This window comes from Oncorhynchus clarkii, chromosome 26 (genome assembly GCF_045791955.1).
Source record: "Oncorhynchus clarkii lewisi isolate Uvic-CL-2024 chromosome 26, UVic_Ocla_1.0, whole genome shotgun sequence".
NCBI classification, from domain to species: domain Eukaryota; kingdom Metazoa; phylum Chordata; class Actinopteri; order Salmoniformes; family Salmonidae; genus Oncorhynchus; species Oncorhynchus clarkii.
In genome coordinates this window covers 22,878,350-22,950,438 of record NC_092172.1, presented here as the reverse complement: position 1 = coordinate 22,950,438, position 72,089 = coordinate 22,878,350, and the positions used below count along the sequence as shown (strand labels likewise).

At 43.4% G+C, this 72,089-nt stretch overlaps 1 protein-coding gene across 2 annotated transcripts; it reads left to right on the top strand.

The window, feature by feature from the left end:
- Positions 1–44,463: 44,463 nt before the first annotated feature.
- LOC139384433 (leucine-rich repeat-containing G-protein coupled receptor 4-like) lies at positions 44,464–71,599 on the top strand. Of its 2 annotated transcripts, XM_071129198.1 has the most exons (19): positions 44,753–45,258; positions 47,167–47,193; positions 53,482–53,553; positions 57,159–57,230; positions 59,247–59,318; positions 61,486–61,701; positions 63,347–63,418; positions 64,325–64,393; positions 65,448–65,519; positions 66,106–66,177; positions 66,444–66,512; positions 66,693–66,764; positions 66,873–66,938; positions 67,067–67,138; positions 67,383–67,454; positions 67,603–67,728; positions 67,896–67,993; positions 68,112–68,165; positions 68,263–71,599. In XM_071129198.1, the coding sequence occupies exons 1-19, from the start codon at positions 45,071–45,073 to the stop codon at positions 69,609–69,611; spliced, it is 2,910 nt and encodes a 969-aa protein (XP_070985299.1). In that variant the 5' UTR covers positions 44,753–45,070; the 3' UTR covers positions 69,612–71,599. The 2 variants fall into 2 exon arrangements, with proteins under 2 accessions (XP_070985300.1, XP_070985299.1); XM_071129199.1 differs by lacking the exon at positions 47,167–47,193 and having other exon boundaries at positions 44,464–45,258.
- Positions 71,600–72,089: the final 490 nt, after the last annotated feature.

Below are 72,089 nucleotides of genomic sequence, written 5' to 3'. Positions count from 1 at the left end.
ACAAACCTCACATTGATAAAAGAATCACACATCATAGGAGGACAGCGGAGACACAGTGTTGGAGAGTGGTAAGGTAATTATGTGTGTGGAGCAGGCTGATGTCTTAAGGACTGCAGAGGAGCACTCAAAACAAGCAGCAGCTGCTAGCTGATTTTATTGTCATCTGGAAAACCTTCCTCACTCTTTTGCCTCTCCCCTCACTCTCCTCTCTCTCCGCCGGCTGTCAAATCAAAGATGCTGAGCCTTTGAAGGAATGACGTCAAAACAGTGCATCAATCATGATCCCTCAGATTTCTTAGGTATAAAAATGATGCATTGACAGGTCTCTGGCTCCCTCTGAATGGTAACCCTCTGTGGGGATAGGGAAACAGTCCTTTGAATACAGAGGAGCCGAGGATAAGGTTATGAATGAAATGTAGTTTTAGTTGATAAAATACAGTATATCTATTATTTGTATCTTGACGAAACTAAGTAACATTTGTATGAAAATTATAGGAGAAGCTGATGATGATTGTAGACCATCTTATCTCTGTGAGGAAAAACTACATTCATAAAGCACAGGATGATTGCAATAACCAAGACCTTTCCAAATGTAATTAAATAAACACCACTCTGTCAACATGACCTTGTTGACATTGCAAGTAACATATGCCACTTCAGGATAGGTATCTGAGGAATCACACTGTGACTCACTATTATGATAATCTCTCCTAGACTTCCTGGTCTGTGTTCAGTGGTTGCCATGCCATAGGCTGACACGCTCTCCTGACCTCACAGTGACCCTCTGTGAATAGGACAGTGGCACCTGCTCCGCGCTCCACTAGTGGGCTTCCTGTTTGGTGTGAGGCGTGGAACAGAGACGTTTAATTGTACCTTATTTCTATTGACAACCTGAGCCAGTGGCTTAATGAGTTTCAGGTTCAGGGCCCTGGGCAAAGCTATTCAATAGAGTGATTAATCATGCAACTGGAATTGATCCAAGACGTACCCCCTACCATGGCAGGGAAAGGCTGATGAAAGCCCTGGCAGAATGAATAACGGTTCAGGCAGGCCAACTTTTAAACAAAACAGAGCGGGACATTTGAAAGGGAACAGAGCTGGTTAAATGGTGCGTGAACACAAACACCACTCCTCCTAAAATGTGTGTTGAAAGTGTTTGCGACTGTAGTTGCTTCAAGCCATTAATGATATAGTGACGAAAAATGTCCTAATGAGATTTTTTATTTAATTTATTTATTTCACCTTTATTTAGCCAGGTAGGCTAGTTGAGAACAAGCTCTCATTTACAACTGCGACCTGGCCAAGATAAAGCACAGCAGTGTGAACAGACAACAACACAGAGTTACACATGGAGTAAACAATAAACAAGTCAATAACACAGTAGAAAAAAAGAGTCTATATACATTGTGTGCAAAAGGCATGAGGAGGTAGGCAATAAATAGGCCATAGGAGTGAATAATTACAATTTAGCAGATGATAGTGATCATTCAGCAATCCAAAGTGCTGGATATTACTGGATCAATATTGGAATCTATTGTTTAGTCAAAATTCATTGATTCAGTGTCAGGTACATTTTGGCATTGTCCCTTTTTTGGATTCATGGCATGAGCTCATATTTTGCTCTGAGGTCAGCCAGTCCAGGTAGAATTCAGTTTGGTTAAATTATAAGAAGCCAATTTTGTTCAAATTCCCTCAAGTTGCTTTACTTCGTCTCACCTGGGAAAGCTCAAATAAGTTATTTAGTGAGACTTTTTTTAATGGATGTTGATTTGACTAAATGAGCTGTAGGTCGATTTTGAACAGTTTTTGCAGTGCAACAGTTGGGTCCAAATGACCAAAGGATTGCTCATTCAGAACTGGAGCTGTCAGGAGAATAGATTGACTACTGTAACTACACGTTCTTTACTTCCAGGCTGCTCCGGCAGTGAACTGTGTCTGAAAATGATTATTATGATTATTATTTTATTTTTTTTCTTCAGAAATGTCTTCTTGAACATGTGAACTTTCATGTGCCTTCATTACAAACTCGTATTGGATCTGTCTATATTAAATACAATGTTTAATTATGAGCCTAGTTTAGCCAAGGAGAAAGCACTAAGCTATATAGGGAGAAAGACAGGATCCTTCCTGGCTAGCCATGATTGGCTGAGATAATGGAGGGGTTGGTGATGCCAAGAGATGAGTCCTGATTGGTCTGTCACGTCACAGGCTTCTGTCTATAACAGAATGGGGGCTTCTTCTACTTGTCTCCTAAGTGCAGTGGTGGAAAAAGTACTCTAATCGAAAGCGACTCAAGTAAAAGTGAAAGTCATCCAGTAAAATACTACTTGAGTAAAAGTCTAACATTATTTGGTTATAAATATACTTAAGTATCAAAAGTAAATGGAATTGCTAAAATATACTTAAGTATTAAAATTATTAACAATTTCAAATGACTTATATTATGCAAACCATTGGCACACTCCAACAATCAGATATTAATTTACAAACAAAGCATTTGTGTTTAGTGAGGCCACCAGATTAGAGGCATTAGGGACGACCAGGGATGTTCTCTTGATAAGTAAGTGAATTGGACCATTTTCCTGTCAAAATGTAACGAGTACTTTTGGCTGTCAGGGAAAATGTATGAAGTAAAAGTAAAAGTTGTCAAAAATATAATTAGTAAAGTACAGATACCCCCAAAAATGACTTAAGTAGTACTTTAAAGTATTTTTACTTAAGTACTTTACACCACTGTGTGGGATAATAGGTGTATCAGCAGAATAACTTTTCCATGTTTCCTCCAACTACAGTGTATGATATACCATTTTGAGTCTATACCTTTATAAAATGCAAAAAAGTTATATACTGTATAATTTATTTTTTTAAATAACATTTGATTTAAGCTCACATAGAGAAATCTGATTTTAAAAATTCTGAACAGCCCAGTATTTACTTAAGCTCAGGATGTGAGATGTCATCACAACATGGATTCACTGAGCCAATGAAAGCTTAAGCGAGCTGCCCTTGAGAGGAGAAGGAGGATGACGCAGATAGTAAGTCTTGGTGAATGAGAGAAGGAGATTGGCACACATAGAGATATGGTAAAAGGTGAGAAGAGAGATTCAAACATAAGAAAAAAAACAGTGACAGAGAACAATAGTGAAGAGGGAGATCATCTGATGTATGGTCATTCTAAGTATCATTCTATAAATATACCTTTTACATATGATATTGGGATATTGTATAAACCTTGAAGACACTAGGGCAAAGCCGATTTGTCTGTTATTCACAACAACAAAAATTAAAACGTTTTTAAAAAGTATTCCTGGTGTGTCATACCATGAGAAAGACACATCTCGTTCCTTCTTGGCTCTGCACTAAATATCGCCACCTGCTAGTTTATAGCCAGAGCTTGTTTTTTAATTAGATACACAGAGAAATTATCATTAAATTGTCTGTGTTGATCTTTGCAATAGCGCACCTGCATCTCTGGGAGTCCAATGCAATCATTATTTTATTGACGATAGGATAAGACAGGAGTGCAGGATTTAAAACAGCTCATTGTCTTGTCATGGCATCCCAGTGTGATACTGTAAAGGTCTAAGAGTCACCTAAACTGTTTTAAACCACTCCAAATATTTTTAAAAGACATCAAGGGCTTAGATGTCATATAATTAAAATATGGACAGGACTAATATTCTGACACATTTCATTTGGGAGGGTTAAGCAGTAATAGGAAGCATATACTATCCATTGCATCATTGCATCATTGCAGCAGGATATTGATTCCCCAATACATATCTGTATGTTTTTCAACTATAGTATGTAGGAGCTACAGTATATTGAATATTTCAAATTAGAAGCAGTGTGCAGTGCACTTCTGTGATCCCCTTTCTTCATTAAGTTCATGTCAGTCATTTCTAGTGATGAGAATTCAAAATCCTCAATGGGAAAACCTGATTAGTGATATTGTGTTGATGTGTGTGAGGGTGGGGGCTGTGCAGACAATTCATTAAAGGTGCTATTCACCTGGAACCCAATCTCTATAGAAACAGCATTGTTTCTGGGTCCTTCCACAAAGACTGCCTTTTGCATCCCTTTGATATTTGAAGTAGAAATTGTGCACCAATATTGCATTTTAAATGCCTTTATATTAAATGAATTGTTCTTTAATATAGAAAACGTGGAAATTTCAATAAATCCAATTTTTAATATGAATAAAAGACTTGCGGAAGTCCCAAAAATGTGCGTTTTGACATGTCCCTGTAATGGCTGTCGTGGGTTGAAGAAGGTGAGGATCAAGGTGCAGCGTGGTACAGGTTAATCTTTTATTATGAATTGAACACTGAATGGAAAAACAACAAAAGAGAATGACTGAAACAGTTCTCTCTGGTACAGAATACAAAAACAGAAAACAACTACCCACAAAACCCTTGTTGGCAAGAGCTACCTAAGTATGGTTCTCAATCAGAGACAACGATAGACAGCTGTCCCTGATTGAGAACCATACCCAGCCAAAAACAAAGAAATACAAAAACATAGAAAAAGGAACATAGAATGCCCACCCTAGTCACACCCTGGCCTAACCAAAATAGAGAATAAAAGCCTCTCTATGGCCAGGGCATGACAGTCCCTCATGTTTCTCTGACTTCTATTAACATTTTAACCCACTTAGCCCAAATATTTCCCCATGTTTTCACTGTCATTATAAAGGCCTAGTTATTCTTTGTTGCTTGGACAAAGTCATATCTGAAGATTGTTATTTCTGTCAAGTGATTTAGTGATTAATTTACGTTTATCTTTGATTTTAAGGTCAACCCTGTCACGTGAACTTTTTTAATTCAATATTTTTCAAAAGAAACATTGAACAACCAATCATCAAATCATAGTGTAAAAGTAGGTGAGCTGGTTCTGCTCTTCTTGGCCATTTTCTGGTGTTTTGTGGCAGAAAACTGAGCGGGTCGAGCATAACACCTCAACCCATAGATAGACAGGCTAGAAATGTTTTAACAATTTCAATATTTTTGTGACGCTTGCATTAAATTGCCCCTCGCTGTTGCACACAACAAGCTTCCATTTCCCCTCTCACAAGGAGATTTATGACTGATGAAAACTTCAACCATGTTACGTCAACCCTGTTACCTTAATTGACACTTACTATAGTCATTTTTCTTAACTTAACCTCATATAAGGTTGAACAAGTGCACTTTATGACAGAATGTTACAATTAGGTGAAATATATATATTTTTTAATCAAATTACACTACCCAAAAGGCATTCTATTGGTGAAATGACCCTCCTGCTGTCTGAGTGACATAACGAATGACCCCATGACTCTAAATGACCCTCCTGCCATCTGAGTGACTCATAACGAATGGGCCCATAACTCAATTGTGTGTGTGCGTGCATTCGAACGCACTAAAAAAAGGAACGCTTGTGGATAACGTTTGTGTGTGAAGATTTATCAGTAGGTTCAGATATATTCTGACTTTCATCAGGCATATATTGTATGCTTATAATGGTACTGGTAAAGTGGCTCCCGTGTGGCGCAGTGGTCTAATGCACTTCATCTCAGTGCAAGAGGCCAGGCTGTATCACATCTGGCCGTGATTGGGAGTCCCATCAGGCTAAGCACAATTGGCCAAGTGTCGTCCGGGTTTGACCGGGGTAGGCCGTCATTGTATATAAGAATTTGTTCTTAACTGACTTGCCTAGTTAAATAAAGGTTAAATAAAAAGTTTAACACACAGACACACAGACATTTGGTTACTGCATGTTGGTGCCTACTAAATTAATCTGAATCAAAATGACATCCGGTAGGATTTGTGTGTGTGTGTGTGTGTGTGTGTGTGTGTGTGAGCGAGCGTGCGTGAGAAAGACAGAGTGTGGGAGATGGTAGGACAGAGGAAGGGATTGCACTAAAGGGAAAATGACATCCGCTCGCATGAGAAAGACAGAGTGTGGGAGATGGTAGGACAGAGGAAGGGATTGCACTAAAGGGAAAATGACAAATATTAAAATGACATGGAATAATACAGAATTTCTGCACACATTGGCACAGAGCCTCCCCAGTTCCCAGGTGAAGGTGGGTGAGGGAAAGGGACTGTGTGTGTGTTTGTGTGTTTATGTGCGTGCGCTTGCATACGCGCGTGTAGTGGTTGTGCATGTGTGCGTGTAGTGTGTGTGCGCATGTGCCTGTAGTGTGTGTGTGTGTGCGTGCATGTGTGTGTTTATGAGTGATTTAGGAATGCACAGCTCCTCAGCTGGGAGAGATTCTTAATTACTCCATGAGGGGGTTCTCAGCCACAGAAAGGACAGAGCAGAGAAGCTCCTCCTACGCCAACAGCTGCTGATGCTGCCTTCCTTACAACAGGGTACATTTAGTGAGTTGGGAGGGAGATAGCTCTGTGTTCAGTAAAGATCTCTGTCTTTGTGTTTGTAAGAATATGTGTGTAAGGCTTTGAATAAGAGGTCTCCGATAGATTCAGATTTGATTTAATCAAAAGCCACAATATGTTTTCTTATTGCATATCATTTCCCAGAACAGATATATTTATCTCTATTAGTCCCTCAGAATTTCTGCTCTTCACGGTGAACTAATAACACTAGCCATTACCCCCGAAACAAAAACAACAGCTCCCAGAGGTCTATGGGAAAAGCCTTGCTGAGATGCATTGGCAGGGATGTGCGTAAGAGAGGTCCAGTGGCGTGATCTGGCCCTCTGATGTGTTCTGGCGGAGCACATTGACTGAGAAATGATTCATTAGTTGGAGACAAGAAGGGTAGGTTGGATATATAGGCTGTGCTTGAGGCTACGATGAGCAAGGACTTCTCCTCTTACTGACAAAACTGGCACTGAGGGGAAGACATGTTTATTACAAAACATCTGATGCTTATATGTGAATCTGTGTGTATGCCTAGCCTATGTGTGTGTGCATGTGCGTGCATTCATATCTTCAATCGTATTAATACAAAACAATATTAATACAAAAGTAATTGGACAAGTATGAACATATGTGAAGATGATAGGAATGTACTGGTCTGCCTGATGAACAGTCATTAAGCAGCAGTCCGGTTGGTCTCACAATGGCCAGCCTTGTTGCTTACACCCAGCGGCTGATCAGGGAGGCTGCTCTGTTTACGCAGAGAGCTGTGGGGCAGCCAAAGGCTTCCGCTGCCTTGGGAGAAACTTCTGCAGGTTGCAAACCATGGTAGCTGGACATAAACAAAGAATTATGGATAACACCCTGGAGCTTCAAACCAAAACTGTCAGCACTACTAAGAGAAAAATCTTATTTCTTCTTTTTTCTTTGCACTGGTAACGTTCTGGTCATGATGGTGAATGTAAACGGGGGACCAAATCCCTCACTTACCATTATATTTTCTTCTCGGCTGTCGACTTATGAGGTTAACCTATTCTCTCACACTATTCCCCCTGAGCTGTCTGCCATTACATGACTCACTAACATGACTGTGCTGCACACAACAACAAATGCTATGGCATTGGGATGAAACACCCCCTTTGACAAAAGTAGCCTATGAATATAGCATTCTTCTGATTCATACCCAAAATCCCTTTCAGTGTCAAAGTAATTCAACACAAGGATCTATCTTTTTCCAAGAAGTGCAGAAATTGTTGAAGAAATATGGATGAGCTGAGGTGTTGCCTATGAAAATAGGCTTCTAAGTGTGTTGAAACTCAGGGAAGAAGCCCACCCAAAACGACTCTCTAAAACAGCCAGCATACTCTTTCACGTTTTTATTTTATTTTTTATTTATTTCACCTTTATTTAACCAGGTAAGCTAGCTGAGAACAAGTTTTCATTTACAACTGCGGCCTGGCCAAGATAAAGCAAAGCAGTGTGACAATAACAACAGTCATTGGCAGCAGAGAACTGGAAGGAAAGGCAGCCAAAGGAGTTGTTGGCTTTGGGGATGACCAGTGAGATATACGTGCTGGACTGTGTGCTACGGGTGGGTGTTGTTATCGTGACCGGTGAGCTAAGGCAGAGCTTTACCTAGCATAGACTTATAGATGACCTGGAGCCAGTGGGTCTGGCGACGAATATGTAGCGAGGGCCAGCCGACTAGGGCATACAGGTCGCAGTGGTGGGTGGTAACACATTAACATACACTATCAAGTGTACATCCTGATAATATTCTTGGTAACAACAATACAGCTTTAAAATAATTATAATTCAAGTGTTCTGCAGTATGCATAGGGAGGTGTGGTGCATATTGGGATTGCAAGACAACGAGCCAGGAAATACAACAATTTCACTTGGGTGCTGTATAGTGACACATTTCGGGGAGTGTCCATGAAATAGGTGTTTCTTTTGCGTGGTGACTCACATCTTGTTGACATGGAGACCAAAAAAGCAGATGAATGGAAGAGGACATTCAGTCTACCCTTGAAACTCGGCACCATTGAGGAAGAGAGAGAGAGAGGCAGAAGGAAAGAGCTGAGAAAGCTTGAAGAACCATGAGCCTTGTGTTGCATAAGGCAATGAGTCACACTCACCGTTTGGATCTTGGGAACCGATAGGAAATCGTTCCGTTGTCTCTCAGTGGGGAGTGTTTTTTTTTATCTGAAAGAAAAAGGAATACTGGTGGTGATTTGAGAGGGATGCAAGAGATGTCTTATTGGGTAAATGTGTGTGTGAGAGAGAGAGAGAGAGAGAGAGAGAGAGAGAGAGAGAGAGAGAGAGAGAGAGACAGAGAGACAGAGAGAGCGAGACAGAGAGAGAGAGAGAGACAGAGACAGAGACAGAGACAGAGACAGAGACAGAGAGGGGGTGTTGAGAGATACAAAATAAAGGTACACCATTTACAGGTAGTTCTCAGGAACATACAGTACTGTAATCTACATTTGGAGAGAGTTGGGCAAACAATGCATGAATGTTCTGTAAGCTGTCAGGAGAGCAGTGAGGGTCTAATGATGTACTTGATCCAACAGCATTCATAAGCTGTGATCATCATTAATAACAGAGGGAAAGCTATTGAGTACTGAGTATAACTGGCACTGACAGTATGTCTCTGTATGAGTACGTAAGTGTTGGACAGCCCACCGGTTTCCATCAATCCAGCAGTGGTAATATTCCTATAGCCAACTCAATTAGATTACAATGGTACTCTGATTCCACTCCCCACTCAAGGGTCTGGCTTCTTTTCTCTAGAGGCCTTTGGTCAGGAGAAGTATTTCTATACAGCAGTCCTCAGAGATATATTTCTGAAATCTCACATAATATACATATGTTAGAGAGAACATGTTTGTTTGATTGTATTAGAACCACCACTTTCTCCAAATGGCGTCACAATACAGTCTGATAGGCCATTGTGAGTCATTCTAAAACTCAATAGTCCCATAGAATGCTTTATGCAGCTCCAGGAGATGACGTCAATCTGCAGGCACTGTTATTTCATCTCTGCAGGGTCTGTGACCATGAAAATAACATTACAAAGCAGCTGACTCACCTGATCTGTGGCCCTAAGAAGATTCACACCTCTTAGTGATGATTTGCAGTGTGAAGATGAAACCATTTCTTTCTCTTCGTTGGGCCTAAAAAAAAGCTGCTATTCCACCTCCAAAGCTTCTCATAGAAATACACCTTTTTACCGCTGACAAAATGTATGTTTGGACATGTACGTACGACAACACAGAAAAATGGAAAAATAATCTGTCCAAACATTTTTGTGCCAGGGATTTTCTTTTTAGACCAAGCATTTCCCGTCTTCCATCAAGAGGGTAGGCATTTAAGTGAATTAGCATCCACTGCACTGATTCCACCCCCCTGCTCATTGCCATGTTAAAATTACACCAATGTTTCAGTTCATTGTCTACGGCCAGTGCACTTTGTGGGTACACAAAGGGGGAGCAGCATGGTTTTCTGGTGCTTGATCATTTCCAATGCTGTTTCACAATGAGCCGACAGGATTAGCCAAACCTACCCATCAGCATTTCTATCAGATTGAGAGGTTGGAAATTAATCTGACAGCGTGCTTTCAAAAAAGACCCTGGAGCTAAAGGACACATGGGCTTTGATATGTGTTTCTGCATCTCCTTGGTTTGCCTGTTTCAATTATTATTCAATGAGTTATGGTTCAGACTATTGGGGTTAAGTTTGAACACATTAACTCAGACACATTCTCTGTGGTTGCTGGGACTCACATTTGTATTTAGCATGAATCTGGTATGATTTTCACACTCCTTTGCCATTTAATCTGAGTAGATCTGTGACCGATTTGTGAATCTCTTTTTTGAGCTGAAGCTGCAGTCAAACAGTAACTCACAAGTTTATGGTCAATTGCATCTCAATTCAGGAAGTGATGTCATTTTCATTTTCTAAACATAAAATGTTCATTTTTTTCCAGAGGATTCATAATTTGTATTTTAGAAAGGCATGGCTGAGTGGTACATGAATAGACAATTCCCACTAAGGACCAATGTTTTACCAAAAGGGCTCAGACTTGCTCAGTGGACCTGCTCTGACTTGGGGCCAAGACCAGGCCACTGGCACTTTTCAGCTTTCATTTACATAACAATGGCTAACTGGGAACATGGATTAACACCTTCTCACAAAGCAACTGTCTTGATGATGCAGGAGTTGTTGATTATGCTCTTCACAAGTCCTCAGTGTCAGCCCTAGCTATGGAAACACATTTCCCACAGAATAACACTAGAACTAACATTAACCTAATCACTGGTGACACACTGGTGCTGTATAATGGAAACCCCCTAGAATTGTGATGTAATATGAATATTTTGCTTGTATGAATATGAGTCAGACATATTTTCATTACTGCCCTCTGCTACCACAAGCTGAAAATGTTCTCTTTACTAAATCAAACAAAAATATATAATTATCTGTTGTTCCATTGTATTGTTTACTGAACTGCCTGTTTCCTACAAGAAGGTTAGACAAATAGACAACTAATTTGACATTTCTATCTTGGTGCAAGCCCTCTATCCAGGAGTTCACATTAATAGAGCACTGTAAGTCATGAATTTATGATTTGGGCCAAATTCCTGTGTATTTTTGCAATTCCATAAATGTTTTATAGAGAATAATTCTCACAACATTATGCTATAACTGCAAACCAGTTAGTAACTTCACCACACATTCTTATTGCGGATGACAATCTGCACCATACATCCCATTACAACACAGACAGTTGAAGAGACAGACCAGGCTTATAGCTGAGGTCATCAACTCATGTTAAACAACAGCGTTTATTGTGTTGATGGTGTAAAAGTCTGATGATATAAATCACTTGAGGCGAGTAACACAACAGCCATTCATACCCAGTCATACCAGGTTTAGAGAATGAATGACAGGACCACACTAGTTGACCATCATATGCATGTAAAATGGACCGTCAAGACTCTTTGAACTCTATGGTGACAATGACAGATATTTGCTTTGTAAAAGTTGTGGTTTCACTACCATCGCTATCCAAACCACAAGCCCCATTCCATTTCCATCTCGGACCAATCAAATTCATCCTCTGTTTTGTTCCCTGACAACAGGTTCTCAGTCAATACGGCTCTCTGAGGGGGCCAGTGGATGATATAATTGGTCCAGCAGACACACATTGTGATGTAATTGGTCCAGCAGACACACATCATGCGAGCAACAACACATTGGCAACGACCATAGCCTCAATGCCTCCATTGACTGGTTACAAAAACGGACAATGCCCCAAGGTTATTTACGTAATGATGCCTGAGCAATACGACAAATATCTGTGCTTTCTGAAAGAAATTCATTTCCTCATAAGTGAATAATAGTTGTGAATTTATTAACAAATTTGTGTCTGTTTTGTTCTCTCATCCTGTTTGTCTGTGATGTCCTTCTTATGCCAGCTGTATTCTACAGACAACCGCTGCTTTATGATGGCCTGACAGTGATCATTGACCCTCCACAGGCCTTTCATCAGGTGATCATCATGGACATATCTCTGAGGACAGACTGACAGCGTCATCTGGTGTTAATGCCTTCCTTTGCTCCCTGCTGCCAATATCTTAGGTCTTACACTCCATAGGCCCCTAAGGAGACTGTCTTCCTTTTGAAAACTATGGCTGAAGGAAGAAAAGAGAAAATGGTTGTCGGTGACACATTTTCTGCCACACAAAGAATCCTATTGGAGTTGACTGTGAGGACTGGACGTCTGTAGAGCAGAGTGGAGATAACATGACTGGGGCACGGCTCATTAGTGTAAACTGGATCATCACAGTGAGGATAAATGGACATTTTGGCCTGTCCACCTCCAATATGGAGAGCAAGTGGAGCATTTGGAATGAGACCAATTTAGCAGCTTAAGATAACCAGCATACACAGATGCAATAATCAACATATTTATTCCTCAAAATAACATATTTATTTCACTCAGTTAAATGAATCCTTTGACATGAAATACATTTGAGTGTTATGCAATAACAATGTATTTCTGCAGTGCAGTTACGATTCCCAGCCTGTCTTTTCTTCTCCTGTAGGCCTACATGGGAGACTAAGAAAAAATCTTAGTAGAACTTTTAAATACTCACCACTAAGTGGTACTATTTCTCTACAGAAGAGTTGAGCCCTCTGTTTCCCTCACATCGGGACAAGATGTGGTGATATGAGAAAACAAGATACTAAATGTGCAAAAGATATCATGACATCTTATGTCACTGAATAGCATGTATCAAGGCATTGTCATTTTCCATGTATTGGAAATAGTTATGATAGGTGTATGACAGACAGTACCCGTCAAAAGTTGACACACCTACTCATTCAAGAGTTTGTCTTTATTTTTATACACCATAGAATAATTTCAAAACTATGAAATTGTTACACCCTGACCTGTTTCTCCTGTCTTTGTGCTTATCTCCTCCCCCATCCAGGTGTTGCTCATCACCCCCATTATCCCCAGTGCATTTATACCTTCTCTGTTTGTCTGTTGCCAGTTCATTTTGTTTGTCAAGCCTACCAGCGTTTTTCCCCTTGCTCCTGTCTGTTTCTAGTTCCTGTTTTCTAGTTTTCCCAGTTTTGACCATTCTGCCGACCTCTGCCTGCCTGTTGTTTTGCAAGTAATAAACCTTCGTTACTTCGACACTGTCTGCATCTGGGTCTTCCCTAAAACGTGATAGTACGAAATGGTCATGACTGACCCAGCAGACTCGGACCAGCTCCGCAACGCAATCTCCTCCCAAGGTGCCACCAATGGAAGGCACGAGGAGTTGCTTCGTGGTCTTATGGAAGAGTTCCAGACCTTGGCTGAGCACCATGACTGAGCATTGAACACATTTCCGCAGGCTGCCTTTAAAGGAAGCCTACCACAGCGGTAACCTCTCAGCCCCTCAGTAACCCGGCTGTTAGCAGCGCCGCCTCCCTGGGCCACTCCGGGAACCCTGCTTACCTCCCCCAGAACGCTTCGATGGAGAGTCGAGAACCTGTTGGGCATTTCTCGCTCAGTATTCCCTCATCATCGAGCTGCAGCCCTCCTCCTTCCCCTCAGACCGCTCTAAGATAGCATACCTCATCACGCTAATGCCCGGGAGGGCTCTTGCCTGGGCTACAGCAGTATGGGAGCAACAGTCGGCCGTATGCTTCAGTCTGGAGGAGTTCGTGGAGGAGGTAAAGAAAGTTCTCGATGCTCCATTGTCCGGGAGAGAGACTGCCCAGAAGTTACTCCAGCTTCGGCAAGACTCCCTCAATGTGGCAGACTATGCAGTGGATTTCCGCATGTTGGCAGCTGAGAGTGACTGGAACACGGAAGCGTTGTTCAACATGTTCCTGCACGGAGTTTCGGAGGAAGTAAAGGACGAGCAGGCAGCCCTGGAACAACTGACGGATCTCGACTTGCTCATCGATTTGACCATTAGGAACGATGGGCGACTATGGGAACGAAGGAAGGAGAGGAGAATTGATTTCCCTCGCCCGCCAAAGGAGTCCACCTCGCCTCTGAGGCATCCCGGAAGTCCTGACGGCTCTGTTGCCGAGAGAACCTGAGGCTACCCGAGTTCCCTCGAGAGTCTCAGAAGTCAGCCGATTCACCTCTTCCCGAGCCAATGCAACTAGGCAGAACTAGGCTGTCTCCAGCCGAACGGCTATACAGGCTTCACACTAAGAGTTGCCTGTATTTCGTCTCCACCTGTTCACTAAAATACCAGGCTCACCAGTAGAAGCGATTACTGTGGTGGGCCGTATGGATCATTTTTCCTCTCCCCTTACTCACACCCCTTTTCATGCCATTTTGCTGTGGGAGAATCAATCGCTCCGGGTACTCATCGACTCTGGGGCCGATGAGAGCTTCATGGACGCTACCCTGGCGCCCGAGCTGGACATCCCCACTCAGCCCCTCTCCATTCCCATTGACATTAGAGCACTGGACAGGCACTCTATAGGCCGGGTCACCCACAATACCATCCCCATCAACCTACGTGTGCCAGGGAACCACAGTGAGACGATCCAATTCCTGGTCATTAAGTCTCCTCAGGTTCCTGTGGTATTGGGATTTTCTTGGCTCCAGCGACACAATCCCCTTATTGACTGGTTTGCTGGTGCCATTATGGGCTGGAGCCTGTCCTGCCATGCTCATTGCCTGAAGTCAACGCAGCCTACCCCGGGACATCTTCCTGGGGGCACGGAAGTTGCCCCGGACCTCTCCGCCATTCCCGTGGAGTACCAGGACCTCCGGAATGTGTTCAGTAAGGCCCGGACCACATCGCTTCCGCCGCACCGACCCTATGACTGCGGGATTGACCTTCTCCCAGTTACCACTCCGGCCCTGGGACGACTGTACTCTATGTCTGGTCTGGAGACTAAGGCTATGGAGACCTATATTGAGGACTAGCTCCATGGTTCATCTGTTCTTTTGCCTCCCCCGCCAGCACAGGGTTCTTCTTTGTGGAGAAGAAGGACAAATCCCTGCGCCCGTGCATCAACAGTGAAGAACCGCTACCCACTACCACTCATCTCCTTGGACTTTGAGCCGCTCCAGGGGACGACCATGTTCTCCAAGCTGGACCTACCACCTGGTGCGAATACAGGAACGGGACGAGTGGAAGACTACCAACACCCCAGCTGTGTTCCAGGCTCTGGTTAATGATGTTCTCCGCGACATGTTGAACCAGTTTGTCTTCGCCTACCTCGACAACATTCTCGTCTTCTCCCGCTCCGCCCAAGAACATATGCGCCACATCCGACAGGTTCTCCAACGCCTCCTGGAGAACCAGCTTTTTGTGAAAGCAGATAAGAGCGAATTTCATTGCTCCCTCGCCATCTCTGGTCTCACATATTCCTGGAATTTGTCACGGGTCTCCCCCTGTCTGATGACAACACCGCCATCCTGACAGTACTGGACTGGTTTTCCAAAGCTGCCCACTTCATTCCTCTCCCCAAGCTACCCTCTGCCAAATAGACGGCCCAGCTCATGGTGCAGCAAGTCTTCCGGATCCATGGACTCCCATGGACATGGTCTCCAACCGGGGTCTTCCGTTCTCGTCCCGGTTCTGGAAGGCGTTCTGCACACTCATTTGGCCGTCGTCCAGCCTGTCCTCCGGGTTCCACCCCCAGTCCAACAGCCAGTTGGAGCGAGCCAAACAAGACCTGGAGATGACTCTCTCTGCCTGATCTCTGCCAACCCCACCACCTAGAGCCAGCAACTAGTGTGGGATGAATACGCCCGCAACACCCTTCTTTACTCTGCCACGGGTCTCTCGCCTTTTGAGTGTCCTGGGTTATCAGTCCCCGCTTTTCCCCAAGGAAGAGGATGAATTTGGCATACCTTCGACCCAGATGTTTTTCTGCCGTTGTTGTTGTACCTGGAAGAGAGCCCGGTCGGCCCTTCTCAAGACCACCTCAGCTCCCTGGTATCATCTCGGGCAGAAGGTATGGATGTCCACCTGGATTCTGCCCCTCCGGGTGGAGTCCCACAAACTTTTATCGGCCCTCTCCCCATCTCCAAGGTCATTATTCCCTCTGCTGTTCATCTTCTTTTGCCCCCTACCCTCCGTATACATCCCACTTTTCATGTGTCTAGGATCAAACCCATGTCTCACAGCCCTTTGACTCCTGTTTCCAGGCCCCACCCCTCTTCCCCGTCTCATCAACGGCCAATGGCGTACACGGTGAGGCATCTCCTGAAGGTTCGACATCGGGGCAGGGGATTCCAGTACCTGGTTGACTGGGATGGTTATGGCCCGGAGGAGAGATGCTGGGTCTCCACTAGGGACATCCTGGACCCAGGCCTCATCACTAATTTCTAACGTCGACACACCGATCAACCAGGTATGAACCCAGGTAGGACGCCAGGTGGTGTCCCTAGAGGGGAGGGGTTGGGGGGACTGTCACACACTGACCTGTTTCACCTGAATTTGTGCTTGTCTCCACCTCCTTCCAGGTGTCGCCCATCTCCACATTATCTCCAGTGCATTTGTTTTTTACATTATTTTTATTTCACCTTTATTTAACCAGTTAAGCTAGTTGAGAACAAGTTCTCATTTGCAACTGCGACCTGGCCAAGATAAAGCAAAGCAGTTCGACACATACAACAACACAGTTACACATGGAATAAACAAACATACAATAAATAAAACAGTAGAAAAATCTGTATACAGCATGTGCAAATGAGGTAGGATAAGAGAGGTAAGGCAACACATAGGCTATGGTGGCAAATTAATTACAATATAGCAATTAAACACTGGAAGGTAGGATGTGCAGAAGATGTATGTGCAAGTTGAGATACTGGGGTGCAAAGGAGCAAGATAAATAAATAAATACAGTATGGGGATGAGGTAGATTGGATGGGCTATTTACAGATGAGCTATGTACAGGTGCAGTGATATGTGAGCTGCTCTGACAGCTGGTGTTTAAAGCTAGTGAGGGAGGTAAGAGTCTCCAGCTTCAGAGATTTTTGCAGTTCATTCCAGTCATTGGCAGCAGAGAACTGGAAGGAGAGGCGGCCGAACGAAGAATTGGCTTTGGGGGTGACCAGTCAGATACAACTGCTGGAGCGCGTGCTACAGGTGGGTGCTGCTATGGTGACAAGTGAGCTGAGATAAGGCGGGGCTTTTCCTAGCAGAGACTTGTAGATGACCTGGAGCCAGTGGGTTTGGCGACGAGAATAAAGCGAGGGCCAGCCAACGAGAACATACAGGTCGCAGTGGTGGGTAGTATATGGGCTTTGGTGACAAAATGGATGGCACTGTGATAGACTGCATCCAATTTGTTGAGTATAGTGTTGGAGGCTATTTTGTAAATGACATCGCTGAAGTCGAGGATCGGTAGGATGGTCAGTTTTACGAGGGTATGTTTGGCAGCATGAGTGAAGGATGCTTTGTTATGAAATTGGAAGCCAATTCTAGATTTAATATTGGATTAGAGATGTTTAATGTGAGTCTGGAAGGAGAGTTTACAGTCTAACCAGACACCTAGGTATTTGTAGTTGTCAGAACCTTCCAGAGTAGTGATGCTGGATGGGCGGGCAGGTGCGGGCAGCGATCGGTTGAAGAGCATGCATTTAGTTTTACTTGCATTTAAGAGCAGTTGGAGGCCACGGAAGGAGAGTTGTATGGCATTGAAGCTCATCTGGAGGTTAGTTAACACAGTGTTCAAAGAAGGGCCAGAGGTATTCAGAATGGTGTCGTCTACATAGAGGTAGATCAAAGAATCACCAGCAGCGAGAGAAACATAATTGATGTATACAGAGAAGAGAGTCGGCCTGAGAATTGAACCCTGTGGCACCCCCATAGAGACTGCCCGAGGTCCGGATAACAGGCCCTCGATTTGACATATTGAACTCTATCAGAGAAGTAGTTGGTGAACCAAGCAATGCAATCATTTGAGAAACCAAGGCTGTTGAGTCTGCCAATAAGAATGTTGTGATTGACAGAGTCGAAAGCCTTAGCCAGGTCGATGAATACGGCTGCACAGTAATGTATCTTATCGATGGCGGTTATGATATCGTTTAGGACCTTGAGCTTGGCTGTGGTGCACCCATGACCAGCTCTGAAACCAGATTGCATAGCGGAGAAGGTACGGTCAGATTCGAAATGGTCGGTAATCTGTTTGTTAGAAAGGCAGGGTAGAATAGATATAGGTCTGTAGCAGTTTGGGTCTAGAGTAGCTCCCCCTTTGAAGAGGGGGATGACCGCGGCAGCTTTCCAATCTATGGGAATCTCAGACGATAAGAAAGAGAGGTTGAACAGGCTAGCAATAGAGGTTGAAATCATTTCGGCAGATAATTTTAGAAAGAGAGGGTCCAGATTGTCTAGCCCGGCTGATTTGTAGGGGTCCAGATTTTGCAGCTCATTCAGAACATCAGCTATCTGGATTTGGGTGAAGGAGAAGGGGAGGTTTGAGCAAGTTGCTGTGGGGAGTGAAGGGCTGTTGACCGGGGTAGGGGTAGCCAGGTGGAAAGCATGGCCAGCCGTAGAAAAATGCTTATTGAAATTCTCAATTATTGTGGATTTATCAGAAGTGACAGTGTTTCCTAGCCTCAGTGCAGTGGGCAGCTGGGAGGAGGTGCTCTTATTTTCCATGGGCTTTACAGTGTCCCAGAACTTTTTTTAGTTTGTACTACAGAATGCAAATTTCTGTTTGAAAAAGCTAGCCTTAGCGTTCCTAACTGCCTGTGTATATTGGTTCCTAACTTCCCTGAAAAGTTGCATATCACTGGGGCTATTCGATGCTAATGCAGAACGCCACAGGATGTTTTTGTGCTGGTCAAGGGCAGACAGGTCTGGAGTGAACCAAGGGCTATATCTATTCCTAGGTCTAATTTCTTTGAGTGGAGCATGCTTATTTAAGATGGTGAGGAAGGCACTTTTAAAGAATAACCAGGCATCCTCTACTGACAGGATGAGGTCTATGTCATTCCAGGATACCCCGGCCAGGTCGATAAGAAATGCCTGTTCGCTGAAGTGTTTTAGGGAGTGTTTGACAGTGATGAGAGGTGGTCGTTTGACAGCAGACCCATTACGGATGCAGGCAATGAGGCAGTGATCGCTGAGATCTTGGTTGAAAACAGCAGAGGTGTATTTGGAGGGCAAGCTAGTTAGGATGTTATCTATGAGGGTGTCCGTGTTTACGGATTTGGGGTTGTACCTAGTAGGTTCATCGATAATTTGTGTGAGATTGAGGGCATCAAGCTTAGATTGTAAGAATGCTGTGGTGTTAAGCATGTCCCAGTTTAGGTCACCTAGCAGCACAAGCTCAGAAGATAGATGGGGGGCAATAATTCACACATGGTGTCCAGGGCACAGCTGGGGGCAGAGGGTGTTCTATAGCAAGCGGCAACGGTGAGAGACTTGTTTCTGGAACGTTGAATGTTTAGAAGTAGAAGCTCGAATTGTTTTAGTACAGACCTGGATAGTAAGACAGATATCTGTAGTAGATTGCAACACCGCCCCCTTTGGCAGTTCTATCTTGTCGGAAAATGTTATAGTTAGGGATGGAAATTTCATGGTTTTTAGTGGTCTTCCTAAACCAGCATTCTGACACGGCTAAGACATCTGGGTTTGCAGAATGTGCTAAAGCAATGAATAAAGCAATCTTAGGGAGTAGGCTTCTAATGTTAACATGCATGAAACCAAGCAGAATAGGCCTTCAGGGGACGTCGTGCCTGAGGGGCCTGTTCTTAAAAAGAATGTGAAGAAAAATATATAAAAAGATATATAAATGGGACACGCCAAAGACAAAGACGTCTGACTGTATACTTCATCTTGGAAATCTTATACCTGTGTTCCCTGTTTGTCTGTTGACAGTTCGTTTGTTCATCAAGCCTGCCATCGTTTCCCCCTTATTCCTGTCTTTTTTTAGTTCCTGTTTTCCAGGTTTTGACATTTCTGCCTGCCCTGACCATGCCTGCCATTCTGTACCTTGTCACACCGTTCTGTACCTTTTGCCTGCTGTTCTGTACCTTATGGGCTCTGATCTGGATTACTGACCTCTGCCTGCTGTTGTTTTGCCTGCCCCCTGTTCTAGTAATAGACTTTTGTTACTTCGACACTGTCTGCATCTGGGTATTCTTCTGAAACTTGATAGCATGTGTGGTTCCAACCTTGAAGTATGGTAGGCCATGCTTTGCTGGTGACACTGTCAGTGATTTATTTAGAATTCAAGGTACACTTAACCAGCTTGGCTACCACAGCATTCTGCAGTGATACGCCGTCCCATCTGGTTTGCACTTAGTGGGTCTATCAATTGTTTTTCAACAGGACAATGACCCAACATACCTCCAGGCTGTGTAAGGGCTATTTGACCAAGAAGGAGAGTGATGGAGTGATACATCAGATGACCTGGTCTCCACAGTCATCCAACCTCAACCCAATTGAAATGGTTTGGGATGAGTTGGACCACAGAGTGAAAGAAAAGCAGCTAACAAGTAATCAGCATGTGGGAACTTATTCAAGACTGTTGGAAAAGCATTCCTCATGAAGCTGGTTGAGAGAATGCCAAGAGTGTGCAAATCTGTCATCAAGGCAAAAGGTGGCTACTTTGAAGAATCTCAAAGATAAAATATGTTTTGATTTGTTTAACACTTTTTTGGTTACAAATTTTTGACTGGTAATGTATGTTGACAAAACAGTCAATGTCGCCTGCTCACTTAGGCAAAATTAGGCTACAATAAAAAGTATTAGGAGGATATCTGTCAAGACTTCATAATTACGTCATAACCATGAGAAGTGTCTCTATGACAGTTTTTACAGTAAACACATCACTTGACGGGAGTATAATGCATTCATAACACCTTTATGAAACCAGTCATGCATGACACCTTAATGAATGTTGTAGTATTATACATATCAACCTTCATAAATAAAACTTTTCGGTTTCAAACTTTTCGGTTTTCGGTTACATCAGCTGATATCTCAAAGTGCTGTACAGAACCCCAGCCTAAAACCCCAAACAGCAAGCAATGCAGGTGTAGAAGCACGGTGGCTAGGAAAAACTCCCTAGAAAGGCCCAAACCTAGGAAGAAACCTAGAGAGGAACCAGGCTATGAGGGGTGGCCAGTCCTCTTCTGGCTGTGCCGGGTGGAGATTATAACAGAACATGGCCAAGATGTTCAAATGTTCATAAATTACCAGCATGGTCAAATAATAATAATCACAGTAGCTGTTGAGGGTGCAACAAGTCAGAACCTCAGGAGTAAATGTCAGTTGGATTTTCATAGCCGATCATTAAGAGTATCTCTACCGCTCCTGCTGTCTCTAGGGAGTTGAAAACAGCAGGTCTGGGACAGGTAGCATGTCCGGTGAACAGGTCAAGGTTCTGTAGCCACAGGCAGAACAGTTGATACTAGAGCAGCAGCACGGCCAGGTGGACTGGGGACAGCAAGGAGTCATCATGCCAGGTAGTCCTGAGGCATGGTCCTAGGGCTCAGATCCTCTGAGAGAGCGAGAGAGCGAGATCCTGAGACATGGCCGAGAATAGCCCACAAAGATCTCCGCCATGGCACAACCAAAGGGGGGGGCGCCAACCCAGACAGAAAGATCACGTTAGTGACTCAACCCACTCAAGTGATGCACCCCTCCTAGGGACGGCATGGAAGAGCACCAGTAAGCCAGTGACTCAGCCCCTGTAATGGGGTTAAAGGCAGAGAATCCCAGTAGAGAGAGGGGAACCGACCAGGCAGAGAAAGCAAGGGCGGTTCGTTGCTCCAGAGCCCTTCCGTTCACCTTCACACTCCTGGGCCAGACTACACTCAATCGTAGGACCCACTGAAGAGATGAGTCTTCAGTAAAGACTTAAAGGTTGAGCCCGAGTCTGTGTCTCTCACATGGGTAGGCAGACCATTCCATAAAAATGGAGCTCTGTAGGAGAAAGCCCTGCCTCCAGCTGTTTGCTTAGAAATTCTAGGGACAATTAGGATGCCTGCGTCTTGTGACCGTAGAGTACGTGTAGGTATGTATGGCAGGACTAAATCGGAAAGATAGGTAGGAGCAAGCCCATGTAATGCTTTGTAGGTTAGCAGTAAAACCTTGAAATCAGCCCTTGCCTTAACAGGAAGCCATTGTAGGGAGGCTAGCACTAGAGTAATATGATAAAACATTTTGGTTCTAGTCAGGATTCTAGCAGCAGTATTAAGCACTAACTGAAGTTTATTTAGTGCTTTATCCGGGTAGCAGGAAAGTAGAGCTTTGCAGTAGTCTAACCTAGAAGTAACAAAAGCATGGATTAATATTTCTGCATAATTCTTGGACAAAAGGTTTCTGATTTTTGCAATATTACGTAGATGGAAAAAAGCTGTCCTTGAAACAGTCTTGATATGTTTGTCAAAAGAGAGATCAGGGTCCAGAGTAACGCCAAGGTCCTTCACAGTTTTATTTGAGACGACTGTACAACCATCAAGATTAATTGTCAGATTCAACAGAAGATCTCTTTGTTTCTTGGGAACTAGAACAAGCATCTCTGTTTTGTCCGAGTTTAAAAGTAGAACGTTTGCAGCCATGCACTTCCTTATGTCTGAAACACAGGCTTCTAGCGAGGGCAATTTTGGGGCTTCACCATGTTTCATTGAAATGTACAGCTGTGTGTCATCCGCATAGCAGTGAAAGTTAACATTATGTTTTCGAATGACATCCCCAAGAGGTAAAATATATAGTGAAAACAATATTGGCCCTAAAACGGAACCTTGAGGAACACTGAAATTTACAGTTGATATGTCAGAGGACAAACCATTCAGAGACAAACTGATATCTTTCCGACAGATAAGATCTAAACCAGGCCAGAACTTGCCCGTGTAGACCAATTTGGTTTTCCAATCTATCCAAAAGAATGTGGTGATCAATGGTATCAAAAGCAGCACTAAGGTCTAGGAGCACGAGGACAGATGCAGAGCCTCGGTCTGATGCCATTAAAAGGCCATTTACCACATTCACAAGTGCAGTCTCAGTGCTATGATGGGGTCTAAAACCAGACTGAAGCACTTCGTATACATTGTTTGTCTTCAGGAAGGCAGTGAGTTGCTGCGCAACAGCTTTTTCAATTTGTTTTGTGAGGAATAGAAGATTCGATATAGGCCGATAGTTTTTTATATTTTCTGGGTCAAGGTTTTGCTTTTTCAGGAGAAGCTTTATTACTGGCACTTTTAGTGAGTTTGGTACACATCCGGTGGATAGAGAGGCATTTATTATGTTCAACATAGGACCGCCAAGCACAGGAAGCAGCTCTTTCAGTAGTTTAGTTGGAATAGGGTCCAGTATGCAGCTTGAAGGTCATGATTATTTTCATCATTTTGTCAAGAGATATAGTACTAAAACACTTGAGTGTATCTCTTGATCCTAGGTCCTGGCAGAGTTGTGCAGACTCAGGACAACTGAGCTTTGGAGGAATATGCAGATTTAAAGAGGAGTCCGTAATTTGCTTTCTAATGATCATGATCTATTCCTCAAAGAAATTCATGAATTTATTACTGCTGAAGTGAAAGCCATCCTCTCGTGGGGAATTCTGCTTTTTAGTTAGCTTTGCGACAGTATCAAAAATAAATGTCGGACTGTTCTTATTTTCCTCAATTAAGTTTGAAAAATAGGATGATCGAGCAGCAGTGAAGTTTCTTATGACAAATGTTTTTAGTTTTTAGGGGTGCAACTGCATCTAGGGTATTGCACAAGGTTAGATTGAGTTCCTCAGTTAGGTGGTTAACTGATTTTTGTCCTCTGACGTCCTTGGGTAGGCAGAGGGAGTCTGGAAGGGCATCAAGGAATATTTGGGTTGTCTGAGAATTTATAGCACAACTTTTGATGCTCCTTGATTGGGGTCTGAGCAGATTATTTGTTGCGATTGCAAACGTAATAAAATGGTGGTCAGATAGTCCAGGATTATGGGGAAAAATATTAAGATCCAAAACATTTTTTCCATGGGACAAAACTAGGTCCAGAGTATGACTGTGACAGTGAGTAGGTCCAGAGATATGTTGGACAAAACCCACAGTTTCGGTGATGGATCCAAAAGCCTTTTGGAGTGGGTCTGTGGACTCCATGTGAATATTAAAATCACCAGAAATTAGAATATTATCTGCTATGATTTCAAGGTCTGATAGGAATTCAGGGAACTCAGTGAGGAACGCTGTATATGGCCCAGGAGGCCTGTAAACAGTAGCTATAATAAGTGATTGAGTAGGCTGCATAGACTAGAAGCTCAAAAGACAAAAAAAACTGTTTTTTTGTAAATTGAAATTTGCTATCGTAAATGTTAGCAACACCTCCGCCTTTGCGGGATGCACTATATGGTCACTAGTGTAACCAGGAGGTGAGGCCTCATTTAACACAGTAAATTCATCAGGCTTAAGCCATGTTTCAGTCAGGCCAATCACATCAAGATTATGATCAGTGATTAGTTCATTGACTATAACTGCCTTGGAAGTGAGGGATCTAACATTAAGGAGCCCTATTTTGAGATGTGAGGTATCACGATCTCTTTCAATAATGGCAGGAATGGAGAAGGTCTTTATTCTAGTGAGATTGCTAGGGTGAACACTGCCATGTTTAGTTTTGCCCAACCTAGGTCGAGGCACAGACACAGTCTGAATGGGAATAGTGTCACGAATCTCGCCGAAGATGGTGCCTCTTCCTGTTCGGGCGGCGCTCGGCGGTCGTCGTCGCCGGCCTATTAGCTGCCATCGATTCCCTTTCCGTTTGTTCTCTGTTATTTTGGTGTTGGTGTAGAAGTGTATTCCTCATTATTATCCGGACAGTTTTAGTCCGGTGTATTTTGGTCGGGTGGTTTCTTACGCCCTAGTGTTGGCATGTCCATGCCTCCGCTGTCATTGGAATAAATAGATTCACGTACGACATTACCTGCTCTCTGCGTTTGACTCCTCCACCGCACCAGTTGTAGAAGTCATAACAAATAGCTGAGCTGACTACACTGACTGTGCTAGTGGCAGACTCCACTAAGCTAGAAGGCTGGCTAACAGCCCTCCAGCTAGGATGGAGTCCGTCACACCTCAACAGGCCAGGCTTGGTCCTGTTTGTGGGTGAGTCCCAGAAAGAGGGCCAATTATCTACAAATTCTATCTTTTGGGAGGGGCAGAAAACAGTTTTCAACCAGCGATTGAGTTGTGAGACTGCTGTAGAGCTCATCACTCCCGCTAACTGGGAGGGGGCCAGAGACAATTACTCGATGCCGACACATCTTTCTAGCTGATTTACACACTGAAGCTATGTTGCGCTTGGTGACCTCTGACTGTTTCATTCTAACATCGTTGGTGCCGACGTGGATAACAATATCTCTATACTCGCTACACTCACCAGTTTTAGCTTTAGCCAGCACCATCTTCAGATTAGCCTTAACGTTGGTAGCCCTGCCCCCTGGTAAACAGTGTATGATTGTTGGATGATTCGTTTTAAGTCTAATACTACGGGTAATGGAGTCACCAATGACTAGGGTTTTCAATTTGTCAGAGCTAATGGTGGGAAGCTTCGGTGTCTCAGACCCCGTAATGAGAGGAGTAGAGACCAGAGAAGACTCGGCCTCTGACTCCAACTGGCTGCTTAATGGGGAAAACAGGTTGAAAGTTTCTGTCGGGTGAATGAGCGACACCAGTTGAGCATTCCTACAGCAATTCCCTCCAGAAGCCATGAGAAAGTTATCCGGCTGTGGGTACCGTGCGAGGGAATTTGTACTAACGTTACTCTCTGTTCTTACTGGTGGCAGAGACGCTGTTTGATCCTTTCCTACACTTCAGCACAGCTATCCTCACCGTAAGGCGATCGTTCTCCTGTATATTATGAATACAGCGACTGCAATTAGAAGGCATCATGTTAATGTTACTACTTAGCTTCGGCTGTTGGAGGTCCTGACGAACCATGTCCAGATAAAGCATCCGGAGTGAAAAAGTTAAAATAAAAAAAGTTGAGTGAGGAAAAAACTAAAAATATAAACGGTAATTAAAAAGTAAAAACCATAAAGTTGTCAGGTAGCAAAGTAAGGTTGGCAACAAAATGCACAGCAACACGTAAACAAGTCTGCAAGTTGTGACCGGAAATGACGGCGTTTAACCTATAGCCTCAACCACTAGCCCAACCCTAGCTTCATGTCCAAATCCTGTTTCAACCCTAACCCCCAACCACAACCCTATGTGTAAGATGTAACATGTAGGCGCTGGGTAGGGTGCGTGTCCTGCTATTTTTTACTATTATTACTTTGTTTGCTCAGAGTGTTTGTGCAATAATTTCCTACGACCTTCAAGGTATGAAGGTAAGACCCAGATGCAGACAACGTCTAATTAACAATGGTTTAATAATCCAACACGGGCAGGCAATAGACAGGTCAAGGCAGGCAGGGGTCAGTAAACCAGACATTAGATTGGAAGCTACAAATGTACAGTATCTTTCAGAGGGCAACGTGGTTAACGAAGAGGAAGGAAAGGGAGACTCCAAGCTAGACTGAAAAGACAGGCAATGCAGCCTCCTCTTCCTAGTATTGTGATGGCTAATGTCCAATCACTGGATAATATTGTTTTTAAACAATATTAAAAAAAAAAAAATATTATTTAAAACATGCAGTGAAGCCGCTCAACATTTACATAAATGGATAATAAACTTTGTGAACTCAGAGCAAGGCTTCAATCGCAGAGGGACATCAGGGAATGCGGTCTTTGTCTTCACAGAAACATGGTTGATGATCAATACACTGAACAAAGTTGAAAACATCTCGAGCTCCTGTTCACCTGAACTGAAGTTTTTTATGCTAAAAAGCCGACCCTACTATCTGCCACAGCTGTTTACGTACTGCCACAAGCTAACATCACGGCACTCAGGGAACTGTACAAGACCATTAGCCAATGAGAATTCTCTCACTTGTAAGCAGTCTTTATCGTCGCAGGAGATTTTAATCAAACAAGTTTAAAACAAATTTTCCCAAAATATCACTAACATGTCTCCTGCCCCCTGAGGGAATAACATGCTAGACCACATATGCACAAACATCGGTGACACGTACAAAGCCACCCCGTCCCCACTTCAGCCAATACGATCACGTCTCTCTGTTCCGCCTAGAAGCAGTAACTCAAGAGGGAGCGTCCAGGACAGAGAATAGTGAGGCACTGGACGGAGGAGGCGGACTCAATGCTGCATGATTGTTTTGAGAATAGTGATTGGAACTTGTTCAAAGACTCATCCACAAAGACATCTGTGCCATGATGAGCTCGTACTGCAGCATTCAATGTCAGCAAAATTAACCCTGATGACTCGGTTGCACACGATGTGTACAAGGCGAGCAGGTACGAGCTCTGTAAATCCATTAGGGGTGCAAAAAGACAATACAGACTCAAACTTGAATCACTGTTTGACAACTCAGACTTGTGACGCATGTGGCAAGGACTACAGGCTATCACAGACTACAAAGGCAAATCCAGGTGTGTGGTGCCCAATAAATCCTCCCTCCAAGATGAGTTTAATACATTTCTGCTCGCTTCGAGGTAGACAACACCGAGAAATCTAGGAGGGCTGTCACGGCTCCGGGTGAGCAGGTGCTTTTTCTCTCCGAGACTGACATGAGGAAAACTCTCAAAAGAGTGAATACTCACAAGATGGCAGAGATCACCACATCCTCATAGTGTGCACTGACCAGCTGCTAGGGGTCTTCTCTGACATCTGATATTCTACCTATCCCTGTCCCAGGCTGTAGTCCCAGGAGAACACCATCGTCCCAGTGCCCAAGAAAACCAAGATGACATGCCTAAATGACTATGGTCTCGTCAGACTCACCCCCCTGTCAGCATGATCATCACGATGAGAGACTGATCAATGCCTACATCAAAACCAGCATGCCAAACACACTGGACCCATTCCAATTTGCCTACTGCTCCAATAGATCTATCGCAATTCACGTGTCCGTAACACACCTTGACAAGAACAACACCTACAGTATGTGTATGCGAGAATGCTGTTCATTGACTACAGTTCAGCATTCAACACTATTGTTCCCTCCAAGCTCAGGGCCCTGGGCCTGGACATCACCATCTGCAACTGAATCCTGGACTTCCTGATGGGCAGACCACAGGCTGTGAGAATTGGCAACAACACCTCCCCCACACTGACTCTTAACACTATGACCCCCCAGGGATGTGTCCTCAGCCCTCTGCTGCACCCCCTGTTCACCCACGACTGTGTGGCTAACACCAACTCCGTCATCAAGTTTGCTAATGACACCACAGTTGTAGGCCTGATCACTAACAATGACAAGTCAACCTATAGGGAGGAGATAAGTGAACTGGCATTGTGGTGTCAGGACAACAACCTCTCCCAGCAAAACAAAGGAGTTGATTGTCGACTTCAGGAAGCAGAGGAGAGCACATGCTCTGATTCACATCGACGGGACTGCAGTGGAGAAAGTCAACAGTTTTAAGTTCCTCGGCATCCACATCACCGATAACTTGACCAACAGCCCCACCACTCTTGTCAAGAGGGCGCAACAGCGCCTCTACTTACTAAGGCATCTGAAGAAATTTGGCATGCCCCCCTGGGTCCTCTCCAAATAGTACCACTGCACAATTGAGTGCGTCCTGATCGGTTGCATCATGGCCTGGTAAGGGAAATGCTCCACCCATGAACGCAAGGCCCTCCAACGGGTGATGAACATCTCTGAGGCCGTGCTCCCACCCATTCAGGACATCTACTCAAAACGGCGGCTACACTCTTAGAAAAAAGGGTTCTTTGGGGTTTTATATTGGTTCTTTGGACAAGATTAAAGAACCCTTTACTAAAAAAGGTTACAGTTCATATAAGGAAATCAGTCAATTGAAATAAATTCATTAGGCCCGAATCTATGGATTTTACATGACTGGGAATATAGATATGCATCTATTGGTCATAGATACCTTACAAAAAAATGTAGGGATAAGAAAACTAGTCCGTATCTGCTGTGACCACCATTTGCCACATGCAGCGCGATACATTTCTTTCGCATAGAGTTGATCAAGCTGTTGAGTGTGGCCTGTGGAATGTTGTCCCACTCCTCTTCAATGGCTGTGCCAAGTTGCTGGATATTGTCGGGAACTGGAACACGCTGTCGTACACATTGATCCAGAGCATCCCAAACATGCTCAATGGGTGACAGGTCTTGTAAGTATGTAGGACATGGAAGAACTGGGACATTTCAACTTCCAGGAATTGTGTACAGATCCTTGCTACATGGGGCTGTGTATTATCATGCTGAAACATGGGATGATGGCAGCCAATGAATGACATGACAATGGGCCTCAGGATCTCATCACGGTCTTGCTGTGCTTTCAAATTGCCATCAATAAAATGCAATTGTGTTTGTTGTCCGTAGCTTATGCCTGCCCATACCAAAATCCCACTGCCACCACTGGTCAGTTGTGAGGCCGGTTGGACGTACTGCTAAATACTCTAAAACAACGTTGGAGGTGGCTTATGGTAGAGAAATTAACATTAAATTATCTGGCAACAGCTTTGTTGGACATTCCTGTGGTCAGCATGTCAATTGCACGCTCCCTCAAAACATGAGACATCTGTGGCATTGTGTTGTGTGACAAAACTTCACATTTTAGAGTGGTCTTTTATTGTCCCCAGCACATGGTGAACCTTCTTTACATGCCACACCTGTCAGGTGGATTAATTATCTTGGAGAAATGCTCACTAACAGGGATGTAAACAAATTTGTGCACACAATTGGAGAGAAATAAGCTTTTTGTGTGTATGGAACATTTCTGGGATCTTTTATTTTAGCTCATGAAACATGGAACCAACACTTTACATGTTGCATTTATATTTTTTCTCAGTGTACAGTAGTGGCCAAAAGTTGAGAATGACACAAATATTAATTTTCACAAAGTCTGCTGCCTCAGTTTGAATGATGGCAATTTGCATATACTCCAGAATGTTATGAAGTGTGATCAGATGAACTGCAATTAATTGCAAAGTCCCTCTTTGCCATGCAAATGAACTGAATCCCCAAAAACATTTCCACTGCATTTCAGCCCTGCCACAAAAGGACGAGCTGATATCATGTCAGTGATTCTCTCATTAACACAGGAGTGAGTGTTGACGCGGACAAGGCTGGAGATCACTCTGTCATGCTGATTGAGTTCGAATAACAGACTGGAAGCTTAAAAAGGATGGTGGTGCTTGGAATCATTGTTCTTGCTCTGTCAGCCATGGTTACCTGCAAGGAAACACGTGCCGTCATCATTGCTTTGCACAAAAAGGGCTTCACAGGCAAGGATATTGCTGCCAGTAAGATTGCACCTAAATCAAAAATGTGCCGGATCATCAAGAACTTCAAGGAGAGCGGTTCAATTGTTGTGAAGAAGGCTTCAGGGCACCCAAGAAAGTCCGGCAAGCGCCAGGACCGTCTCCTAAAGTTGATTCAGCTGCGGGATCGGGGCACCACCAGTACAGAGCTTGCTCAGGAATTTGCAGCAGGCAGGTGTGAGTGCATCTGCATGCACAGTGAGGCGAAGACTTTTGGTGCATAGCCTGGTGTCAAGAAGGGCAGCAAAGAAGCCACTTCTCTCCAGGAAAAACATCAGGGACAGACTGATATTCTGCAAAAGGTACAGGGATTGGACTGCTGAGGACTGGGGTAGTCATTTTCTCTGACGAATCCCCTTTCCGATTGTTTGGGGCATCCAGAAAAAAGCTTGTCCGGAGAAGACAAGGTGAACGCTACCATCAGTCCTGTGTCATGCCAACAGTAAAGCATCCTGAGACCATTCATGTGTGGGGTTGCTTCTCAGCCAAGGGAGTGGGTTCACTCACAATTTTGCCTAAGAACACAGCCATGAATAAAGAATGGTACCAACACATCCTCCGAGAGCAACTTCTCCCAACCATCCAGGAAGTTTGGTGACGAACAATGCCTTTTCCAGCATGATGGAGCACCTTGCCATAAGGCAAAAGTGTTAACTAAGTGTCTCGGGGAACAAAACATCGATATTTTGGGTCCATGGCCAGGAAACTCGCCAGACCTTAATACCATTGAGAACTTGTGGTCAATCCTCAAGAGGCGGGTGGACAAACAAAACCCCACAAATTCTGACAAACTCCCGGCATTGATTATACAAGAATGGGCTGCCATCAGTCAAGATGTGGCCCAGAAGTTAATTGACAGCATGCCAGGGCGGATTGCAGAGGTCTTGAAAAAGAAGGGTCAACACTGCAAATATTGACTCTTTGCATCCACTTCATGTAATTGTCAATAAAAGCCTTTGACACTTATGAAATGCTTGTAATCATACTTCAGTATTCCATAGTAACATCTGACAAAAATATCTAAAGACACTGAAGCAGCAAACTTTGTGAAAATTAATATTTGTGTCATTCTCAAAACTTTTGGCCACGACTGTATATTACCAATGAAGGCAAAGAGCTTTGAGGGTTCTATCCCTACCTCAGATGGTAATGGTGATTTTAGAAAAAAACAGCTAACGAAAGCTAACCCAGTCACATCAAACTCTGAAATGACAGCTATTGTTCCCTTTTAATTTGTTTAGGCTGTTTTGCATTGATGTTTATATCCACATTAACAATGCTGCTGCATGATTTCACTTGGTCAGAAAGATGGCTAGCTGATGTTCAACACATTAGCGCTCTATGGCATGAGGAAGATCTAATTCATATTTTGCAACAAACCTCTGCTTTTGCAAACTAAATGCTAGCTAGAAGCAAGAGGAAATGTGTTTAAACAAATAATGCACTCTTAGCAACAGTAACCCAGAACTATCAGAGGCAGAGGATCTCTTTTGTTTGCTGCTGACAACAACTGCATGTAAGTTGTTCTTCTACATCACAATAAGTATATGTCTGCATAACATTTTGTCTTCATTTTGGCAGATTAACTCAAGCGTATTTCGGATGATTAACTCGTGTTTTAGCTCCTTTTTCTTCGTCTCTAGAACCAATCAGGAAACAACCCATACTGTACTGGCAGTAGGTACAGTGCCTTCAGAAAGAATGAATACCCCTTGACTTATTTCATATATTGTTGTGTTTCAGTCTGACTTCAAAGTGGATGAAATTTATTTATTTTTCTCACCCATCTACAGACAATACCCCATAAGACAATGTGAAAACATGCTTTTAGAAATGTTTGCACATTTATTGAAAATGAAATACAAGATCTAATTTACATAAGTATTCACACGACTGAGTCAATACATGTTAGAAACCATTGGCAGCGGTTACAGCAGTGAGTCTTTCTGGGTAAGTCTCGAAGAGCTTTGCACACCTGGATTGTACAATATTTTCCCATTATTATTTTCAAAATTCTTCAAGCTCTGTCAAATTGGTTGTTGATCATTGCTAGACAACCATTTTCAAGTCTTGCCATAGATTTTCAAAACTGTAACTCGGCCACATTCAATGTTGTCTTGGTAAGCTACCCAATGTATATTTGGCCTTGTATTTTAGGTTATTGTCCTGTTGAAAGATGCATTTGTTAAAACATTTTTAAATGTAACCTTTATTGTCACGACTTCTACCGAAGTTGTTGCCTCTCCTTGTTCGGACGGTGCTCGGCAGTCGACGTCACCGGTCTTCTAGCCATCATTGATCCATTTTTCATGTTCCATTGGTTTTGTCTTGTCTTCCCACGCACCTGTTTTCAATCCCATTCATTACCTGTTGTGTATTTAACCCTCTGTTTCCCCTCATGTCACAGTTTTCTTTCGATGAAGGAGAGGCAGACCGAAACGCGGCGTGGTTTGTGTTCATCTTGATATTTAATTAAAGAAAATACTGAATACAAAACCAAATAACGGCCGTGAAGCTAACTGACAACTGTGACGACACAAGCAATCAACATAGACAATCACCCACAAAACCCAACACAAAACAGGCTACCTAAATATGTCTCCCAATCAGAGACAATGACTAACACCTGCCTCTGATTGAGAACCATATCAGGCCCAAACACAGAAACAGACAAACAAGACAACCAACATAGAATGCCCACTCAGATCACACCCTGACCAAACAAAACATAGAACATACAAAGCGAACTATGGTCAGGGTGTGACACCTCATGTCTTTGTCAGAGATTGTTTATTGTCAGTGTTGTGTTTATTGTATACGTGCGTGACCGGTCCTCGTACCCATGTTTCTTTATATTCTATTCTTATTAGTGTTATGGAGCATGTTATGTGGCCAGTCATTAAAAGACTCCACTTTACTCTCCTGCACCTGACTTCCCTGCCACCTATACACACAACTCTGACATTTATTTAACTAGGCAAGTCAGTTAAGAACACATTCTTATGACGGCCAAACTCTAACACAGACGACGCTGAGCCAATTGTGTGCCGCCCTACGGGACTCCCAATCACGGCCGGTTGTGATACAGCCTGGAATCGAACCGGGGTCTGTAGGGATGCCTCTAGCACTGAGATGCAGTGCCTTAGACTGCTGCGCCACTCGGGAGTCTCTCAGTGTCTGTTGGAAGGCAGACTGAACCAGGTTTTCCTCTAGGATTTTTTCTAGTTATCCTGAAACTCCCCAGTCCTTAACGATTACAAGCCATTGCATGATACATCCACCACTACCTTGAAAATATGGATGGTGGTACTTAGTAATGTGTTGTATTGGATTTTCCCCAAACATAACACTTTGTATTTAGGACAAAAAGTGAATTGCCTTTGACAATTTTTTGCAGTATTACTATAGTGCTTTGTTGCAAACAGGATGCATGTTTTGGAATATATTTATTCTGCACAGGCCTCTATTTATTCTGCACAGGCCTTTTCACTCTGTCAATTAGGTTAGTATTGTGGAGTAACTAGTGTTGATTCATTCTGTTTTCTCCTATCACAGCCAATAAACTCTGTAAATTGTTTTAAAGTCACCATTGGCCTCATGGTGAAATCCCTGAGGGGTTTCCTTCCTCTCCTGCAACTGAGTTAGGAAGGACACCTGTATCTTTGGGTGTATTGATACACCAAGTTTAATGAATAACTTCACCATGATCAAAGGGATATTCCATTTCTGCTTTTTTTACCCTCTACCAATAAGTACCCTTCTTTGTAAGTAATTGGAAAACCTCCCTGGTCTTTGTGGATGAATCTGTGTTTGAAATGCACTGCTCGACTGAAGAACCTTACAATTGTATGTGTGTGGGGTACAGAGATTAGGTAGTTATTTAAATCATGATAAACACTATTGCACACAGTCAATGCAACTTATTATGTGACTTGTTGTTAAAATGTTTTATTCCTGAACTTATTTAGGCTTACAATAACAAAGGGGTTGAATACTTATTGACTTAAGACATTTCAGATTTTCATTAAAAAAAAACATCATTCCACTTTGACATTATGGGGTATTGTTTATAGGCCAGTGACATAAAAACTAAATTGAATCCATTTTAAATTCAGACTGTAACACAACCAAATGTGGAAAAAGTTAAGGGGAATGTGAATACTTTCTGAAGGCACTGTATATATATATAAGAGCATAAGTGTGGAGGACTAAATGTTTTGAATATTAAGGCACATACAGAAACTCTAAATCCAAACTGGTTTTCCAGAAGGCTACTAAGAGAGGCACATCATATGTTTAAGATGGGTCTCTTTGCCCTTTTGCAGATTAAAACCGCACATTTCTGGTGGATTGACAGTGTAATCCTATTTAAAGTGTCTTCCTTTTTAAATAAAAGCCATACAGAGTTGGCTGCAATTTAAATGTCATCCTCCAGAAAAGGTAGATCAAATATTACAGCAAAACTTCAAGATTGCTTCGATCACGTGGATTGGGATATGTTCCGGATAGCGTCGAACAACATTGATGTATACGCTGAGTCGGTGAGCGAGTTTATTAGCAAGTGTATCGGTGATGTTGTACCCACGGCGACAATTAAAACCTTCCCCTAACCAGAAACCGTGGATTGATGGCAGCATTTGCGCAGAACTGAAAGCTCGAACTACTGCTTTTAATCAGGGTAAGGCAACCGAAAACATGACCGAATACAAACAGTGTAACTATTCCCTCCGCAAGGCAATCAAACAATCTAAACGTCAGTATAGAGACAAAGTAGAGTCGCAATTCAACAACTCAGACATGACAGATGTGGCAGGGTCTACAGTTAATCACGGACTACAACAAAAAAAAACAGCCCCGTCGCGGACCCGATGTCTTGCTCCCAGACAAACTAAGCAACTTCTTTGCTCACTTTGAGGACAATACAGTGCCACCGACACGGCCCGCTACCAAAACCTGCGGACTCTCCTTCACCGCAGCCAACGTGAGTAAAACATTTCAACGTGTTAACTTTCGCAAGGCTACTAGCCCAGACAGCATCCCTAGCCGTGTCCTCGGAGCATGCGCAGACCAGCTGGCTGGTGTGTTTACGGACATATTCAATCAATCCCTATCATAGTATGCTGTTCCCACATGCTTCAAGAGGGCCACCATTGTTCCTGTTCCCAAGAAAGCTACGGTAACTGAGCTAAATGACTATCACCCCGTAGCACTCACTTCCGTCATCATGAAGTGCTTTGAGAGACTAGTCAAGGATCATATCACCTCCACCCTACCTGACACCCTAGACCCACTCCAATTTGCTCACCGCCCCAATAGGTCCACAGACGACGCAATCACAATCCCACTGCACACTGCCCTAACCCATCTGGACAAGAGGAATACCTATGTAAGAATGCTGTTCATCGACTACAGCTCAGCATTTAACACCACAGTACCCTCCAAACTCGTCATTAGACCCCGCCCTGTGCAACTGGGTCCTGGACTTTCTGACGAGCCACCCCCAGATGGTGAGGGTAGGAAACAACATCTCCACCCCGCTGATCCTCAACACTAGGGCCCCATAATGGTGCGTTCTCAGCCCTCTCCTGTACTCCCTGTTCACCCATGACTGTGTGGCCATGCACGCCTCCAACTCAATCATCAAGTTTGCAGACGACACTACAGTGGTAGGCTTGATTACCAACAACGACGAGACGGCCTACAGGGAGGAGGTGAGGGCCCTCTGAGTGTGGTGTCAGGAAAATAACCTCACACTCAACGTCAACAAACAAAGGAGATGATCGTGGACATCAAGAAACAGCAGATGGAGCACCCCCTATCCCAACAGCAGAGGGAGCACCCCCCTACCCCCCTATCCTGTCCCATCGACGGGACAGTAGTGGTAAAGATGGAAAGTTAAGTTCCTCGGCATACACATCACGGACAAACTGAAGAAGAAGAAGGCGCAACAGCGCTCTTCATCCTCAGGAGGCTCAGGAGGCCAAAAACACAAACTTTTAGAGATGCACAATCCAGAGCATCCTGTCGGGCTGTATCACCGCCTGGTACGGCAAACTGCTCCACCCGCAACCGCAAGGCTCCCCAGTGTAAAGGGTGCGTGTTGGTGGCAGGGAAGTCAGGCGCAGGAGAACGAACTTAGTAAAAACGGAGTTGTTTAATAAATGCTGATAAAACTCCAAAAACCAAAATGTACAAAATAACAAAAGTGGACACAAAACCTGTCGCACACCAACATAATACATGCACATCACATACAATCAAACAATCTCCGACAAGGACATGAGGGGAAACAGAGGGTTAAATACACAACATGTAATTGATGGGATTGGAACTAGGTGTGAAGGAAGACAAGACAAAACCAATGGAAAATTAAAAATGGATCAGTGATGGCTAGAAGGCCGGTGACGTCGACTGCCGAACACCACCCAAACAAGGAGAGGGACCGACTTCGGCGGAAGTAGTGACACCCAGAGGGTAGTGAGGTCTGCACAACGCATCACTGGGGACAAACTACCTGCTCTCCAGGACACCTGCACCACCCGATGTAACAGGAAGGCCAAAAAGATCATCAAGGACAACAATCAACGGAGCCACTGCCTGTTCACCCCGCTATCATCCAGAAGGCGAGGTCAGTACAGGTGCATCAAAGCTGGGACCGAGAGACTGAAAAACAGCTTCAATCTCAAGACCTTCAGACTGTTAAACAGCCATCAGTAACATTGAGTGGCTGCTGCCAACATACTGGCTCAAATCTCTAGCCACTTTAATAATTAAAAATGGGATGTAATAAATGTATCACTAGTCACTTTAAACAATGCCACTTTATATAATGTTTACATAACCTACATCCCATCTCATATGTATATACTGTACTCTATACCATCTACTGCATCTATGCTGTTCGGCCATCGCTCATCCATATATTTATATGTACATATTCTTATTCATTCCTTTACACTTGTGTGTATAAGATAGTTGTTGTGAAATTGTTAAGATTACTTGTTAGATATTACTGCATGGTCAGAACTAGAAGCACAAGCATTTTGCTACACTCGCATTAACATCTGCTAACCATGTGTATGTGACAAATAACATTTGATTTGATTTGTAATTTTGAAAAGATTTGTAAAATTGTCACACAAGCAACTAACAACAGAGTTTGGAGGTGTATGCTCAATACAAAATGTTAACCAACTGCAGCTCTGCCACAACATTGGAAGAGGCAATTACTTAAGGAAGAAATGTAAGAATTAGTGTCTGCCACTAATTTAAAACCATAAATGGCTTAAAATGATTAGTATAAATAAAAATTATGTTTCACTTATAGTCAAAAGATTTGACAGCTATGCCGCATAGAATTCCAGTCAGTTGGGAACAGGTCTTTGATGTCCTAATACCTTGGCATTGGGTCTATGAACTAACATATAAAACAACAATTAACACATCAATCTGTTCATTTCAATTTAAGTTATTATATAAAACACTTGCTACAAAAAGAATGTTCAATATATAGGGCATTGAACAGTCAGCCCTGTGCAGACTGCCACAAGCAAACAGAATCAATAGAATATATTTTCTGGTACTGTCCATCTGTGGCTCACTTTTGGAGTAAGGTCCAGGAATGGTTGTTATGTCATAATATCAGAGTTCAGATGGATCTGCAAACTGTATTGTTCGGGGATCTGAAAAAACACAATCAATGGGAAATATCATTATACTTTTGGGTAAAATGGAGGGATGTATTGCAAAAGAAAATAACAAAATGGTATTATACTGGGAAAGATAGGTTCATCTGTGGACATCGGAGGGTTGGAATTAAGATAAGAATGGATGGTGGATTGTCCACTGTGGGTGGAAATCTAGCACTTGCAGAAAGAGGAAATTAGGAATATATGCATAATTAGTTAACTACATGTACTGTATACAGTATATGAGTGAAAATCACTGTAAGTAGCAGTAGAGGATGTATTGTTTGCTTACTCCAATCAAAGGAGGGGTGGTAGTGATGGGGGGGGGGGGGGGAATAAACAAATAAGGGGTATTACAAATGATGCAAACAATTCACTTGATAAGACCCTAAATCTATCTGGAATATTAAATCTTCAAACTTATGTCAAACTCTATAAAGGTTGTATAAAAGGTGACATAACGTGCATAGTGTGCATTGGTAAATGTGACAATCTAATATTGTATTACATACTCCATTTAACATCAAGGGATCCAAAACTTGTAAAATGTGTCACTTAAAACCAATGCTTTGATAAACCTGCTATGTTACATAGATATTTGCTTTGTCAATGTGCTTCTGCTTGGACAATTTCCTTCTCAAACAATATATCATAACATGTGCCTTTGCACCTTTCACTTGCAAAATTATGCAAATGTATTTACATGAAAACTGACAACCTTGCAGGATCTTCCTCTCCATCCGAACAAACTTAGCTGCTGTTGTGTTCACACACAGTGGCGGCATGTTATAAGTATGTCACCATCATGTGCACTACTAACAGTTAGAACTTATTGGATGACATTGTTGTGACTGTCATTTTGGTGCTTGAAAAATGTATGGCTTTTTGAAAACACCACATTAATAACCGACTGCACAATACCATGACTCTTTTGACGTAAGAGAAACTTCAATTGAAAAGACAGAGTTCTTAATATTTTGTTGAGCAACATATTGATCAAACACGTATTCTAAAAATGTCTCTGTTGTATTTAAAAAGCAAGAAAAAGTGAATACTCTCTGTTCAAAGTTCTTGACAATGAATGCTCTGAGCTCTGTGATGTTATTCATGCTGATGTCACTGTGGACCCAAACAACAAGCGTCATGAGCGGAATCAGTATTTCTCTCAGGTATGAAACAGAACACTGCCCTGATTCCCATGATGCTCAGAGCATGACGTGTACCCCTGTGTCTCTTTCAAAGCTGGTATTGCCGATTGTCACGATCGTTTGTAGAATTAACAGACCAAGAAACTCACCAAAACAATGCCCGAACAAATGAAACGTGAAGTCAAATGCAGTGCTCACAGGCAACTACACACAAACAACAAGATCCCACAAAAACCCAGTGGGAAAAGGCTGCCTAAATATGATCCCCAATCAGAGACAGCGATAGACAGCTACCATTGATTGGGAACCATACCAGGCCAACATAGAAATAGAAAAACTAGAGTACCCACCCTAGTCACACCTCGACCTAACCAAATTAGAGAATAAAAGGCTCTCTAAGGTGGACAGCACCTTCTGTAGGTCTGCATGCCTCTGGGGAGCTCGCACTGGTCACCTCTGTGGCAGAGGCTCTGCCACAAGTTACAGAGGATTGCCTGCCCAACCACAAAGAAGAGCAACACTTGGAGGAGGGAGCAGTGGACAAGTAACAAAGTACCTTGCCCGCCACCCTTTTGGTGAAAATAGAGTCCTATTTAGCACAGCGACTCTTAAACCATTGAGAGAGAAGTGTCTACTCTACTGGCTGGATTGTTCACACACTTTCACATTCCCCCTTGTTGGAGGCAGGAGTCAAGCAGAAATCCTGTTTGGCGCAGCAGTCTAAGGTATGGCATCGCAGTGCTAGAGGCATCACTACAGACCCGGGTTTGATCCCGGGCAGTATCACAACCAGACGTGATCGGGAGTCCCACAGGGCAGCACACAATTGGCCCAGCGTCGTCCGGGTTAGAGGAGGGTTTGGCCGGGGTAGGCCGTCATTGTAAATAAGAATGTGCTCTTAGAAACTGTTTGTTACACTTTATTTTAGGCCTACAGTATTATTCAAATCAAATCAAATCAAATTTATTTATATAGCCCTTCGTACATCAGCTGATATCTCAAAGTGCTGTACAGAAACCCAGCCTAAAACCCCAAACAGCAAGCAATGCAGGTGTAGAAGCACGGTGGCTAGGAAAAACTCCCTAGAAAGGCCAAAACCTAGGAAGAAACCTAGAGAGGAACCAGGCTATGTGGGGTGGCCAGTCCTCTTCTGGCTGTGCCGGGTGGAGATTATAACAAAACATGGTCAAGATGTTCAAATGTTCATAAATGACCAGCATGGTCGAATAATAATAAGGCAGAATAGTTGAAACTGGAGCAGCAGCACAGTCAGGTGGACTGGGGACAGCAAGGAGTCATCATGTCAGGTATTCCTGGGGCATGGTCCTATGGCTCAGGTCCTCCGAGAGAGAGAAAGAAAGAGAGAATTAGAGAGAGCATATGTGGGATGGCCAGTCCTCTTCTGGCTGTGCCGGGTGGAGATTATAACAGAACATGGCCAAGATGTTCAAATGTTCATAAATGACCAGCATGGTCGAATAATAATAAGGCAGAACAGTTGAAACTGGAGCAGCAGCACAGCCAGGTGGACTGGGGACAGCAAGGAGTCATCATGTCAGGTAGTCCTGGGGCATGGTCCTAGGGCTCAGGTCCTCCGAGAGAGAGAAAGAGAGAAGGAGAGAATTAGAGAACGCACACTTAGATTCACACAGGACACCGAATAGGACAGGAGAAGTACTCCAGATATAACAAACTGACCCTAGCCCCCCGACACATAAACTACTGCAGCATAAATACTGGAGGCTGAGACAGGAGGGGTCAGGAGACACTGTGGCCCCATCTGAGGACACCCCCGGACAGGGCCAAACAGGAAGGATATAACCCCACCCACTTTGCCAAAGCACAGCCCCCACAACACTAGAGGGATATCTTCAACCACCAACTTACCATCCTGAGACAAGGCTGAGTATAGCCCACAAAGACCTCCGCCACGGCACAACCCAAGGGGGGGGGGCACCAACCCAGACAGGATGACCACATCAGTGACTCAACCCACTCAGGTGACGCACCCCCTCCAGGGACGGCATGAGAGAGCCCCAGTAAAGCCAGTGACTCAGCCCCTGTAATAGGGTTAGAGGCAGAGAATCCCAGTGGAAAGAGGGGAACCGGCCAGGCAGAGACAGCAAGGGCGGTTCGTTGCTCCAGAGCCTTTCCGTTCACCCTCCCACTCCTGGGCCAGACTACACTCAATCATATGACCCACTGAAGAGATGAGTCTTCAGTAGAGACTTAAAGGTTGAGACCGAGTTTGCGTCTCTGACATGGGTAGGCAGACCGTTCCATAAAAATGGAGCTCTATAGGAGAAAGCCCTGCCTCCAGCTGTTTGCTTAAAAATTCTAGGGACAATTAGGAGGCCTGCGTCTTGTGACCGTAGCGTACGTGTAGGTATGTACGGCAGGACCAAATCAGAGAGATAGGTAGGAGCAAGCCCATGTAATGCTTTGTAGGTTAGCAGTAAAACCTTGAAATCAGCCCTTGCTTTGACAGGAAGCCAGTGTAGAGAGGCTAGCACTGGAGTAATATGATCAAATTTTTTGGTTCTAGTCAGGATTCTAGCAGCCGTATTTAGCACTAACTGAAGTTTATTTAGTGCTTTATCCGGGTAGCCGGAAAGTAGAGCATTGCAGTAGTCTAACCTGGAAGTGACAAAAGCATGGATTAATTTTTCTGCATCATTTTTGGACAGAAAGTTTCTGATTTTTGCAATGTTACGTAGATGGAAAAAAGCTGTCCTTGAAATGGTCTTGATATGTTCTTCAAAAGAGAGATCAGGGTCCAGAGTAACGCCGAGGTCCTTCACAGTATTATTTGAGAACACCTGTACAACCATTAATATTAATTGTCAGATTCAACAGAAGATCTCTTTGTTTCTTGGGACCTAGAACAAGCATCTCTGTTTTGTCCGAGTTTAAAAGTAGAAAGTTTGCAGCCATCCACTTCCTTATGTCTGAAACACATTCTTCTAGCAAGGGCAATTTTTGGGCTTCACCATGTTTAATTGAAATGTACAGCTGTGTGTCATCCGCATAGCAGTGAAAGTTAACATTACGTTTTCGAATGACATCCCCAAGAGGTAAAATATATAGTGAAAACAATAGTGGTCCTAAAACGGAACCTTGAGGAACACCGAAATTTACAGTTGATTTGTCAGAGGACAAACCATTCACAGAGACAAACTGATATCTTTCCGACAGATAAGATCTAAACCAGGCCAGAACTTGTCCGTGTAGACCAATTTGGGTTTCCAATCTCTCCAAAAGAATGTGGTGATCGATGGTATCAAAAGCAGCACTAAGGTCTAGGAGCACGAGGACAGATGCAGAGCCTCGGTCCGATGCCATTAAAATGTCATTTACCACCTTCACAAGTGCCGTCTCAGTGCTATGATGGGGTCTAAAACCAGACTGAAGCATTTCGTATACATTGTTTGTCTTCAGGAAGGCAGTGAGTTGTTGCGCAACAGCCTTTTCAAAAATGTTTGAGAGGAATGGAAGATTCGATATAGGCCGATAGTTTTTTATATTTTCTGGGTCAAGGTTTGGCTTTTTCAAGAGAGGCTTTATTACTGCCACTTTTAGTGAGTTTGGTACACATCCGGTGGATAGAGAGACGTTTATTATGTTCAACATAGGAGGGCCAAGCACAGGAAGCAGCTCTTTCAGTAGTTTAGTTGGAATAGGGTCCAGTATGCAGCTTGAAGGTTTAGAGGCCATGATTATTTTCATCATTGTGTCAAGAGATATAGTACTAAAACACTTGAGCGTCTCTCTTGATCCTAGGTCCTGGCAGAGTTGTGCAGACTCAGGACAACTGAGCTTTGAAGGAATACGCAGATTTAAGGAGGAGTCCGTAATTTGCTTTCTAATAATCATAATCTTTTCCTCAAAGAAGTTCATGAATTTATCACTGCTAAAGTGAAAGTCATCCTCTCTTGGGGAATGCTGCTTTTTAGTTAGCTTTGCGACAGTATCAAAAAGGAATTTCGGATTGTTCTTATTTTCCTCAATTAAGTTAGAAAAATAGGATGATCGAGCAGCAGTAAGGGCTCTTCGGTACTGCACAGTACTGTCTTTCCAAGCTAGTCGGAAGACTTCCAGTTTGGTGTGGCGCCATTTCCGTTCCAATTTTCTGGAAGCTTGCTTCAGAGCTCGGGTATTTTCTGTGTACCAGGGAGCTAGTTTCTTATGAGAAATGTTTTTAGTTTTTAGGGGTGCAACTGCATCTAGGGTATTGCGCAAGGTTAAGTTGAGTTCCTCAGTTAGGTGGTTAACTGATTTTTGTCCTCTGGCGTCCTTGGGTAGACAGAGGGAATCTGGAAGGACATCAAGGAATCTTTGTGTTGTCTGTGAATTTATAGCACGACTTTTGATGATCCTTGGTTGGGGTCTGAGCAGATTATTTGTTGCAATTGCAAACGTAATAAAATGGTGGTCCGATAGTCCAGGATTATGAGGAAAAACATTAAGATCCACAACATTTATTCCATGGGACAAAACTAGGTCCAGTGTATGACTGTGACAGTGAGTGGGTCCAGAGACATGTTGGACAAAACCCACTGAGTCGATGATGGCTCCGAAAGCCTTTTGGAGTGGGTCTGTGGACTTTTCCATGTGAATATTAAAGTCACCAAAGATTAGAATATTATCCGCTATGACTACAAGGTCCGATAGGAATTCAGGGAACTCAGTGAGGAACGCTGTATATGGCCCAGGAGGCCTGTAAACAGTAGCTATAAAAAGTGATTGAGTAGGCTGCATAGATTTCATGACTAGAAGCTCAAAAGACGAAAACGTCATTTTTTTTTTTGTAAATTGAAATTTGCTATCGTAAATGTTAGCAACACCTCCGCCTTTGCGGGATGCACGGGGGATATGGTCACTAGTGTAGCCAGGAGGTGAGGCCTCATTTAACACAGTAAATTCATCAGGCTTAAGCCATGTTTCAGTCAGGCCAATCACATCAAGATTATGATCAGTGATTAGTTCATTGACTATAATTGCCTTTGAAGTAAGGGATCTAACATTAAGTAGCCCTATTTTGAGATGTGAGGTATCATGATCTCTTTCAATAATGACAGGAATGGAGGTGGTCTTTATCCTTTATTGGTAGAAATCATATGGTAAAATGTAAATAACCTGACAATTAGGCCTATCTAATAATAACAACTACATTTCAGTCAGTTGGAATTCATTAAAATAATAATGGTAAGCCTACCATTATATCAGATATTGACCAATTACTACCAAAGGACTAACCTGAGATGGTACCACACTCAAATAAATGACCGAGGTGGAAATGAATTGATCATTTAAATTAATTGTTACACAATTATAAACGTATTAATTGCAGTATGTTGCTTACTAAAGCAAAAGTGTGACGTTGTGAAATCATTAATATGTAGGTCAATATTAACATACTGTATTCAGCAGATCGTGTGGCAGGTTGTCCGGCAGGGTGCTTACCGAGTGAGCAAGAAAAAGCGGGCTGCTGGTGGCAGGGAGCAAAGGAAGGAAACGTGAGGAATGGCTGAAAGCTGACTGTGTTTTTCTACAGGAAACAAATCAAGAGGGAAACAATAGCAAAAATAACGCACCAAGTGTTTCCCATTTCGGTTGGAGAATTGTATTGAGGCTTCTTATTTTGTCCACGCACGGATCCGTCTGGTTTTCTGATTTAATGGGACAACGAAAACGGAAAAAAGCAAAAGGTGTCGATTTTGTCGTCTGTGTGGACGGGTGATACTTATTTTTATAGGACCAACACTCCACACGGGATGAATATGAGGACACTTAGTGCAAGGTAAACCGCATTGTTTGAGTAAAGAAAATGTCCCAGACTTGACAGGGGTAGTTAAGGATATATGTTTGGTGGGACTGATGCATTAACATGTTATATCCTTGAAGTGGTCGACTACCTATCAATAATAATACGTATTCAAGCTTCTTGGACAAGCCATCACAACCGAGCAGTCACACGAAAAGTAGCCTATATGTCCTTATAAGAGAAACGTAAAGCCATTTTTGCTTAGTCTGAACAGAAGAAAAACATGCGCGTGTTTGTCATCTGGATATTTTTGCGGTTGTTTTCACTACGGGATGGTGCGGCTGGTCAAGGACAATCCACTCCGGCTATTTGTTCGTCCTCATGCAGCTGCGACGAGGACGGAGGCGCCGATTGTTCTGGGAAAGGACTGACCACTGTCCCAACTGGTCTAAGCGCCTTCACCTATTATCTGTAAGTATCAACACATATTGAAACTGTGTAATACAACACGATTAAACCTATAATCAATCTCTCTCCCTGGTTAGGACGTGTTTGTAACGGTAAGGTCGGCCACTACTTACTCGAGAGGGGCACCTCTCCACGTCAGTACTGGAGCAAACTTTTGCACAATGGCTGTCAATTAAGCAAAAATAATCGAGTGCGTTTTTACAACTTTGGGCTGTGGATCAGTTATTCAACTGATAACAAACACATTATTGTGGTTGGTATGAGAGATCAAACACAAAGAATGATGAACAGCCAGAGGAAAAGTAGGCCTTAAAATTAAAGGTTGGTACAGTATATACAGTATTGGCTAGGCAATGGTTGCCAAATGGTTCATGCTGGTCCAAACTCATTCACTTGCTGACCTTTCCTTGATATGACCCCTCTTATACCCTAGTATTTTACTCTACTGAAAAGCATGCAAGCTATAGCATATTCCTTGGCCTGGGACCTGGACTTTCACTTTCTTAGACTACAGCCATGATCTTTTACACTTATATTCAGGGACATGTGGAATAGTAGCCCATCGTCCATGTAAAGTAAGAAGGTCTTAATTTGCTGATTCTTCGGCCTGTCTTGGCTCTGTAGTCTGGACTGACTCTTTGTTGAGATGTAAAGGAATAGAACTATGAAGACATTTTGTGCCTACTGCTGTAAGAAGGCTGAGGTTTGATCCAGCACAGGCATTGACAGAGGGAACCTCATGATGCTTTGGTGTAATCCTTTTAATTTGGCCTTTATAAAATTGGAGATCAGACATTAACAGATCCCAGAAATACCTGCCTGAGACTGTTTATCCTGAATGCGACTCCACTCACCAACTCACATCATGGCAGAGAAAGTGTATGCCTACCCCTAAAAGACAACACTTTGGACACACTTACCCATCTCAGAGACAGTTGTTGTGGTTGGTTTTCTGATATTTGCATTGCATATCCTTTACATATGCATTACATGTCATTTACAAAGTGATGCAGGAAAACTTTTCAAATTCATCTTACAGGGAATTCAGAATTACCCAGAATTCACCCCAGAATTTGTCAGTTCGGTAACACTTTACTGTAATAATTAAGTCTTATTTACTTTCCTTCCAAAGTTTCCTAAGTTGCAATATTGTGGCTCAAGCTATTTATCAACATGGGGAAAATGTGCAATGTTAAATTATTTGTAGACTATATTTTTAACAAAATAAAATGTTCTGAATCTTGTTCAGCAACTGCCGAAAGGAAAAAGCTGTTGTGATCAACACAAAATAACAACTAAACCAAAAGCCATATGACATGGGTCTTTTAGTTAGCCTACAGTTGATTTTAAGGAATGATGACTGTTTCTTTTCTGTATTCCCTGTGATTCCGCCATCATATCTGTCTTTGTCTCTGTACCAAGAAAAGCGAGTTGCTCTGCACTACCTTACTAGAGAGAGAGAGCATGACTAACTGAGGAGAAACTGAGACTGGGACTGCATAGTTAATACATTTCTGGTTAACTAGCCTTAAAGGTTTCACAATGTCTTAGTTAATGATAAACAGAGCAGCCGCCCAAGGGCGTCAAAGGGTCTATGTGTTATTTATTGAAGGTGGACCAAGGAAATGTGCATCCTAATGTGGAAAAGAAGGAAGTATCTGACCTTGAGAAGACTACCCTCTGGGCACACACTGGTTGAATCAAAGTGGTTTCCATGTTGTTTCAATGAAATTACGTTGAACCAACGTGAAGTAGATGTTGAATTGACGTCTGGGCCCAGTGGGTATTGATACAGAACAGTTTCATATCCAAGACTGAATGAGACATTTAAATATATACAATATCACCATCACCTTTATTTACATAACATAAAAGCTGAGGGGTTGGTTTTTTACCTTTGTTTCCACCTAGGTGCCTGAACATTACACCACATGGACTGTAAGTACATTTTATTGACTTCTTGAGTTCATTAATATCCAGCAGAATTGTAGAAATACACACGCTCTAGAGTTGACCCAATAAACTGCCAGTGTTGTTTTGTGGCAGGTAAAATGAAGAGAAACAGTGGTATTTACCAATATGTCAACCTAGACACAGTGTAGTGTATGTATGCTGTTATCAAACATCATGATCTTTTCAGACTTACATGTAAGTTACCAACATATCCCCAAATATTGTATTACAATTGTGATGTCTACTTATTACGATTAGAAGTGTGGGCTTGAAGGCTTCTTGTGCACCTACACTGAGCAAGGGTTAACCAAATGCTTTGTGACAGCTTTTTAGCTCATAACTACGTGATATATTCAGTTCAAGCCCTCAGAGTATTTGACGGGTTGCCTTGGAGCAATTCCACGCTAACAGAGTGATTTTTCACTTTAAAATGTATGTCAAACAAAAACCAATTATTGCAAACAAATGATACAACTCCATGCACAGGGACTACTTAGCAATTTCCTCTGACAATTCAAGTAAATGTGTTTATGTAAAATGTTCAGTGGAAATTGTTAAAAGCGGTCAATCATTGGTTTTTGTTTGAAATACATTTTAAAGTAAAAAATATTTGTCTTTACTGTGGAATTGACCCTTAGTGCAGCTGTCTCTATTTCTCTCTCTTTGTATTTCTCTCTCTCCCTCTCTCCATTCAATGTCTCTTCTCCGTCTCTTAAACTCCCCTTCTTTCCATTCCTTCTGTGTTTTGGTGAGTAGAGAGGTCAGGGGTCATGATGGATTAGTGCGACACATCACAGCTGTAGAAATACTTTTTTTTGTCAGTGTTAATTCACAGGGAGGCTGTGCTGAGCTGGTAATGCTCCTTACAGGAAGTGAGCTAATGTTTGTTTAAAGAACTAAACAACTTTTTCACCTCCATAATGTTCATTTAATCCCAGTTAGCGCTCATCAAAGGTGGAATTACATCCTTAGTACTCTTCTAGAAATATATTTTGGTAACACTTTACATTAAGTTGCTTGTTTGCTGGCATACTAATATATTAATTGGGGTACACATTATCTGCTGTGACGTATAGTGGAAATTATAAGCTTTTTTGCTCAAACAGCAGAAACACAGGGATCAATCAGCAAGACTGGCAAATAGTGAAGCTTTATAAATTGAGTAATGGAAATTACTGAAGGGAGAGATTAATGGACAGAAAGAGACAGTGAAATTGACACACACACACACAGAGAGAGATAATGACAGAAGCAGACAGGTCCAGCAGTCTTACAAGAGACACATTGCAGGCCCTGCTGTCCCCAGAGGTGGGAGAATGGTTTCCCAGAAGGTTGGCTTTGTTTGTGATTTTCCTCCTGCTGTGATTCCATCCAGTACAACCTGCCACCCCATGAATGTACTGAAACTGTTGTACATTGAAGCTGAGAGGAAAATGGAAGGCAGCAGTTCTGTTATGAAGAGAACTTACAGAAATAGGAGCACAAACATTAACTTCATCTTTTGAAAGTCAGGCCCTGGAATTCTGGAATGTCTTCTTAAATTGGAATAGTTTCAGACAGTTATGACTAGACCTGCTCTTGTCCTGCATTTGTAGTTATTTAGAGAGCGTCACTTCAAGTTTTTATTTCATGTGTGGTCATTCTTCAAAATGATTAACCCATATACTTAGTCACAAAATAATATACAGTACTGCCACTTTCCTACAATACTTTAACATTTATGCATCTGTTGATTTACATAATCTTACGGAATTTGACACAGACGGGAATTGGCCTGTGCCCTTTGTTTTATCAGTCCATAAATCAGAGTGTTGGGTTGGCACCAGCCAGCAGCCCAGGGGAAGGGTTGGAGAGGTGGGCTGGGGGGTGGAGCTGCCTGCAGCATGTTGGTGTGTACATTACGTTTTTATTGGCAGCTGAAAATGAGACTCTCCTGCCTGAGGATAACAGGTGGGGAGAAAGAGAAATACGTTCTGGAACCCCCTCACCCTGTACACAAATTTCCCCTCTGACAGATGCGAGTGACGAAAGAACATCTCAGTCTCTTGAGGGCTTGGTGACTGTGTGCGCCCTCTCGCTCTCATGTGTGCGTGCGGGGGGCATGAGGGTTTGGGATAGGAGGGGGTCACTTCTCACATCTCATCTCAATTGAAGTCCTTTCATAGTGTGAACAAGCACAAGTTTAGGGGAGGGAGGGGATAGGGGGACTAATGCCCTTTCGCTCAGTGGGCCAGCTAGCTCACTTGCCATTGGTGCCCTCTATCCATCTTAAGCTGAATGATACTTTTGTTCATGGTCAGCAGAGGTGAAAGGAGCCAGTCACTGGTTCCCGCTCCCAAACAGGATGACTGCAAGATGGTAGAATGTTTACTTCTCTCTCTCCCTCCCCCCTTTTTGCTCTGTCTCTTTCTCTCTCTCCCTTATACACAACTCTCACTCCTTTTTTACTTCTAATCACTTACTCACCTTCACAATTTTTATCCTCTTTTTTCCATAGTCCTCTCCAAATCTCTCATCATCACATTCTCTGTCAATCTCTCTCTCTTGGTTCAATTCAATGTTGTAAATTGGCATAAAAAGCATACATTTGAATAGCAAAATAACTAAGTTTAATGAAAGCCAACGACAACAACTCCCATACCCATATCAATCACTTCTCTCGCTCTGTCTCTCACCGTTTTAGGACTGACATGTTTGCCTTGCAGGCTGGTTGTTTGCACTCTAGCTACAGCGAATCAGTCTCCCCTTGTACCCATGTGGTAAATGCTTGACCTTCTCTGCACTCCCATGGTGGAACACTCTGCCCGTTTGTGTATACAAAGTGCCCTTGTTCCTTTCCAGCATGGCAGCCAGGGAACCTCAGCCATCTTCCTCAATTTTCACTACCTTCACCTCTTTAATCAATAAGAAACAGCCGACTGAGAAAATAGTTACCCATTACTTGCATTTTTTCCCACAACTCTGCTGTCAAGGGACCAGGGGGCTAAAAAGCCAAAGCATTACTGAGTTTGCTTTACTTCTGAGGTAGTCAATGGTAGCAGGTGGTTGGGTTGGTGCCCGGTTTGGCTTCTCTACCTCAACAAATGACGTACCGGCAGGATATCGATTTTCATTCAGATGACATTAGCCGGCTAAATAAACACTGCCAAAAGGTATTGAAGAAGTGAAGTTGTCCTCCTTTTGAAGATCACCTTGGGATTCATGGTACATCTGAACTAAGGATATGCCTCCTTGAAGCATGGCCCTTGCTGAGACTACATCAGATACTTTTTACACTTGCTACCTTCAACGCCCTCCAACTCCTCACCCATAGATCTTCAAAGGACAGACATAGTAACCTTTTTCTCCAAATCTCTATCTTAGTTATCTGCCGTTGTCCTGTCTGTCAAACCTTGCTGTTCTTGGCACGGTAGCTTCCCCTCCCTCTCATGGCTCCATGCCAGCCAGTGTCTGATCCGCCCACACACATACCACATATACACGCCTTGGTTTTGGAGTCGCTTTAAGTTGAATCTCTTTTTGGTCTGCCTTTGCCAAGCAGTGCAATCTTTCCATGTATAGTTCTCTGTCTGTAATGTGGAACTCTGTGGTTGTTGTGTGGCTTTGGTGAGGTCCTTGTCTGGTCTGTGGACAAACACTAGTGGCCTGTGTAATTGTGAGGGGAAAGCTAACTCCGAGCTCAGGTTAAAATCATTCTGACCAAGATTTGTTTCGGATCAAAACGTTGTCAATGAATCAGTGAATTGGGAGCATAAACAGTGTGCAGGCCTTCTTTATTATCCCTCCACCAAAGTATTTTAAGGACGTGCTTATAACCACAAGCTTTTCTAAAACCATGCTCCAACCATCAGAGACCACACAATAAGCAACTAAATAACAAGTATAATTTCTCACTTGCCAGAGACTTGAACAGGGTTGACCTCTTTTTGACCCTCTTACCATGGAGAGATTGTGGATGGCTTTGAGATAATGCTGAGATAATATATTTATTCTCATCTTGCATCATAGCAGATTAATTATTGCTTATTTTTTTAATTGTTTCAAAGGTATAGATTTTGTCTTTGATATTGACCCCAAAAGTGAGTTTAGAAAGGTATCATGTCTTTTAGCAGACATTTTTTTCTGAGTAAAGATGATCTGTGTGTCTCTATTTACAGTGAATTGGCAGTGAATTCCCAGGGAGTTTTAAAGGTGCTCTGTTGAGACTTGACAACAGCCTCTGCTGCCTGCTCCCCATACTTTCCTCTGTTGGATGTCTTTGTTACTGATCTCCTTTTTTTCTGTAGAGAAATCTCGCTTGAGAAGTGAAACTTTTGGCAACTCTTGCTAGAAATGTGATTCTTTCCGTTTCCCACCAAGGCTGATATGAGCCCAAAGTGACACCTTTGCATTATTTGATGTCATGTTGACATTTCATACCCTCAAAACAGTGGGCATGTAACTGTTTTGCTTCAGAAAGAGTGCTGTTTTTTCTATATGTATCACAGCTGTATTTCTATGTAGGATAGGCAGGTCCCCTGATGACTAAAGCAGCTGGGAGGGAGGGTGACAGCATTCACAGATCACCCTTTCATCCTGTCCCTGTGGCTGCCTGCACTCTTGACCATGGCAGCCAACAGCCTGTGGAAGATGGTTACAGAGTGCGGGTGTAGGGGTGCTGTCAGCAAGACAGCAAGACAGAATGTATCCAAAGGAGGGACCACCGGGAAAGCCTTCCAAATAGTGGCCACACAACGCCCCAAGGAGAGTCCGTAGGGGGGTGGATCAAGGTGGAAGCTCCATTGTACAGCGCCTAGAAGGCAATTGGATAAGCTAGGTAACCTGGAGATGGGGAAGATAGATAGCAGGGACGATGAGGGCCTTTGTAGTTAGAAACGTGGGGGGGCGATATTATCCTTTAAGGATCCAAAGTCCTACATGCACACACATGCAAGAGGAGGCCTGGTAGTGAAATTCAAGATTAGCCCTTTTATTATTTTTTATTTTTTTTGCCCCAATTTCGTAGTATCCAATTGTTTCAACTCCCGTACGGGCTCGGGAGAGACGAAGGTCGAGAGTTATGCGTCCTCCGAAACACAACCCAACCAAGCCGCACTGCATCCAACCCGGAAGCCAGCAGCACCAATGTGTCGGAGGAAACACCGTGCCCCTAGCGACCTGGTCACAGAAGTCGCTAGTGCGCGATGAGACAAGGATATCCCTACCGGCCAAACCCTCCCTAACCCGGACGACGCTAGGCCAATTGTGCGTCGCCCCATGGACCTCCCAGTCGCGGCCGGCTGCGACAGAGCCTGGGCTCGAACCCAGAGTCTCTGGTGGCACAGCTAGCACTGCGATGCAGTGCCTTAGACCACTGCGCCACCCGGGAGGCCTAGATTTACCCTTTTTGGGAGTTTCGCTTCATTATCAAAAGCAGGATGTTTTTTCAGTCCTGTTGTGGTTCAACTCTAACATCTGATGTCTATGGACTCCTCTTTGAAACCAATGAATGGATTCCTAATCAAGATGAGAGTGGCCCGAAGTTAAAAGCTACTCTCTGTTGTGGAACACAAGGGAATTGTTATGGTGTCATACCATTTTTGCTGTTTTTTTATACTATAGCCTGTGTCATTTTTATTGGAAGTAAAGATGATCTGTACTAATCTGTTTTAGGATCATTCTAAAAACAGTTTACAATCTTTACTAAACCTGCCTATATAACAATCTCTCATCAATTCCTAGAACTTTAGTTGGATTCGATGACAATTTTTGCCTACGGTTACTCTCTATGTATTACATATGTAAGTCACATACGGAATTAGTCAGGTGGGGAAGAAACGTGAGTGCTCTCTGCATAGTTGTCGTGCTGCTACATGCCTGTCTTTCTCTGCAGTGAGTTGGAAAAGTGAACGTCCCCTGGGCAATATGAGGAAGGTTTCTTCAAGGGTTTACAGTATTGCTGGGGACCTGTTTTGGCCCAAATGAATCATTATACTGCTGGGGAAGATGACAGTACTTCCCCTCTACCAATCTACAGGAAAACCAATGTAACAGTGTTGAAAGCATGCTTCTGAGCAGTTACTTACTAGTTATGCCTCCAAAAAGATACATTTGTTACACACTACCATGGCATCAAACATTATATACTATTTCTGCAATTCTCTGTTGTTGTGTCTTTAGGAGTATAAATCCAGCTTGATTGTTTGAGATTTGAATTGGAATCAGGGCTGTGTTCTGTTTCTAACCTGAGAGAAATACTGATCCACTCATGACACTTGTTGTTTGGGTCCACAGTGACATCAGCATGAATAACATCACAGAGCTGCCGGCATTTGTCTTCAAGAACTTCCCCTATCTAGAAGAACTGTGAGTATTCATCTTTTCTAGTACATTACCCACTACAGTTTGTCACATGCATATGATAATCAGTGGTTTTCAACCACAACAGACCAGTTGTATTATGTGTTTGATCAACAAGTTGCTCAACGAGATATGAAGAACCTTGTAGTTTCTCTTACACCAAAGAGTCATGCCTTGTGTTTTCAGAAAGGGCAAGTTACACCATGATGACTATCAAAAAGTACCATGACTATAGGCTACGTATGATTCCAGAGAACATGTATGTGAGATGCATCACATTCTTTCTTTCATTGTGTTTTCTTTGAGAATTTACAGGGTGGCAACCGCATGTCTCAGTTCTGGGACCCATTCAATGAGCATATCTAATCTTAGAGTGTGTTTGTCATTTTTTTTTTTTTACTCTTGAAATACCCCTCTGTCTGGTTCAGAGCTAGAAGTAAAGATAAGATCTGTCTACCTGATATCAGGTAACATGTGACCCTGAGAATGCAAAATGACCAGCTAACATTATTCTGCTTCTGTGCCCATGTTCTTTTAGCCTGTCTGTGTCTATCATCTCGAACAAGTCTTTGCTCCCTTCTCATCTGAACACTAGGTCTACTTCATCTGCTTTGTCAAAGGGCAATTTACTTTTCATCGCAATGTAAGTGGAGGAATGCAAGGCAGGAAGGAAGAAGGCAAAACAATGGTTTCCATAACAACCTGGCTAAAAAGGCACTCTCGCTGCACTCCACCACTCAACATTACCTTTCAGGCAGGGGCAGGAGTCTCTGCCCAGTGTCATATATACTTAGTGAAACCTGTTCTCTGGGTTCCATCCTGCTCTGGAGCTGAGCAGTAGGCTTGGGAGATACCGTATACCAGGATATTTTTCAAAATACTCTCTATCATTTTCAATACTGTTTAAAAAAAATAGGGTGCGTTTTATTTATTTATTATTATTTTTTATTTCACCTTTATTTAACCAGGTAGGCTAGTTGAGAACAAGTTCTCATTTACAACTGCGACCTGGCCAAGATAAAGCATAGCAGTGTGAACAGACAACATCACAGAGTTACACATGGAGTAAACAATAAACAAGTCAAAAACACAGTAGAAAATAGAAAAAAAAGAGTCTATATACATTGTGTGCAAAAGGCATGAGGAGGTAGGCGAATAATTACAATTTAGCAGATTAACACTGGAGTGATAAATGATCAGATGGTCATGTGCAGGTAGAGATACTGATGTGCAAAAGAGCAGAAAAGTAAATAAATAAGAACAGTATGGGGATGAGGTAGGTCAATTGGGTGGGCTATTTACCGATGGACTATTTACCGATGGACTATGTACAGCTGCAGCTTTTAACTATAAGAAATCCTAAGATGTGTCAAAATGAATTATATCCGGCGGAGGGCTCCAGCTACGCATTTGGTTTGCTAACTTGCAAGCTGAGTGGCTAGATTTCAAGGTCAAGCTTCTTGGTTACAGCAGAGACATTCAATCCCCTCCTGGATCAGGATCCCTGTTGCCTAAATTGTTCTGTACCCCCAAAAAACTAAACAAAAAAACTACTTTTGTTTTGTTTGAATTAGCTCCCCTTGTGTACACTGCCGATAATACCGTATACCCCGGTATGGTACAGAATCGGTATCTCGGTATGAAAATCAGGATACCGCCCAACACTACTGAGCAGCGCTTTAGGGTCTAGCAGTTATTTTCGTGCTTCGGAATGCTGTTTTGTTGACAGCTGTCTAGAGTTTTTAATTTGTGTTTGTTTAGCCTTATCCTTGAAACAAATCATAAGGTTTCATTGAGTGAACTGAGAGGATGGCGTGGTGGTGTTGTCACTGAACCACAGCTCCAGCCCTGAGGGCTTACTGAAAAGAGAGGGGGACATGCCCAGAGAGAAACATTCCCTCTCTGATAGTCACGCAACCCTCCTTCATACACACCTCCCATCCTGAACAAAGCACAACACAGCCTAGCTACCATGCTGACCGATAAAGAGATGTAGGGGAGTCGTCCCCCTTTGTGTTTGTATGTGTTTGTCTGGCTCTGTACACATTTGTCTCCATGAGCGTGTGTTCCTAGTCTCTTTACCTTCTGATGTTGAAGTGTATGTTGTCTACCAGTGAGTTTCTTAGTGAAATAGAATGGTTGTGGGAGTGGTGCTACAGAAGGGAAGGATTTAGTCTTTGCTCAACAAGGCTTAGCACATTCTTCTGCCTTCATCAAAGCCTAGGGGGACGTGTTCTGAATTTGTTGACAGAAAGGGAATGGGTGGGGAGGTTCTTCACCCTGAAACATGAGGGATGTCTTAGCAATTTGTTAGCAGGCCGACGTGTGGTGGCTGGGCCGTAGACATGTGGGCGTTGACCAGCTCCAAGACTGTGGACGTAAAGTTTACAGTACCATATAAATCTGGCAGACACACTAACCACATACAATTTGCACATGAATCCTACTCTGCTTTCAAACCTGAAGCTTTGTTACTTGAGTCCTAGATTAATAATTAATAATTGTCAGTAGTTGGGCTTGCAGTTGCAGCAAACTTAGTGCAAGAGAGTCAACAGGTAGGCTTAACGTATGTGCATGAAACTGGCCCCTTTGACTACAAGTACTTCAACAGCTCATTTACTGCTGGGAAACAATAAAAATGCTGTCAAAAGGAAACAATTCCGTCAATGAATAGTTGATAAAGACGCATGAGAAGCCAAAATGATTTGGGTGTTTGATGGTGAAACGTGTCCTGTGGAATCCTGTGGTTTGAGCCAGAGCCAAGTCAAGTTGTAGAGCATGTACCATTATATAACCTTCCAAATCCAGCCATGTTTGTCAACCACAACAAATGTTATTTTAAACATGGTCTGCCATTGGATCACAGTTGAAGTCTGCCACTAGCGTTTGTGTGTTTAGACTAGAGACCCTGTCATATGATGCTGTCTGGTTGTTATATGATGGACGAAAAGTGTTCGACATCCCTGGAAGTGTGTCCCCGAGTAGGCCCCAGTAAGGGGGTGCGTTGTGGGGTTGTATTAGGGCATGGTGGGAGTTGTTACTCAGATTCCCCAGGCTCTCAGGCTCACACACAGCAGCTATTGGCTGCAGGGGAATCTAATGCCACCCAGCTCAAGTTGCAGAGGGTGATAAATCTGGTACTAATCTCCCAGGCCAGATTTGGTGGAACTATGAGTCTCTGACAGCCCGCCCCCACATGATTATTCACATTGCCAGTTCTTCCTGATATCCTGGCTGGGAGGGAAGGGGAGGTAGACCAGGCCCAGGAGGGGAAACCTAGGCCCAGTCCTAATGTGTCCACTCTCCCCAGAGGGTCTGGTAAAGTGACAAAATGCCGTCGCACTGACACGTCTCTCTGGCACCCCAGGCGTTATGTTATGTTATGTTATGCCTGGTGACACAAACTGGAGCCTGTGGGGTGTTTTCATTTGTTTTTTTGGTCAATGATTTTCAATCTTGTATGTATTAACATTTCAAAGTGAAGCTGTTAAATTGAGAGCTTTGAAAGTTGTACCAACAACATATAGATTACTATATGAATCATTGTTTTCGATGCAATCATGAATTTATCACCATCTTTTTCTCTCTCTCTTCCTCTCTCTCTACCTCAGACGACTGGCAGGAAATGACCTCTCATTCATCCACCCTGATGCTCTGTCTGGACTGCATCAGCTCAAAGTCCTGTTAGTGTGCCACTCATTGGTCCTCCACACACTTGCAACACGTACACACAGACAAACACTCATATAATACCTGTATGTTCTGTGACTGTACATTGAGCCAAGGGTTCAAAGACCAGTACTGGTGAGTGCTCGGGCACAACCCACACAAAATCAAACACACAGACATTCACATGCACACACCTGTAAATAAAACTGGTGAATGAAATACAGGTGAATTAAATAAAACGGAGGTGTTCACTTCCTTCCCAACTAGCGGTTGCCATGTGACGTGTGTGAAGAGGCAGGAAACCAGAGGGCCTGTTCCCCTGGGTCCTAGCCTGCTTTGACGACAGAGACTACTGATAGTAGAGAGGAAGGGAGATAGTCACCATAACCACATTGTGTCCAGTAGAGACTAGAATCCATCACTACATGGACAAGTACTCACATGCCACATAAAAAATACTACAGTTTACTGTTTACTGTAGAATACTACAGTACTTACTGTATTCTGTAGTATACTATACTACACACTGTAGTATCTCTTGATCATGTGTAGTACGAGTAGTATATAATGTTGTAGTATACTGTTGAATACTATAGTATATACTACATAATTATCCACAAAAAAACACTAGTAAATATTGCTGAAATGTCAGTCAGCCAAAACCTTTTTTTTTTACTATATTAAATATTACAGTATTTAATTTGCATATACCCTGCCCATTCCACTCCCCATATCCCAATTTGTGCCACCTGTAAGTGAGAAAAATACATGCCAAGGATAGACCATATACACTGAGTGGACAAAACATTTCCGCGACATAGACTGACCAGGTAAATCCAGGTAAAAGCTATGGCCCCTTATAGATGTCACTTGTTAAATCCACTTCAATCAATGTAGATTAAGTCGATTTTTAAGCCTCGAGACATGGATTGTGTATGTGTGCTAATCAAAGGGTGAATGGCCAAGACAAAATATGTAAGTGAATTTTGAACTAGTTATGGTAGTAGGCGCCAGGCGCACCGGCTTGGGTGTGTCAAGAACTGCAATGTTGCTGAGTTTTTCACGGTCAACAGCTTTTCCAGTGTATATCAAGAATGGTCCACCACTTGAAGGACATCCAGCCAACTTGACACAACTGTGAGACTCATTGGAGTCAGCATCCCTGTGGAACACTTTTGACACCTTGTAGAGTCCATGCCTCGACAAATTGAGTCTGTTCTGAGGACAAAAGAGGGTGCAACTCAATATTAGGAAGGTGTTCGTAATGCTTTGTACTCTAAGTGTATTATGTTCTCTATGGTTATAGAAAAGAGCAGAGGCTCTGAACATTCCGTTCAGACCCCAGTCCTACCTACCTACAGGTTATAGAAAAGAGCAGAGGCTCTGAACATTCCGTTCAGACCCCAGTCCTACCTACCTACAGGTTATAGAAAAGAGCAGAGGCTCTGAACATTCCGTTCAGACCCCAGTCCTACCTACCTACAGGTTATAGAAAAGAGCAGAGGCTCTGAACATTCCGTTCAGACCCCAGTCCTACCTACCTACAGGTTATAGAAAAGAGCAGAGGCTCTGAACATTCCGTTCAGACCCCAGTCCTACCTACCTACAGGTTATGGCAAATTTGCTCTTTTAGTGTTTGTCCAGTATGTTTTGTCAAAGAGAGAGCCCCCCACTTCTATGTCATAGATGATAAAACAAAAACACTTTAGTAAATACTACAGTAATGACCGCAAAAATACTATAGTATAAACTACTGTTTTTTACTACAGTATTTATACTACAGTAAACCGTAAATACTACAGTATACTACAGTATTCAATGTAGTGTTTTTGCAGACTTCAGACTGCAAAAAAACAATACAGTGGGTAAGTCTGTAAAAACACTACAGTGAGTGAATACTATACTATTCCTACCATAGTATACACTAGTATTCTTTAATATGGGATATGCATGCAGACACAAACGTGTGTGCTCAGAGGCATGTTGGTGCGACCACAGTTCAGGTTATAAAACTGTGTTCTCTACCTCAGGATGTTGCAGAATAATCAGCTGAAGACTGTTCCAAGTACAGCTATAAAGAACCTCTACTCTCTACAGTCTCTGTGAGTCCCCCTATCTCTTCACCCATCTGGAATTACACACACACACACACACACACACACACACACACACACACCTTTTAGAGACTTGAAATGGCAAAACTCATGGACATCGCAAGCATAATCATGACATTTACAATGGGAAGCATTCACTCTACAATCCAATTGACCTATTAGCTTCCTCTAGACTGGCCGGCATCATTACACTAACCTTTACACAGCTCACACATAACCATCTGGTTACCATGCTGTCTTTACCCCCCACCACGTTACATTTACCAACAGTGAGACATCATCTATTTATTTATGTGGTTGATTTTTGCCTGTATGGGTTTGAAAGGGATGTGTGTGGGTTATGTTTCCTAGACACCGCAGGGCTCTCCAGTGCGGCAATTTTAATTATTGCTGTGTGACCTGGAATTTTAATTCAGGTACCAGTATGCCTAGAAAAATTAAGGATTCTAGCTTTAATACCTCAAATATTTTTCATTGTGCTCCTAAATGTCTTTGTGTCCGCCTACATTTTTCAACTTAGGCGCGCACATGTGCTCCTTGTAAAAATGGTCCGCGTAGAACCCTGCACTGGTTTCCAAATCCCCAGCTCCTCAGCGTCTCTTTCCTTTCACTTTAACTTAGTGACTCTGTGTGACTACTGCATGTCACGACGAGGGACTATGACTGAGCATTACTCCATCTTTGTTTCCCTGTGCCTCTTTTGACTGACTGTGAATAGTGTAGGATGAGTTCCAGCTGGAAGCCTGGTCCGGGACATGCTGAAAATCCCGCTTTCTGCCATTTATCACCTCTCCAGATCCTTTCCCTCAGTCCCACGTTTTCCCTCTTTTTTTCCTTCTCTTTTTTTTTGCAGGAGTCTTCTCTCTTAGGGGCTAAGGTCTGTAGCTGAAGTAATATGTTTTGGCAGAGCCTAGCTGGGTTTGTATAATGCCTTTGAGAGTTAGCTGTCAATCATCGTGCCTTTCTGCTTCCAACACAGACTCGTAGGGATTTTAGAGGGAGAGAGAGATATGGAGTCATGGAGGTGGAAAGAGAGCGAGGGAAGAGGAGATTGAAACTTTGAGGGAGTCTGTGAAGGGAAGAGCAGAATTACAAAGGGATAGAGCTTTTGTTGTGAGGGAGAGAGTGAACGTTGTGATACTACATTAAGGAGCAGGTTTCATGAATGAGGAACAGAATGTGCAGCACCAGCCAAATACAAAACTAGTAGAAACCTTGAGTGTAGAACAAAGATATTTAAAACCTTTTGATTGTAGTCCTCACCAGTGCAGTTTAAATAGTTAGAAATAAATGCAGAATATTTACAAGAGTAATGAAATTCCAATTTGTATAGTAACGCCATACTTTCTATACATACGTTATAATGTAGTTGTAACGGTTTTCCTCCTCTTCTGAGGAGGAGTAGGAAAGATCGGACCAATGCGCAGCGTGATAAGTGTCCATATTTTAATGAAATATATCCGAACACTGAATACAAAAGAACAAGAGAAATAAATGAAAACCTAAACGGTTCTGTATAGTATAACACAGACACAGAAAACAACTACCCACAACCCATAGTGGGAAAACAGGCTGCCTAAGTATGGTTCTCAATCAGAGACAACGATCGACAGCTGCATCTGATTGGGAACCATACCAGGCCAAATACAGAAATTCAAAACCTAGAATACGAAACATAGAATGCCCACCCCAACTCACACCCTGACCAAACTAAAACAGAGACATAAAAAAGGTCAGGACGTGACAGTAGTAGGCTATCCAATGGCTCATTCAAATATTTGCAGTTGATAAGATTAAGGGCAATGGAAAGCTGTTAAAAATGGAAGACCGTAGTGTTAATGTTTTTCTACTGAGGCAATAGAAATACCTCATAAATACCATTCCTTACATGGCCCTTGATTCCCTGTCTCTCTCTCTCTCTCTCTCTCTCTCTCTCTCTCTCTCTCTCTCTCTCTCTCTCTCTCTCTCTCTCTCTCTCTCTCTCTCTCTCTCTCTCTCTCTCTCTCTCACTATGTTATGTGCTGTATCAATATGAAATGTCCTCAACGTGAGAATGTTAATGGTGGTGAATGTATGACAGGATTCACATATTGGTGTGACATAACTAGTGAGATAAAGGTTTCTAAAATCTCTTTCCCCCCCCCTCCCTCTGCAGACGTCTGGATGCCAACCACATCACGACGGTGCCTGAGGATAGCTTTGAGGGCCTGCAGCAGCTCCGCCACCTCTGGCTGGATGACAACAGCCTGACTGAGGTCCCAGTGGGCCCCATGAGACACCAGGCTAACCTGCAGGCTCTCACCCTGGCACTCAACCGCATCACCCACATCCCCAACAATGCCTTTGCCAACCTCTCCAGTCTGGTGGTGCTGTGAGTGCTGCAGATTTATCTATTCCAGATCTGGGTTCAAATACTATTTTACATCTTTCAAATACATTTAGCGTTTACTCTAGTCTCTCTGGAGTGCAAGAGGGGCAGGGTTTGGACTCCTTGTGATTATTCTATTGGTTCCATTGTGCCAGGCAAGCTCAGTAAACTCAAGATAGTATTTAAACCCATGTCTGAACTATTCAAGTCAAAACAGAGGATCTGTTCTGTGCTCCTTCCCATAGGGGAGAGTTTGGGGGGTTCAACTCATTGGTAGTATACTGTAGATTCAGATGTAGCACAGACATTAGATATTTTTGGTGGAGATTTACATCTGTTGGAAGAAGAAAATGTAGGAATCATGGGTAATAGAATATAACTTTTATTATGAAAGACAGTTACATGTAACTATTGAAATATTTTTAAACAAAGTGTCAAAGGAACTAACCCTCAGATTACACTTCTCTACCATTCAAACAGTGCAGATGTTCAAATCCATTCCACTCCAAGTCAAATTAAATTCTCAGTTAAATACATCAACATACTGTATGAAGCCATCACTTACTGTGGAATGCCCCTACAAACACAAACACACGCATGCACACATGTGCACGCGCACACAAACGCACGCGCGTGCACACACACACACACACACACACACACACACACACACACAAGAAAAATGCTATTGCTGCAGGGCCCAGTTGGAGGGAAAAAGGACAGAGCTGTGTCCCTAGTGGCTGGCAAGAATAAACAGGAAGAAAATACCTTGAATCCGTCAGGCTTCGACACACCAGCACTCACAATGATACCTGACTTACCAATCACTGTGGTCTCTGGTGATAGCTGCAGAGGACATTTACCTTATGAATAGATTGAATTGGGTCTTACTATCAGGCAGGGAGTGTGGGAGATGTGAAAAGTGCTGCGTTGTTCATCCACAAAGGATGGGATGCCATGTGGCAGATTGAGCATTTTGTTTTATGTGTGTTGTATGTCACTAAGAATAGCTATATTATATCCTGCTTAAAAACCCAGACAGGTGACCTCTCGAGTGGCGCAGTGGTCTAAGGTACTACATCGCAGTGCTAGCTGTGCCACTAGAGATTCTGGGTTCGAGTCCAGGCTCTGTCGCAGCCGGCCGCAACCGGGAGACCCATGGAGTGGTGCACAATTGGCCCAGCGTTGTCAGGAGGGTTTGGCTGGCACTAGCGACTCTTGTGGTGGGCCGGCTGCAGTGCACGCTGACACGGTCGCCAGGTGTACGGTGTTTCCTCCGACACATTGGTATGGCTGGCTTCCGGGTTAAGTGGGCGTTGTGTCAAGAAGTAGTGCGGCTTGGTTGGATCGTGTTTCGGAGGATGCACGGCTCTCGACCTTCGCCTCTCCCGAGTCCATACGGGAGTTGCAGCGATGAGACAAGACTAACTACCAATTGGATACCATGAAATTGGGGAGAAAAGGGGGGAGGGGGATATATATATAATAAATAACCCAGATGGATCCCTATTAAAACCTCCCTGCATGTTCAATCACACAGACTAGATATCCTATACATGTTCCTTCTGTTGTCCCTTTTGGCTCGTCTGCAACAGTGAAGTCTATTTGGAGCCGGGAATGGAATATAAATTTATCCTTTATCTTCCAGGCATCTGCATAATAACAGAATTAAGGAGATTGGGGAGAGCTGCTTCACGGGGCTAGAGAACCTAGAGACGCTGTAAGTGCATTTGAATACAAACTCATTAACAGTGTGTATGAGCCACTCACCTCCCCAAACACACACCCAGAGCAGCCGGGACGTTAGTGTGTATGAGCCACTCACCCCCCCACACACCCAGAGCAGCCTGGACGTTAGTGTGTATGAGCCACTCACCCCCCCACACACACCCAGAGCAGCCGGGACGTCAGTGTGTATGAGCCCCCTCCCCCACACACACACCCAGAGCAGCCGGGACGTCAGTGTGTATGGCCCCCCCCCACACACACACACACACACCCAGAGCAGCCGGGACGTCAGTGTGTATGAGCCCCCCTCCCCCACACACACACCCAGAGCAGCCGGGACGTCAGTGTGTATGGCCCACCCCCACACACACACACACACCCAGAGCAGCCGGGACGTCAGTGTGTCCACTTCCTCCTGTAATTGCTCCAGGATAAATGGAGCGGAGTCCATGATGGCTATCTGCACTACCCTCCCATTGTTCGCTTCCTCCCGGGTCGCCAGCCTGAACAGTGACACAACATCTTTAGTCCGGAGGGGACAGAGACATTCTGACCTATGGTTTAACAGCAGCCATATTAGACGTACCATGGCTGTTACAATTATTTTTGCAGTGTCACACTCACTCACAACGTTGACACTGATAAAGCATAAAGATAATTGTCTTACTTACTATAGGAGCCTACCTTATATTATGAGCACTCCAGTCTGTCATGGGAACGACAGTACACTTGGCTATTTTATAGTGTAGTGCCTGAAACTGGAAGATCAATATTTTACTATCGTTAAGGTGACCGTATGTTTGCACAGCACTGCTAGTGAATGGTTACAGTATGATTGAGTGTGCTGTGGTATGTGGTGTAATGATTATGAAACTCCCTGCTCCTTTTGGCCCCTCAGGGATCTTAACTTCAACAACCTGATGACCTTCCCAGAAGCAATCCAGGCACTGCCCAAACTGAAGGAGCTGTGAGTACTGTCCCATGACAAACACATGCACACACACACACAGTCACAAATGGAAGCACACGCACACGCGCCCGTCACTGACACACAGGGATGCACATGGGTACACAGATTCCCTTTGTGAGATTTTTCAAATCTGAAATGTCAACTTTGAGTGATTAGGTTGATTAGTCAGTAAGTGACATGTGGCCTAGAGGTGTTATCATTTTCTGCAAAAAGAGGAGACCCCTGGTCTTTTCTCCAGTGTAACTGTGGTTGCGTGCAGGCTGCAGTGTTTTTGTAGAAATGTGAGCTGTTGATGTGTCTCAGTGGAACTGTGAACCTTGGCAGGGGAAGCTGAGAGATTAATGATGGGGTCTGACTAGTGCCCCCAAGAATACACTCCTCTATCTGTTTTCCTTTCCTTTGTTGCTCTCCTCTCCTGTCTGTCAGCGCTGTAGTAGAGAGAGAAGCTGTCTTAATGTTCCTGTACAATGGTTTCTTGATCCCTTGAACTTGTGATGGATATAAGGGACCTGTCTACTAGATAAAGACGCAGGCACCTTAGGTACATTACCTGGCCTTTGTTTTCACAGTATCACTGGGACATCTTGAACAATAGATCATGACTTCACAACGTTTCATGTGGACAGTAACAACTGTTCTCCAGATGGTGTCCTTTCATATTTCTGATGGAAAAACAATATTGAACAGATATGGAATTGACCATGTTTTATGACAGCAGTATAGATTAATTAGCAGTAAAACCTTCAGGCAAATAATTGACATGCACTAGATTGAAAGATGCCATCTAATGGTGAAAACTGGAATTAGCCACATTAAGTGCAGAAATCAGGAAGCTGTAGCACACAGAAGTTGTGCATACAGAATTAGTGGTCATTTACATATTGGCAACTATAACAGTTTACTTCATTTGGACCTCTTGCTTTTCCTAATCACAATTTGTATCTTTTTCAGCTGTTGCAACTGTATCGTTGCATATTTAATATTCCACCTTCATCCCAAAGATTGTGGTTAGAATAATTGTTTCACTGTGTATATTTTCATTTTCCTCCAGTGGATTTCACAGCAACGACATAGCAGCCGTACCTGAGGGAGCCTTCCACAAGAACCCTTTGCTCCGCACCATGTAAGACCATACTTCAAAGCCAGTCCTACTGTCAACAAATACTATAGAATAGAACCTTAAGCCTTCACACATTCATGTACTAGCACAGTGTTCCCCAACTCTAGTCCTCCAGTACCTCCAACGGCACACATTTTGGTTGTAGCTCCAGTCAAACTCACCTGATTCAACTCATTGAGTGCTTGATGATTAGTTGACCAGTTGAATCAGGTCTGCTTGTCCGGGGCTACAAAATATGTGTACTGTTGGGGGTAGTCCAGGACAGGAGTTGGGAAACACTGTACTAGTATGTACAGTTTATCATATTTACACACATAACTGTCTCAGTGACTGACTGACTGACTGACTGACTGACTGACTGACTGACTGACTGACTGACTGACTGCACCAAGCTGGTAATATAGTGATTGACTGACTGACTGACTGACTGACTGACTGCACCAAGCTGGTAAAATAGTGACTGACTGACAGCACCAATCTGGTATAGTGACTGACCATGGGCCCTAGAAGATATTTGTCCAGAAGATGGTGCCATTCTCGCATAGTAAATTAGTTTACTGTCAGTGTCCTCTTCTCTTATCCTCCCCAGCCACCTGTATGACAACCCCCTGTCCTTTGTGGGAACTTCAGCCTTCCAGAACCTGTCTGACCTGCACTCCCTGTAAGTCCCTGTCCATATCTGTTGGAAAGCCAAGTCTGGTACTCTGAGCATTGTATTCATAGTGTGGTAAGGATCTCTGAATTAACTGCTTTACAATAACAGTGTATGAAATCACCTTGTGATACAATACACTGGATATCGCTGGTGCTCAGGTGCTTTTTTCATACCATGATCTAATGTTACGAGTGGACAGTTATTCCGACTAAAGTTAGTCTCTGGTCTGTCATACTTGTTTGTGTTCTAACCCTGTGAGGTATGTGTTTCAGGATGCTACGTGGAGCCAGTATGATGCAGGATTTTCCCTGTCTCACTGGGACTAACAACCTGGAGAGTCTGTGAGTACACAATACAGCAGATGCTTTACATCAACATACACAACTGACACTGACCAACAATGTTAGAATGAATGTGTTCGTGTTAGACAGATTGTTAGTGATTAGATTTTTTTCTGCCTTGTTTGAGGTTAAGTGAGACCGTTTGTCAGTGGTAATTAAATCAGCGTGTTTCTTTCTCAGTACTTTGACAGGCACAAAGATTGCTGCCGTACCGGTTGAGCTCTGTGAGGATCTCAAGGTGCTGCGGACTCTGTAAGTATCCCCAACCTCACCTCTCTCACCCTTATCCTACCTTATTAATCTTTCACATAAATGCTGGTGACATTCCAGATTACATTATTTCATCCTTTTGCCCATCAGAGACCTGTCCTACAATGAGATTGAGGAGCTGCCTTCCTTCCAGGGCTGTCTAAAGCTGCAGGAAATGTGAGTACGGTATATTGTTGGGAATGTGAGCAAGAGCACAAACACATTTTTAAACATTACACTCAAGATAACCCCCATCGTCTATCTTTTTCTGAGTGTATATATTATGTGTTCTGCCCTAATTATAGAAGCCTGCAGCACAACCACATCCAACAAATCGACAGGGACACATTCCAGGGTCTGTCTGCCCTGCGCTTGCTGTGAGTACACACACACACCCACACACACACACACACACACACACACACACACACACACACACTCTCACACACACTTGAAGCCTATAGTATCTTGAGGCTTAAAGGTGAAGGGCCTAAGTAGATCTCATTGGAAATTAACTCAGTTCTGCTTTCACTAGCTCATGCCAGAGGCTAATTTAAAAAAGCATGCTTAATTTGCTGCCCTGATTCTGAACACATCATTAAGTAATTTTCTTTACTACAGGGACCTGAGTAGAAATGAAATGAAAACCATCCACAGAGATGCTTTCCTCTATTTGACGGTGCTAACAAACCTGTGAGTAGAACACTGTTCTGTGGTAAAAACTAAATCCGTTCTCATACAAGTCATGATAACAAATACATTACTGTTTAAACAAATGTGTACATATGCTAGTAATGTGTTCCAGGAATGTATGTATGCTAATATGTCCTGTTTGTTTTAGAGACCTGAGCTTTAACTCGCTGACCAGCATTCCAACAACTGGACTGAGTTCACTGAACCAACTGAAACTCACAGGAAACCTGCAGATGAAAAATGTATTTACTGCAAAGAGCCTCCCCAAACTCAGGTCAGAATCCCAGTAATTCATCCAAATGACCTCACACTGTCCTGAACTAGATGTGAACTCACTGTAGTGCCAAACCCAATTCACTTACAGTAACTAAACTTAAGTCCAACTGTGAGGTTGGGGTCATGCAACACTTTGAATGATAATGGTCCTATTGTGGTCTACAGGTCAGTATCAGTTCCCTATGCTTACCAGTGCTGTGCATTTGTGGGATGTGATTCTTCAACAACTTCCACCGATGAGGAGGACATCAAGAAGGTTACAGGTAAAATATGTCGTCATGACTGGTGATTAGACCACTCTTGGAATAAAAACAAGTATTATTCAGAGGAGGGATAAAAAGTATATTGAAATTGATTAGCTAATTAATCTTTGTGTTCTAGGTGGAGAAGAAGTGGAGAGGATATCGATGGTCATGCACTGCTCTCCCTCTCCAGGTAAACCACTGTCACTTTATTGTCATCTACAGCATTGAATTCGGTACATCATCACATCTCTTACTAACTGAAGGCTGACTCTGTCTCTCTCCTCCAGGAGCCTTCAAGCCCTGTGAGCACCTCCTGGGCAGCTGGATGATCCGTCTGACTGTGTGGTTCATCTGCCTGGTGGCCCTGATCTTCAACACTCTGGTGCTGGCAGCCACCTTCTCCCACCGGGCCTTGGCCCTCTCCCCTGCCAGGCTGCTGGTTGGCCTCCTGGCCCTCACCAACCTGCTCACTGGGGTCTATGTGGGGGTGCTCACTGTCCTGGATGCTGCCACCTGGGGCTCCTTTGCTGAGTTTGGGGTCTGGTGGGAGACGGGGGTGGGCTGCCGGGCAACAGGGGCCCTGGCGGTGTTGTCCTCAGAGTGGGCTGTGCTGCTGTTGCCCCTGGCGGCTGTGGAGCGCAGCGTGGCGGTGAGGGCGCTCCTGGGGAAGGCCATCTCACCCAGGAGGAGCAGCGAGAGGGGGGTCGGGGACCGACGCTTCGCCCTGGCGGCTGCTCTCCTGGGACTCCTGGCGGCTGCAGCAGCCTGCCTACCCCTCTTCAGTACCAGCGACCCTTCAGCCTCCCCTCTCTGTTTACCCTTCTCTGGCGGTGAGGGCCCTGCGCTGGGTGTCACTGTGGCCCTGGTGCTTCTCAACGCTCTGGCCTACCTGTTCACAGCAGCAGTGTACACCCAGCTGTACTGTGGCTTGGGCAGGGTGGAGCTAGCAGACCAGGAGCAGGCAGGGGCCGTACGCCACGTGGCATGGCTCATATTTACCAACTGCATCTTCTTCTGCCCTGTTGCAGCCTTCTCCTTCGCCCCTCTACTGGCCAGGTCTGGCACCGCAGGGGGCCCTGAGATCGCCAAGTCCATCACGCTCATCTTCTTCCCCCTACCGGCATGCCTTAACCCCGTGCTCTACGTTTTCTTCAACCCCGCCTTCCGGGAGGACTGGCTGCGGCTGCGGGGCCATGGAGCTGTGGCCCGGGGGGTGAAGGCTGGGCAGTGTGCAGGGGGCTCTGGGGTCGTGGATGGGGACGGAGACTCCTCCACACGGCTGGGCTATGACTGTGGGGTGTACTTCCAGCTCTGTGGGGAAACAGGCATGTGTGAGCGCTGCCAGGCGGCTCTACATGCCAGGACCTCTTCCTCCTCATCATCAGTCTGCAGACATTTGGTAAAGTCCCACAGCTGCCCTACCCTCTCAGCCGGTGCGGCAGTGGGCCAGCGTACGGAGGGATACTGGGCAGACAGTGGCACCCTCTCTGCCCAGTCAGAGTACGCTGACGAGGGGGACTCGTTTGTGTCCGACAGTTCAGACCAGGTGCAGGCCTGTGGACGTGCCTGCTTCTGCCAGAGCCGAGGGCTCCCTCTGGTCCACTACGCATACAACATACCTCGCATCAAAGACTGAGAAACTCTTCAGCTGTGTGTGTGCATCTGTGTTTGTTTGTGTGTGTGTGCGTGTGTGTGTGTTGGACACTATAACAAAAAGAAAGGTTTGTGATACACAACAAAACATGTGCAGGGTTCCTGCACACAAATCATTCAGGAAGCACTTCTTTAATCACTGTGTGAACCAGACTTAACCGTCACAAAAAGGGAATCTGGCATTAAATGAGACTTCTTTGAGACCTGAGACTTTTGGTCAACTCTTGTTTTGCCCTTCAGGATTTACAACTGATTCCTGTGTGTGATAACACCAAACTGTCTGTCAAATATGTAACCAAAGAGGAAACCTTGCCACCAGTGCCTGCTTCTTGGTTTAGAGCAAACTCATTGTCAAGGTGTTACAAGCCTGAATTCATCTGTCACGTCTCTTGCTAAGGCAAGGGTCTATGTGCCATCCTTTTGTAGTTTGTTTTGTGTTATATGTATATTGTGTTTATATGTTGTGATTCCCTGGTCTGTCGACTTTAAAGCCTTGCCATAATCGCTATTCATTTGTATATGTAGCAAATGTAATCATAATCCTCATTCTAGGGTTGTTTTTCATATGAGAATGTAACTGAAAGGAGAATTGTATGGAAGCGGCTTTAAATTAAGGGGTACTGACAATGTGTTAAATATAATCTGACAGCTGCATTTTCAGCCCTCCCTTTGTGAGCCAACTGAATCTGTTCATGTATCTTCACATGCCCTGTATTCATTCCTCAAGAGTACAAGTCCAATGACTTAAATGTTTATTATCTTTGACAATAAGTGTCAACAATTCTTCCTCGCTATGAGTGATAAAGTCTTGGATGTCACGTGGGAATGGAAGAGAGCACTGTTTTATCAACAGTCTTACCAGGTTGTTGTGGAGAGTTTTATGACTTTGTTTTGTCTCTTGGACTGAAAATCATTTAGTTGAACTGTGCTTTACCCCCAGGGTCGTTCTAATTTATTGCTTAAAGAGGAGCAGAATGTCTGGGCCATGGACAAGGTTATTTCAGGTGCCAGGAAGTTGGCTTTGAAAGGTGAGTGCAGCATGTACCAAGTGCAAGCTAAGCCTCTGGTGCTGAATGTTGATGGCACACAAAGACCTTCATTTCTGGATTGTTCTCTGAGACAGATCGCATTAGAGTAAAATATATATATTTTTTTCTTCTCTTAAAATGGACATAATTGTTACTCACAACCCATTAATTATGATCAAGATGCACACAATCCCACAGCTCAGCAGTGTTGCCAGTGTAATGGATATCATGGTGTATGTTATGATATAATAACAACATATAATGTTTCACTATGAAACATTTTATTGGATCAGGTTTGACTGTAGGGGAATATCTGTTTGATGTGCACGAGCATGACTTTGCGTATAGGGCCTGCACCATACCACACCCTAGGAGCCTGTATCCACATGTGTAATTCATGTGAGCGCTCAGGAAATTAGGCAATGTAGGGAAGCCTAGACTCCCCTCAACACTTTGTTAATGTGTCCATATTATCAAGCTCATTGGCTATTGAAATTATATCACACATTTTCTTATTTTTGAATGGATTTGTCAATGTTTTGACTGAGTGTAATTTTAACCCCAACCAACTGTCCAGATTGTATTGGAGATGTTTGAAGCCCGTACATGCAAATTCCAAATCGGTGTGTATTGCTGTCTGATTATCCATATTTAAATAATTTTTGATAGAAAAACCAATAATCAAGAATGGGATGGATTGTCTAACCACGGAAGCTACCTCTTCTACTTTAGTGGCTACCAGCGGTGCTTTGTAAGGTGTGTGTTCTTATGCTATTGATATTTTGTTATTTTGGTTTGAACTGTAGGCTTTGTTTGTAAATACATCGTTGTACAGGGTCACTGAATTTAAGTAATGCTTTTAGTGGGAGGAATGTACAGTATGTACTGTATACTGTGATTTTTGTAAACCAAACTATATAAAACCATTTGCTTAAAAAAACAATGCTTTATCTACAAGATTTCTGACACACACACTTTCACTCATGCTTAAAATGTATTTGCCCCACGGTGGCACACAGTTGAGTTGGACTGATTTCGACCTTGTCAGGACGGTCAGTGTTTTTCTTTGCCTACAGTGTTAGGTTCTGTCTGACTGACTGACCATAGTGCCACTCAAGGGTGCTGTTGAAATTGTCAAGGCTGTAAATGTCCCACAGGGCACTGGCACCTCTCCCAATTGGCTCATCTGGCTGAGTTTCAAATCAAATTGTCACATACACATGGTTAGCAGATGTTAATGCGAGTGTAGCGAAATGCTTGTGCTTCTAGTTCCGACCATGCAGTAATATCTAACAAGTAATCTAACCTAACAATTTCACAACAACTACCTTATACACACAAGTGTAAAGGAATTAATAAAAATATGTACATAAAAATATATGAATGAGTGATGGCCGAATGGCATAGTTTGTTCATAGTATTGTTTAAAGTGG

Excerpts from the sequence above, each read along its gene's own strand:
- LOC139384433 (XM_071129198.1), top strand. The coding sequence starts at position 45,071 with ATGCGCGTGTTTGTCATCTGGATATTTTTGCGGTTGTTTTCACTACGG. Across the intron at positions 65,520-66,105 it reads AACCCTTTGCTCCGCACCAT|CCACCTGTATGACAACCCCC; the intron begins GTAAGACCATAC and ends TATCCTCCCCAG. Across the intron at positions 67,139-67,382 it reads CTGTCTGCCCTGCGCTTGCT|GGACCTGAGTAGAAATGAAA; the intron begins GTGAGTACACAC and ends TCTTTACTACAG.